At 38.3% G+C, this 72,089-nt stretch overlaps 1 protein-coding gene and 1 long non-coding RNA gene across 3 annotated transcripts; one reads left to right on the top strand and one right to left on the bottom strand.

The window, feature by feature from the left end:
* The first annotated feature begins 17,376 nt into the window (after positions 1-17,376).
* LOC149555959 (uncharacterized) lies at positions 17,377-51,627 on the top strand. Its single transcript, XR_016364594.1, has 2 exons — positions 17,377-17,513; positions 51,305-51,627. It is a non-coding gene; the product is annotated as an uncharacterized LOC149555959 (long non-coding RNA).
* Positions 17,527-66,395, bottom strand: LOC149555958 (methylthioribose kinase-like). 2 transcript variants are annotated; one of them, XM_089830080.1, is made up of 6 exons: positions 65,956-66,395; positions 20,216-20,528; positions 19,864-20,038; positions 19,505-19,706; positions 18,301-18,515; positions 17,527-17,922 (listed from the first exon to the last, which is right to left on the bottom strand). In XM_089830080.1, the coding sequence occupies exons 2-6, from the start codon at positions 20,484-20,486 to the stop codon at positions 17,757-17,759; spliced, it is 1,029 nt and encodes a 342-aa protein (XP_089686206.1). In that variant the 5' UTR covers positions 20,487-20,528; positions 65,956-66,395; the 3' UTR covers positions 17,527-17,756. The 2 variants fall into 2 exon arrangements, with proteins under 2 accessions (XP_089686206.1, XP_089686205.1); XM_089830079.1 differs by having other exon boundaries at positions 20,216-20,525.
* Between the last annotated feature and the right edge of the window lie 5,694 nt (positions 66,396-72,089).

The raw sequence follows: 72,089 nt of genomic DNA, 5'->3' as shown, positions 1-72,089 counted from the left end.
GTGATATCAATGTCTAAAAGGACCATGATGGGTTTAGAAACACATACAAGAACAACCTTACGAGGGTGAGAAGGCCCAGAACCAACGAGAGCAGCACCACGAAGACTCGCTTCAAAGGCTGCCACGTCAACATAGGAAGCAGTCCTACCCCCTGATAGTGCAAGAGAAGCCATCCCAGAGCCATCGCCACTAGAACGAGCTGCCAAGGGAGATCCGATAGGAGGCCCTAAACCAACCCCCGAGACAGACTCGTCTAGCAAAACAGGCACAGTAGCGCGAGCAGACACAATGGCAGCCAAGGAGGATAGGGAGGAGGCGGAAGGCCCTAGAACAAGCCCATGAGCTGCAAGTCCAGACACAGGAGAAACCATGGGCAGAAGCAGGGAATGCGTGAGCGGGAGCGGCATTTCAAAAGTCGCGTCACACTTTGCGTACCATGTGTTACTGTTATAAAAAGTTTAATGCTTGATATCATTTATATTGAATCAAATTTTGTCTAAGCTGTGAGAGAACAAGACATATTTGTATTCAACTCTAGTAAAGAGCATTGAGATTATGTGGATAATGTGTTAATTTATTTGTGTTGTACTTATGATTATTGTTTGCTATATTTGAATACTATGTAAATAAAAAATTTGACACGTGATTTTTTTGTGGTAGATTGAGTAAATGACTCAAATAGTCATAGGTCCACAAATGGGTATGTATTAGCCATGTTTAGAGGAGGTGAGTTGAATGTGAAATACAACCCATAGTTGTTTTATCCACTACCACAACAAACTTATAATTATTTTGAAGTAATATGGTTAAAATGATTATGCCAAGTATTGTTTCTAATTATGGGACAATTCAAAATGGTTTTGATAGCTAGTGTACAAATTGTCCACCAAATAAATCTTATGTATCATGCCACATTAAGCATTTGTGTGTTTAGTACTACTTTTTTTTTTAAGTGATACAAATGAACAAATTCAGTTAAAAAAAATAATTACTTAAAAGAATGTTGTACTTAGTCTTACCAAACCTATAAGCATAAAAATATTCATTTAGTATAATAGATACAAGCCTTATTTCTTATAGATTGTTGATTTTGTTTTCTCAAAAATATGTATACAATATAAATCTCAAGTGAAAAAAAATAGATCTAAGGTGTTATCAACCTTAGAAATATTTTCATTTAATTATTTTGGATGATAATTTATACACATTTATAAGATGTTCTATTGACAAGTATTTATTATTTACTGATTAAAACCATATTTTTATAATTTTATGATGATAAAGGTTAAACTAGGTGCTCCTAATTTTTAAGAATAAAAAGTCAATGAAACTAAAATAAAGTCATATGACCCTTTATAAGAGTCTTGGTTTAGTGCATTGGAAACTTTTCTTCAAACTTTGAAACATGATTTTTTACCCATATTTGTAATATCGTTAATGGTGATTGAGAAGAATACAATTCATAATTGTTATACAAGTGTTTGAAAAAGGTAGATGGTCGTAGAGTTTCACAAACTCACAAACTTTGACAATTTGAACACTCAAAAATTAGAGTGAGTGTCTTGTCTTCTTATTTCATTTTCAATTGATCTTACTCCATTTAATATTATATAAATCTCTTAAATTTATTAATTTCTTTCTTATTTCTAATCACATTTCCATAAATCTCTATTGGATCATATAGGATAAATTTTAGGTTTGCAGTGTAAAAATTATATTTCCATATTATTGTTGGTGTCTTCATTTCAAGCAAGTGTTCCTTCAATCACAACATCTAGATATTTGCAATTTAATTACAATCCAACAATAGAGCTTTGGGGGTCAAATTGTATAGGATGATGAGACTTCCTACCCCTACCAACCAAATAGGATCATTGCTAACCAACATCAATACATAGGTGTAAACATTGTTTTATAAAACCTCAAACCTAAACAAGGGTCACGTAGTAGCTAGTATTTGTCAATAAAATTTAATATTTAGAAATTTGATTATTAAAACATAGTATGAAAATAAAATTGATTATAAAAGCATAGTAGAAATGAATAAAGAATCAAGCAACGGTAATGTCAAAATAAGAAGAAACATTTTATCATATTTTCCAATTAATTAATAGTTTAAATATAATATAAATATAAAAATAATATTTATTTAATATTTAAATTTATGTGATTCCTACGACATTGATGAACATAACTTGAGGGAACGATGAGGAGAAGCGATGGATGTGTCTTGGGTTAGGGCTCAATCCCTAGCCCCTATGGTTGTTTGTCTTTCTTGCTGAAATTTTTTATTGTTCTTTCTTTGATTAATGGATGCTGGGTGGAGTAAGTCTGGGCTCCAAATTTTGGTGAACATTTGCAAACATTGTTGGATTGGGGTTTTTATTGTTCGCATGGCAGGGCATGGACTTTCTTCTATGTTGATAATGGTAGATGGATCTTCTTTTCAAATGCATGCAACCAAATCTAAATCATTTCATGTGGGAGAGGACTTCAAGCTAAGAAAACATTAATAGATGTATTCCATGAAGTCAGGATCGCCATGTTTTGGTTATTCCTCCTGAGGTTGTGAGGGAGGACATTAAATATTGAACTAAGCATGCATTTAGATGTAAATTTCTTGGAGTGCAGATATCATTATCGGCTATTGAGGCATGGATTCGATGTTCGTGGCAGGTGGATGGAGATATGGAGATCATGTTGGCTGGGAATAGCTATTTCTTTATAATGTTTTCTTGCATGTTTAATCAGGATCATTATTTGAAGGAGGCCCTTATATTTACAACCATGTGGAGTTATTTGTTAAACCTTGGTATTCAAGATTTAATTCTATAGACGATCACCCCTCAAAAGTCCCAGTTTGTGTTCACTTACCTCATCTACCTCTTAAATTTTGGCAAGAGGTCATTCTTCATCAAATTGCAACTTTGCTTAGAAAGCCATAGTGCATCAATCCCTAGATAAAAAAGGTTATTTTGTTTGCTCAAATTTGTGTTGAAATTGATTTGAGTAATCCATTACCAGATTCCTTAGAGATTTGTCTTGGGTCTTCTTCCTAGGTGCAACAACTAGATTATGAATACTTCCCCTTTCGGTGTTAGATATGTCATGAGTATAGTCATTTGCAATGTCAATGCCCTCGGGTTTCAACGTTTAAGGAGGTTTATGGTTTTGTTGCTAGTAACAATGGTGCACAAACGAATAATGCATGAAAAGGAAAATATCAAATGGATAACTCAACCAAGGGGAATATCCAAGTGGATAATGCAAGTAAAGGAAAAGCCCAAGTGACTAAGGTAGGCCCAGATTAGGATGGTTTTATTTATGTTTGCGTGCAAGCTAAGGGATGGACAGAAAAGATCCTTCAAAGAATGACAAATTGATTCTAGTTTTAATCAATTCAAGGTCCTTGATAGTATGGCCTTAGAGAAGGGTATGCCTCGTAACCTCTCTTCTAATCTGATTGGCTCAAATGGTGGAGTTCTAACTTATGAATCTTGTGTCTCTTCCCAGATGGTGGTTCATCAATAGAGTGAGGCCCCTACTGCTACTGAGTCTGGAGCATTGGTGACTTCGGTTGTGCCTCAGGATAATGACAAAGTTTTGGCAGACTTGGTTAAGGGTGTGCTAGCATCTGAGAAAGGTAAGGGGTATCCTCTACCTTTGGGTTTGATGCAAAGGCCTTTTAAGTGGATTCGTTTTACTCCTTTAAAGAATGGGCATAAAAATGATCGAGAGAAGATCAAAATAGCAGGAGATGTGTTGATAGAGTTTGGGGTTGTGAAACCCTTGGATGCTCATTTCCCCTACTCTACTCAATGATGATTAGTCTCTCATGGAATGTTCGGGGGTTGAATAACATCCCTAGACAAAAGGTTATTCACAAGTTGGTGATTGATCATTCTCAAGATATCTTTTTAGCCTAGGAGACTAAGCTTTCAATTGAGTCTTTGATTCAGTGTGCCTCTAGCATTTGGCGTCATGGGTAGTGCCAGTGTGTTGGTGCCATGGGGAGTTCTGGTGGTTTGTTTGTCTTTTGGGATCCATGAAAAATCTCTCCTCTTGGTTAGATATCTTCTCACTCTGCCTTTTCTTTGGTGGTCTCTTCTTTGGATTGTGGCGAGGTAGTTCTAATTACTAATGTTTATGCCCCTATGGACTACGTGGGAAAGGTGGGACTATGGTCACACATTCAGTATGTAAGAAATTGTCATCCTTACCATCCTTGGGTTTTGGCAAGAGATTTCAATTCAGTTCTAAGTCTTGAGGAGAACATGGGTGGTTAAGCTCAGTTGCGGCCTTCCTCTAATCTTCTTCATCAATATATTGATAAGTTACCTCTTTCTAATAGCAAGCCAGCTAATGGGCTATTTACATGGAATAATAGAATATTTGGGATGGAAGCTATCTCTAATGTTTGATTAGATTCTTGGTTTCCTGCTTCTAGGTTAGTGGCTCTCTTACTCTCTCTTCCATAGGCAGGGTTCTAATCATTGACCAATTATACTTTCTACTACTAGAGTGATTATTCCTAAGAATCCTTCATTCAAGTTTCAATTGATCTGACTTTGAGACTCCTCTCTTTATACTCTTATGGTTGGTCGGTGGAGAGATGGTGTCGCTGCCTATGGTATGCCTATGTATTCTTTCTCTAAAAAGCTTCAATATATCAAAAGACAGCTCAAAAAAATGAAATAGAGAATGTTTTGAGAATCTGCATACCACAAAAGGGAAAGCTTGGGAGTGTCTCAATGTCATTACCATGCAGACTAGGGATCTTGGTTTCTTTGAGGCTTTGGATAAAGTTGAATCCCTTGCCTCTAAAGATCTAGAGGAATGGGAGCTTCGTGAGGAAATATACTCGAAGCAAAAAGGCAGAGTTGATTGGCTCCAAGAGGGTGACAGGAACACTGCCTTTTTAAATAAAACAACGCAATCTCATGAGAATCATAGCTATATTTCTTCTTTGGTTAACTTTGAAGGTCTTCAGTTGTCTTCCTTGCTTTCTTTGTTTGAGGAGGCTACCAAATACTTTTTTGCCCTCTTTTCTAAGGACTCTATGTTGAAGTAAATGAAGAGACTATTTTTTCTTGTATTTCGTCCCTTGTTAGCCAAGAAATGAATGATTTTCTCATGTGACCACTCTCTATGGCTAAGTTGAAGGAGGTGGTCTTTGGTATGCATAGAGGAAACACTCCTGGTCTTGATGGTTTTCTTGTTGAATTCTTTCAAGAATTTTGGGATATTATTAATCATGATTTGTTGGAGGTGGTTAGGGAATATTTTTCTAGCAAGCAGATGCTCTGAGCCTTAAATTCTACCTTCTTGGCTCCCTACTATTATCCCAAAAGAACAAGGAGGTTTTGTTGCAGGATGACAAATTTTATATGGGACTGTTATTGCTACTGAAGCTATTCACTCTATAGCTAGTTCAAGTGAGGGATCTATGTTTATTAAGTTGGATATGGCCAATGCCTATGATAGAGTTCCATGGAGTTTCCTCAAGAATATTCTTCTTGCCTTTGGCTTTAGCCTAGAGTGGGTAAGTTGGACTATGAGTTGTGTTACTACTACATCTTCCTATGTTCTTAATAGTCAACCTTCCCAATTATTTGGTGCCTCAAGGGGTTTGCGCCAAGGTGATCCTCTCACCCCTATCTCTTTATTATTATGGCTGGGGGCCTAGGGAAATTTATTAAGTATTAGGTTTCTCATAATTCTATTCATGGTGGGCATTGGGATAATGGGTTACCTTCAATTTATTGCTGGCATTGCACTTGCGAGGATTGCTAGGGTCCAAGAAGCTAAAGCTATTTGACATACTCTTGACATTTATTTGGTGGCGTTAGGCCAAAAAATTAATGAACATAAGTCCTCTTTATATTTCTTAATTCTCCTCAAGCTATTCAAAGTAAGATTTCTAATATCTTACGATTTTAGATTAGGTCGTTACCCGTGACATGTCTCAGTATTCCTATTGATGTTTCTAGGCAACTACATCTCTTCTTGCAAAATCTACTTAAAATGCTTCAGGAGACAGTAAATAATTGAACTTGTAGATGGCTTTTTATTTTTGTTCATGTTACTCTTCTTCAATCTATTATTCAGGCTCTTCTTAGTTATAGGAGCATGGTTAAGGTTGCAATTGTGTACTTTCTCAGGGAGTTTAATGCTCTTTCTCCACAATTTCTTTGGAGTGGTAATTTTTGTAATTCTAAATGGAGTTTAATCAGTTGGCAGACTATTTGTCAGCCTAAGGACGGTGGTCTTGGCTTGTGCTCTGCTATCTTAAGTGGCCAAGCTTTAATTGTTGAACTTTATTGTTGTTGGTGCTTTGGAAAAAATCAACTTTGGGCCTATATAATTAATTAGAAGTATTTCAGGGGTGTTGGTTTGCATTTTATTTCCTTGCTTCCTTTAGAAGGTCGTGGCTCTATGGTATGGCAAACTCTTAAGAAAGGTGCTCAACTAATTAAGAGAGGTCTTTCTTGGATATGTAAAGGAGGCTCTAAGACTTTGTTTTGGTCTGATGCTTGGGATGGTAACCCTCCTATCTTGTTTGTGTACTGCCATCTTCATGTTCTTTGTGATTCTTTTCTTGCTACTAGATGAGATAGGGTGGTTCATTATAAGGCTCCTTATCACTTGGGCCTTGTTGTTGGCTATAGATGGAAGGCCTCTTTAGATTGACCACCTAAGGGCTTAGAAGAGGACCGCCTGGATCTTTTTAGGATTTTGGCTTCTAGAGAGTGTTGCTCTTTGCTGGGGTTAGATGTTTTGGCTTGGGGTAGTGTTGCATCTGGTAAATACTCTATTTTTGTTGGGTACCAAGAGCTTACTAGACAATTATCTGGAGATGACATGGTGCCTTGGTGGAAACCTGTTTGGAATAAATTTTCTTGGTCCAAATGTAATTTCTTCTTGTGGCTGGTGGCTCACAACTGGTGTCTTATGTGGGATAATCTTTGTAAACGTGGATTTCATGGCCCCTCATTCTGTGTGTTTTGTGGTAATGGGGAGGAATCTGTCTCCAACCTTTTCTTCCATTGTTCCTATTCTACCCAGATTTGGCAGATTTGGTGGAATGCTTGAGGTTGTCCTTATAGGCATGCTTCATCCTTTTCTACTTTCTAGGATCGCTTGGGGAGTGCCCCCACTAAAGCCTTTCCTCTTCAGCCTGCATGGGTTGCTGGTCCTTCATTCATTCTTTGTCATTTTTGGTTGGAGAGAAACAAGAGAATCTTAAAAAAAATTTGGATCGGAATTATGCAACTCTAGTGGTAGATTTCTCACTCTTTGCATGAGACAATTCAAGCTAAGTGTGTATTAGATGGGGGTATGGATCCTAGTGACATTACCATCTGCAATCGCCTCAATTTTCACCTTCAAGGAGGGGTTACGGGGGCTGATGGTCAATGGTTGCATGGTTTTCCTAGACAACATAGGTGGCAAATGAAGCGATGAGTGAATTGTGATGTGGCATTGGACTCCTCTTGGAGTTCTAGAAGTCAACACTGATGGTTCTTCCTGAGGGAATCTAGGTCCTATTGGCATTGGGGGAGTGGCTCATTATAGTTCTAGAAATGTTCAATTTCTTTTCTCAATGCATAAGGATTGTCATACTAATAATCTTATGGAGGTGTTGGCCATTTCACATGTTATGGAACAACATTGTTTGAGGGGTTGGCATAGGATTATTTGTGAGTCTAACTCCTAAGCGGTCGTGGACTTGTTGAATTCGTAGGCGCTTGCAGATGTTAATTGCCCTTTGGCTTTAGTTGTTAAACTAACTCTCCTCTTTTGTAGAACATTAGAATCTGTTAATTTTACTTACATCAAGGCGACACAAGGAGAGGAGCAACACAATGTACCATCTGTTATTGTTATAAAAGGTTTAATGCATGATACCATTTACATTAAGTCATTTTTTGTCAAAACTATGAGAGAACAAGACATAGTTGTATTCAACTCTAGTAGAGAGCCTTGAGATTATTTGGATAAGGTGTTATTTTATTTGTGTTGTATTTATGATTATTGTTTGCTATATTCGAATGCTATGTAAATAAAACATTTGACATGTGATTTTGTTAATGTAGATTGAGTGAATGTTTCAAATAGTCAAAGGTCTAAAATGGGTATGTATTCGCTATGTTTGGAGGAGGTGAGTTGAATGTGAAAGAAAACCCATAGTTGTTTTATCCACTACCACAACAAACTTCTAATTGTTTCGAAGCAATTTGGTTAAAATGATTATGCCAAGTATTGTTTCTAATCATAGGACAATTTAAAATGGTTATGATAACTAGTGTACAAATTGTCCACCAAATAAATATAATGTATCATGCCACATTAAGCATTTGTATGTTTAGTACCACTTTTATAAAGAATAATACAAATGAGCAAATTGAGATTAAAAGAATGTTGTAGTTAGTCTTACCATACCTATAAGCATTAAAATATTCATTTAGTGCATAATAGATACAAACCTTATTCCTTATAGATTGTTGATTTTGTTTTCTCAAAAATATGTATACAATATAGATGTCAAGTGAAAAAAATTAGATCTAAGGTGCTATCAACCTTATAAATCTTTTCATTTAATTAGTTTGGATGACAATTTATACACATTTATAAGATGTTTTATTGACAAGTATTTATTATTTACTTATTAAAAGCATATTTTATAAGTTTATGATGAACAATGTTAAACCAGGTGCTCTTATTTTTTAAGAATAGAAAGTCAATGCAACCAAAATAAAGTCAACTCTGACCCTTTATAAGAGTCTTGGTTTAGTGCATTAGAAACTTTTCTTCAAACTTTAAAACATGATTTTTTACCCATATTTGTAATATCATTAATGGTGATTAAGAAGAATATAATTCATAATTGTTATACAAGTGCTTGAAAAAGATAGATGGGCATAAGAGTTCCACAAATTCACAAACTTTGACAATTTGAATGCTCAAAAATTAGAGTGATTGTATTGTCTTCTTGTTTCATTTTGAATTGAACTTTCTCCATTTAATATTATAGATAAGATAAGATAAATTTATTAATGTCCAACAAGAGACCAACGAGGGTCTAAGGAACTAGAAACAGTGCAAAGGGCAAACACCAGCAGGGGGGCACCAAACAATGTCTACAGAAAGAACGTGAAAGCAAAACAACAAAAGAACCAAGAAAAAGAAATAACATTAGCTAAGAACTCCTCACAGGTGAGAAGTAGTCTAGAATGGAAAGGTGGACATTAGTGCAATCAGGTACTCTGGAATGTCGCCTCTGAGGTCTACTAGAGGGACGTTGTCGAGTGTAATCTATGTGGGATCTCATAGATCTGGTGGGAATCAAAACAGTGCAGAGAGGCCGCTTCGATCCTCGGGTAGGAACTGTAGGACTGAAGAAAGAGGTGATGAGCTGCGTAGGAGTCGATGTCGAGCAAAGCTGGAGTTGTATAGTGTGCTCACAAATCCGCATGGTCTCCTAAAGGTAGAGTGCAAGATAGTATTGATCAATATATTTGAAGAATGAGGGAAGAGACCGACACTCTCTAAACAAACAATAGAATCTCCCTTGGGTCTCATAGTAAATGGGACAATGAAAAATAAAGTGAGACTCGGTCTCGACCTCCCCAGGGTGACAAAGCCAATAGATCTTGCCCTCCCTACCAATCTGGTGATCAATTTAAATACGTAGCTGGTGAGATCCCACCCTAAAAGATCCCAAGGAGATGCAAAGAGTATATAAATCTCTTAAATATATTAATTTCTTTGATATTGCCAATCACATTTCCATAAATCTCTATCGGATCATATAGGATAAATTTTAAGTTTGCAATATAAAACTTATATTTCCATATTATTGTTGGTGTCTTCATTTCAAACAAGTGTTCCTTCAATCACACCATCTAGATATTTGCAACTTAATTACAATTCAACAATAGAGCTTATGGGGTCAAAGTGTATATAGGATGATGAGACTTCCTACCCATACCAACCAAACAAGGTCATTGCTAACCAACATCAATACATAGGTGTAAACATTGTTTAATAAAACCTCACCTAAATAAGTGTCACGTAGTGGCTAGTATTTGCAAATAAAATTTAATATTTAAAAATTTAATTATTAAAACATAGTATGAAAATAAAAATTGATTATAAAAGCATAGTAGAAATGAACAAAGAATCAAGCAATGGTAATGTCTAAATAAGAAGAAACATTTAATGATATTTTTCAATCAATTAATAGTTTAAATATTATATAAATATAAAACTAATATTTATTTAATATCTAAAGATATGCCATTGCTACAACATTGATGAACATAACTTGGGGGAGCGATGACAAGAAGTGATGGATGTGTGTTGGGCTAGGGCTCGATCCCTAGCCCCTGTGCTTGTTTGTCTTTCTTGCTGAAATTGTTTACTATTCTTTTTTTGATTGAGGGTTGTTGGGCGTAGTAAGTGTAGGCTCCAAATTTTGGTGAACATTTGCAAACATTATTGGATTGGGGATTTTGTTGTTCACATGGCAGGGCCTAAGGTTTCTTCTATGTTGATAATGGCAAATGGATCTTCTCTTCAAATGCATGCAAGCGGATCAACTCATTTCCCCAAGCTAAAAAAAGTTAATGGATGTATTACACGAAGTTAGGATCGCGGGACGACATTAAGTATTGGACTAGGCATGCATTGATATGTAAATTTCTTGGAGTGTGGATATCCTTATCATCTCTCAAGGCATGGATTCGACGTTTGTGTAAGGTGGACGGAGATATGGAGATAATGTTGGTTGGGAATAGCTACTTCTTTGTAGTGTTTTCTTGCATGTGTAATCGAGATCATGTTTTTGAAGGAGGCCCTTATATTTACAACCATGTGGGGTTGTGTTAAACCTTGGCATTCAAGATTTAATTTTGCAGAAGATCTCCCCTCAAATGTGCCAGTTTAGGTAACCTCGCCACATCTCCCTCTTAAATTTTGGCGAGAGGCCATTCTTCATCAAATTGTATCTTTATTCGGAAAGCCAGGTGTGATAGCGCATTAATCCCTGGATAAAAAGGTTATTTCTTTTGCTTGAATTTGTGTTGAAATTGATTTGAGTAACCCATTACCAAATTCCTTGGAGATTTTGTCTTGGGTCTTTTTCTTAGGTGCAACAAATAGATTATGAGTCCTTCTCGTTATGGTGTTGGATATGTCATGAGTATAGCCATTTGCAATGTCAGTGCCCTTGGGCTTCAGCGTCTAAAGAGGTTGATGGTTCTACTGCTCTTAATAGTGGTGGCTAAATGAATAATGCAAGAAAAGAAAAGAAATCAGATGGATAACTCAGCCAAGGGGAATATTCAAGTGGGTAATTCAGGTAAAGGAAAAGCCCAAGTGACTAAGGTAGGCCCAAATAAGGATGGGTTTATTTATGTTTGCCTGCAAGCTAAAGGGACGTGGACAAAAAAGACCCATTAAAGACCAACAAATTGATTATAGTTTTAATTGATTTGAGGTGCTTGATAATATGGCCATAGAGCAGGGTATGCCTCCTAACCTCTATTCTAATTTGATTAGTTCAAATGGGGGAGTTACACCTCATGAATCTTGTGTGGCTTCCCAGATGGTTGTTCATCAACAGAGTGAGGTCCCTAGTACTCTTGAGTATGGACCTTTGGTCACTTCGGTTGTGCCTCAGGATAATGACATAGTTTTAGCAGACTTGGTTAATGATGTGTTGGCATGTGGGAAGGGTAAGGGGTCTCCTCTACATTTGGGTTTGATGCGAAGGCCTTTTAAATGGATTTCTTTTACTCCTTTAAAGAATGGGCGTAAAAAGGATTCAGAGAAGATTAAAATAGCAGGAGATGTGTTGATAGAGTTTGGGGTTGTGAAACTCTTGGATGCTCATTCCCCCTATTCTACTCAATGATGATTAGTTTCTCATGGAATGTTCGGGGGTTGAATAGCATTCCTAGACAAAAGGCTATTCACAAGTTGGTGATTGATCATTCTCAAGATATTTTTTATGTCCAGGAGACTAAGCTTTTAATTGAGGCTTTGGTTCAATGTGCCCCTAACATTTGGCCTCATGGGCAATGTCAGTGTGTTCATGCTATAGGGAGTTCTGGTGGTTTGGTTGTCTCTTGGGATCCACGAAAAATCTCTACTCTCGATTGGATATCTTCTCACTCTGCCCTTTCTTTGGTGGTCTCTTCTTTGGATTATGGTAAGGTGGTTCTAATTAATAATGTCTATGCCCCTATGGACTATGTGGGAAAGGTGAGACTTTAGTCACACATTCGATATGTAAGAAATTGTCATCCTTACCATCCTTGGGTTTTAGAAGGAGTTTTCAATTCAGTTCCAAGTCTTAAGGAGATGGGTGGTTTAGCTTTGTTGGGGCCTTCGTCTGATCTTCTTCATCAATATATCAATATGTTCCATCTTTTTGATATCAAGCAAGCTAATGGGCTATTTACCTAGAATAATAGAGGATTTGGGGTTGAAGCTATCTCTAAACATTTGGATAGACTTTTGCTTTCCTGCTTTTGGGTTAGTGGCTCTCTTACTCTCTCTTCTGAAATTCTAAACTAGTGGGGTTATGATCATTGACCAATTATACTTTCTACTACTGGAGTGATTATTCCTAAGAATCCTTCGTTCAAGTTTCAATTGATCTGGCTTCAAGACTCCTCTCTTTATGATTTTGCCCCTGCCTACAATACTCCTATGTATTCTTTCTCTAAAATGCTTCAATATGTCAAAAGGTAGCTCAAAAAATGGAATAAAGAATGTTTTGGGAATCTTCATACCATGAAAGGGAAAGCTCAAGAGCATCTTGATGTCATTACCATGCAAATTAGGGGTCTTGGTTTCTTTGAGGCTTTAGGTAAAGCTGAATCCCTTGCCTCTAAAGATCTGGAGGAATGGGAGCTTCGTGAGGAAATATACTAGAAGCAAAAAGCCAGAGTTGATTGGCTCCAAGAGGGTGATAGGAACACTGCCTTTTTATATAAAATAGTTCAATCTCGTCAAAATCAAAGGTATATTTCTTCTTTGGTTAACTCTGAAGGTCTTCAGTTGTCTTCTTTGCTTGCTTTGTTCAAGGAGGCCACCAAATACTTTTATGCCCTCATTTCTAAGGACTCCTCCCTGTGGTAAATGAAGAGACTATATTTTGTCTTGTATTTCGTCCCTTGTTACCCAAGAAATGAATGATTTTCTCATGCAACCGCTCTCTTTGGCTAATTGGAGGAGGTGGTCTTTGGTATGCATAGAGGAAAAGCTTCTTGTCTTGATGGTTTTCTAGTTGAATTCTTTGAAGAATTTTGGGATATTATTGATCACGATTTGTTGGAGATGGTTAGGGAATCTTTTTCTAGCAAGCAGATGCTCCAAGCCTTGAATTCTACCTTCTTGGTTCTTATTCCAAAACATGATGGGGCTAATCAACTAGAGTTTTTAAAGCCTATTGCTTTGTGTAATGTGGTCTACAAAGTTGGTTTATTGTTGAGAGGCTCAAAAGGTGGCTCCCTACTATTATCTCAAAAGAACAAGGAGGTTTTGTTGCAAGACAACAAATTTTATATGGGGTTGTTATTGCTACTAAAGCTATTCACTTTGTGGCTAGTTCAAGGGAGTGATCTATGTTTATTGAGTTGGAAATGGCAATGCCTATGATAGAGTTAAATGGAGTTTCCTCAAGACTATTCTTCTTGTCTTTGGCTTAGCCTGGAGTGGGTAAGTTGGACTATGAGTTGTATTACAAAATATTTCTTTGTTCTTCTTAATAGTCAACCTTCCCAATTATTTGGTGCCTCTAGGGGTCTACGCCAAGGTGATCCTCTCACCCCCTATTTCTTTATTATTATGGTCGATGGCCTAAAGAGATTCATCAAGTATTAGGTTTTTCATTATCCTATTCATGGTGGGCATTGGGATAATGGGTTACCCTCACTTTCTCACCTTTAATTTGTTGATGACATTACTCTTGCGAGTATTGCTAGGATCCAAGAAGCTAAGGCTATTCAACATACTCTTGACATTTATTTGGTGGCATTAGGCCAAAAAATTAATGAACATAAGTCCTCTTTAAATTTTTTTAATTCTCTTGACGCTATTCAAAGCAGGATTGCTAATATCTTGTGGTTTTAGATTGGGTCGCTACCCTTGACTTATCTTGATATTCCTATTGTTGTTTCTAGGCAACTACGTCTCTTCTGGAAAAATCTACTTAAAAAGCTTCTAGAGAAGGTAAATAATTGGACTCGTAGATGGGTTTCTACTATTGCTCAAGTTACTCTTCTTCAATTTGTTATTCAAGCTCTTCCTATTTATAGGAGAATGTTTCAGGTTGCTCCTGTGTACTTTCTCAAGGAGTTTGGTGCTCTTTCTTTGCAATTTCTTTGGAGTGGTGATTTGCACAATTCTAAATGGAGTTCAATCAGTTGGAAGACTGTTTATCAGCCTAAGGAGGGTGGTCTTGGGTTGCACTCTACTATCTTAAGTAGCCAAGCTTTGGTTGTTGAACTTTATTGGTGTTGATGCTTTGGAAGAAATCAACTTTGGGCTCGTATAATCAATTAGAAGTATTTCAGGGGTGTTGATCATCATTCTATTTCCTCTCTTCCTTTGGAAGGTTGTGGCTCTATGGTATGGCGGACTCTTAAGAAAGGTGCTCAATGAATTAAGAGAGGTCCTTTTAGGATATTTAAAGGAGGCTTTGTTTTGGTGTGATGCTTGGGATGGTAACCCTCCTATCTTGTCTATGTACCCTCATCTTCATGTTCTATGTGATTCTTTTCTTGCTATTGGATGGGATAGAGTGGTTCATTATAAGGCCCTTATCGCTTGGGCCTTGTTGTTGGCTATAGATGGAATGACTCATTAGATTGGCCACCTGGGGGCTCCAAAGAGGACCACCTAGAACTCTCTAGGATTTTGGCTTCTAGAGAGTGTTGCTCTTTGTTGGGGTCGGATGTTTTGGATTGGGATGGTGTTGCATTTGGTAAATACTTTGTTTTTGTTGGGTACCAGGAGCTTACTAGACAATTATTTGGAGATGATATGGTGCCTTGGTGGAAACCTATTTGGAATAAATTTTCATGGTCCAAATGTAATTTCTTCATGTGGCTAGTGACTCACAACTAGTGTCTTACGTGGGATAATTTTGTAAACATGGATTTCAGGGCCCCTCATTCTATGTGTTGTGGTAATAGGAAGGAGTCTGTCTCCCACATTTTCTTCCATTGTTCCTATTCTACCTAGATTTGGCACATTTGGTGGAATGCTTCAGGTTGTCCTTGTAGACATGCTTCCTCCTTGTCTGCCTTTTGGGATCGCTTGGGGATTGCCCCCACTAAAGCCTTTCCTCTTCAGGTTGCATGGATTGCTGGTCCTTTGTTCATTCTTTGGCATATTTGGTTGGAGGGGAATAGGAGAATCTTTCAAAATGTCTAGATCAGAGTTATACAACTCTAGTGGAAGATTTCTCACTCTTTGCATGAGACAATTCAAGCTAAGTGTGTATTAGATGGGGGTATGGATCCTAGTGATGTTACCATCTGCAATCGCCTCAATTTTCATCTTCAGGGAGGAGTCTCAGGGGTTGATGGTCAATGTTTGCATGGTTTGCGTAGACAACATAGGCGATAGATGAAGCGACAAGTGAACCATGAGGGTTATTGGACTCCTCTTGGAGTTCTAGAAGTCAACATTGATGGTTCTTCCAAGGGGAATCTAGGTCCTACTAGCATTGGGGGGCTGGCTCACTGTAGTTCTAGTGATGTTCAATTTCTTTTCCTTGTGTGTAAGGGTTGTCATACTAACAATCTTATGGAGGAGTTGGTCATTTTACGTGTTGTGGAACAGTGTTGTTTGAGGGGATGGCATAAGATTCTCTGTGTTTGACTCCCAAGTGGTGGTGATGTTAGTTGGGCTCTGGCTTTAGTTGTTAAACTAACTCTTGTCTTTTGTAGAACTCTAGAATCTGATAATTTTACTTACATCCCTCAAGAGTGGAATGGTGTTGCAGATTGCTTGGCTAAATGGGCTTTTGATCATGTGCAAGATTGGAATGTTATGGATAGGAGGCAATTACTCCCCAAATTATCTCATGGAATTGATGACTTTATTGATCGAGATAGAGCTCTTTGTTGAAATCTCCCTTTTGTGTCTCTTCTTATCTTAATAAATTTTTTACCCCTTTATTAAAAAAAATTATGTATAAATAATAAGTAAAAAATAAAAAATAACTTTGTATCAATATTATGAAATTCTGTAGGTTTTTAAATTACTTAATTTAACAACAATACACGAAAATAATATTTATTTAATCATTATTAGTATTTGTCGTTAGGCAATACTATTATAATAGTGTGGAAAATAAAATGACTTCAATATTTTTTCATAACATATAACATATTATTGAAATTTTAATGAGGTAGTGGATCGAAAGAAATTGCTTCAAAAGTCCTAATAGACATAGCCTTTCTGTAAAATGTAAGGCCTCAAATTTATTAACTAACGAGTGAAGAAAAATAAATTTCATCATTTTGTTATTTAAATATTTTACACATTACTTTGGAATAAAAATTAAGAATACTAGGCAAAAGCTTACAACGCAACGGTAACTTGTGAGCCTCTCATGTGGGAGGTCTTGGGTTCGAATCTACTTTCGCTTAACATATAATAATAATAAATTATAACAAATAATAATAATTAATCTAGGCTTCGGTCATTAAAAAAACTAGATCTAATTGGTTAAAATAAATTTTATTAATAGCTAGTTAACCAAACTGAATACAATAGTATATGTCTATCAGCAATTACCGAAAAGACATACACTTAAAATGGTGCATGTTAAATTTGGCATTGTAACTTGTTGAACATGTATCAAAAGTATGATACAAGCCAAATTGTAAGGGTGCGATCAACAAACTTTATGGTCCATGTTAAAATTGGCATTGTACCACTACTTAAACATATGGGTCAAAATTATGAGACCACAAAGTAAATTATGAAGGCATGATTAACAAACTTCCAATTTCATTGTGTTTTCTTCAGAACTTTTTGTTTTTGGTAGTGTAGAAGATTTAAACTCAGCACCATCTACATTCCTAGAACATAGACTTTATCATTAGACCAAATGTCCTTTGACGTATATGTTAAAACTATTGATTAGACAAAAGCTACAGCTAGTAAGGCAAAGGATGCCTTTAGGGGTGTGGCAAAAAGATGAGACAACCCAATTGAAAGAATAAGGTTCAATTGACAAAGCTGCAGCCCTAGACCATAAAAATATACCAGACCTGCTCAAAATCTGTGTTTTAGGGCTTCCTTTAAATCTAACTCTTCCTTATTTTTTTGGTTGCAAATCCTGGGACAATTGATTATTCTGAATAAAAACAAAATGACAGATCAATTTTTAAGGGAACGTTAATCATACCTTAGCAATGCCCTCAAGTAGGTTTGGTTCTATCTGCTTTCAGAGACTTCAAGCTTCCATAGTCTGTTGTAATTAACAGGTAAGCTTCTGGATGAGTGTAACACTTGTTTCTGTTTTATCAGTAGTAGTAAATACCATTATGTAATACTGGATTTTTGCAATGCTTAAAAAAGTTCACCATCACATAAAAAGCATCAAACTTGTTTCAGAAAGGCAATCTTCTAGTGTATTTATGTCCAAACACTGAAGGGAGATCTCTCTCTCTCTCTCTCTCTCTCTCTCTCTCTCTCTCTCTCTCTCCCTATATATATAGAAGGCCTAATCATTTTCCTTGAATAGCCTGTGCAACTTGGCTGATTGTATCAAAGTTACGTCTTTCCTTCATAATCTTCTTTGCAAGATTGAGAGCTTGGCGCTCACATTCTGCTCTCTTGCTTGCATCTTGTATTGACTCAAAATCTTCTACATGAGCCACCCCCACAATTCGCCTGCACTCCAGAACACAATTTGTCAGATTCTTTTCTCCAAATGGGTTGACCATGTACAGAACTTCTGAATGTAGAAAGTGAGCTACAATATGGACTAGCTGAAATCAGCATATGGAGCGGTAACAACATGCTGTCAGGATATAAGCAATGTTGACAACTGAAAAAAAACAGATACTTGCAAAGAGATGCAAAAAGAATACATGTAGATGACAATATTACAAAAGAAACTTGTATTGACATGCATGTCCTGCATCTAACATGAAATAAATCTGGAAATAACAAGCTTATTCTTTCATTTTTTATTACACCTAAGACAGACAAAACTTACGAAGTTAAATAGTACAACAATGTAAAATTATGCATAGTTGCCATCATAACCTGATCATTTTTGCAGCACCAAAGCCAAGGCTGTCATGGAATAGGTCTTTCATGTACTTTTGCTGCACAATCAATTTAAGTTCAGGGGTGTTGTATACGGCTTCTAGATAAGCATCTCCACAGTGTTCTGTGTTGTTATTCCATAATGCAATAAACTTTGATTCAAAAAGGTTCCATGTTTCTTGTATGCACCTCAGAATCCAATGTTTATAGCCCTGAAAAATCATTATCACAAAGAATCCAATTCCTCAGCATATAGTATAGCATAAATAAAACCAATATAAGCCATAATGTAGATAAAAGGCATGATATGGAGCATAAGTGAGTATCAGTTGAACTGTAATCAGTTTGCTAGAAATCTTTAAAACAGTAGATAACCTAAATATTTAAAAACAACAGAAATAATAGAACAGAAGCCTGGTTATGCACCTAACATGTCTACATGCAGGCTAAAGTTTGACTTTTCAATGCCTAGATTCGATGGTGTTGAGCTATGTCAAATGTGCACGTAAATTACATACATTAGGGGAAAAAGTTAGAATGAAAGTATGATAATGAGAACCAGATTCATACAAGGCAACATTGACAGGATCAAGGGAGAAAAAAAGTTTTCAAAAAGGTTTTAAAAGATTCAATGAAAATAGGAAGAATCAATGTAGCAATATCTATATTTGTGATTGTTAAATTATCCCTAATATAGCTTCATTGATTTTCTGCAGACATTTCCTCACTTTCAGAATCACCTCATTGTTAGCTTAGCATTTCTACTTTTCTCCCTTTTTAGTTTTTTACCATCTATATACGTTTTGTACAGGGTAATCCTTCAATTCTACAATTCTCTTCTAACATTTATCTAGGGTTCATTTTGAGAAACCTTCAGAATGCAAATTTTAACCTTGAGTCCGAACCTCAAACCAGGTGAGACTCAAAACCCAACATGTACTTTTTTGTTTAGGGATTAGACCTCTAAATAATTTAATTTATACATTTTCACAAAGCTATAGAAATAAATACAAACAATTTAAAAACTAAAAATTAAAAGCTAGACAAATGGCAGCTACAATATTTGAAGCTGTTCTTCTTTTAACTGTCTTCATCTGCTGTTCTCAATTTTTAGAAAATCAGAGATTTTTTCAGTTCATTAGCAGCGCACGCAAGAATAGAAGAAAGTGATAGCAAACAATATATTGAATTTTATACTTGCCTCACGCTCATTTGCATATCTGCTGTGTCCATCTTGTGCAAAATAAGCTAAAATTAAGTTCCCAAGAAAGGCACCTATGTCAAAACCCATAGGCCCATAGAAGCCAAACTCTGGATCTATAACTTGAGTTGAGTCACTTGTTACCATTATTGATCCAGTATGTAAGTCTCCATGAATAAGAGCTTGTGTCCTTTCACAAAACCTATGTAAAAGATGTAATAGATGCTGAGAGATATAGCCAACATTTGAGAAAGGGATAATAAAGAGCTAAAGAAAGCCAAGTTATATTTCACGCTGTATATGCTACTCAAACCCAAGTAGAACAAACATTTTTCTAGAATAGTAAAGTGAAACAATACTTTGATTTTAATTCAGCAATTTCCAGCTTCAACTGATTATCTTCCCGTACAGCTTTAACATCTTCATCAAGATAAGGAGTAGTCCAACGACTGATTGGAGATATCATATAGGGATCTGAAAATACAACCTGCTCTGTAAGCCTGCACATCTCCACATTGTTGCAGAATCGAGCAACTGTACAGAAAACGCAAATACAAAAAATTAGGAATAAGCTAAATTAAACATAGAATGAAATTCACTATACCTATCTCCATACATATGCTCTGAAGGATTTTTATACAGTATTTTAAATAGAATCTATGCACAGATGAAACTAATTGACCACAGCACTAATAAGGAAAAATTATTTACCTGCAGCTTTGTGCTCTTTAGTAGAAAGATATAGAAGAGAGGTGTGGAAAAGAGTTTTGGAAATATAATCTGATATATGCTCTGCCACATATGGGTACTCGATGCCAGCAATCAGGCCTTTGCGCAGAATGATGTGTGGGGGCTCCACATAGCACATAGCAATTATAGCCATTGTAGAATCAAAATGATACACTTCTGGGACATGTTTTGGGCACAACTGACCGTGCTTTTTCAGAATAGAAGCCTCAAAATATGCACGATCCTTTGTCATTGACCATGACTCCCCCAGGCAGCGAACATAAGGTAGAGCCTACTGAACACAATAAAGTTGTAAACCATGCCATCATACATTTTTTTACTCTATAAAGTCATAGACATGCATTGGTACAATGTAAATAAAAATGTCCCAGAAACATACATTAAGTTTATACTCATTCAGAAACATTTAGTAAAATACTATTAAGGTTCCCCATCTACAAGGAGATTTATATTAATGTTCAACAGATAAAGCAAGGACAACACCTAAAATAAGCTAGCAAGGAATATATCAAACTTCAATACAGTTCTGACCATATGATATGCAAATCTATCAGCATGGATTTCTTGCCTAGCTTGCTAATAAAAAAGAATCACTCAAACTCTATATTTGCCCTTGTTGATCATGTATTATAACTTATAAGTGGTGATCATGGCTGATGCAAGAAGACAATTAACACACCTAAAATAACCAAACTCTTCTTCCAACATGTTTGGGTACACTTTAAGGTCATCCTCTCCAATATGTGTATCTAATTGAGATCCTAAGTTTGTAATCACTTAAAGCAGTTGTTGTGGGAAATATTAGAGCACACGATTGGTTAGGTGGACATTTTATTGTACTAAAAATAAAGGGCAAATTTATTTTAAAAAATTACACAATTGTTCAATTGATGTGAATCTGCAAGATGCTCATTTCTAATGTCCCATTTAGGGATAATCTGGAATTCGGGACAATTTTCTTGCAAAACCAATTGCAAGGGACCTATTTTCTTCAGGTCTTTAGAATTGTGTTCTATGAGACGACTTATGAATATATTCTTGCTGCAAGAACAAAAGAGGACCGGCTTTTGTTACTTAAAATTGTGCACTTATTTACAGAACACTAAACTCTAAAGATCCAAGAGAAATCTGTGTTTTTGGTTCCCTACAAAAATGAAGAGCATACTTCTTTGCTCTCTGAGATCTCCTAAGGACTTTCTAAGACTCAATACTCTAACAACCCGGGCTGATTTCTCACTCTGAAATCTTATGTCGAGTTAAGAAAGTAACTTGCTTATATAGGAAAACATCACCACCTTTTCATGCATCGTCATAAATTAGGATTTGAAATCCACCCATAGAAAGAGGATACCTGGCAACTGGCAAGGCTTATCCAGATGAGATGTCCACTAAAGGGTAGACCCCAATATCTCAAATGCAAGACAAGCACAATTGACAAATAGACACCCATGTGGGACTGGAACATGTGGTGCGTTGCTATACATCCGAAAGTAGATATGGCAAATCACTTTATCTTTTAATTCTCTCTTGAAGAATCCGAAAGTAGTTGGTTACTTTATCTTTTAATTCTCTCTTGAAGAATCCCTTAAGGTTTTGCAAATCACTTCTTATCAGTAATTTCTTAAAGGCTAAAACATGTGAAAAGCTTTTAAAGAGTTTATTACAGCTAGAATTTCTTTATGAGTACTGTCATAGTTGACTTCACTTCCCTTGAAACTGTCAGAGGTATACTTGACAATTTCTTCTTGGCCTTGAGTGGCTAATTCCTTTAAGTTACCTGCCCATTTGTGTTCACTGGCCTCTGTCTCTACTTTGGGGCTCGATCCTGGTAGCTGAAGAGCTGGCAGATCTGCACATTTTGTTTTAATTCTCCCTATTATTGCATCATGCTTGGCTTTCCAAGTTGGAGGATTCTTCTTAAATAAATTATTCATCTCGGTCCTGTCTTGAGCAATATTAGAGTAGAAACAAGAAATGTAATTGACAAGACCTAAGAATCACTAAGTTCTTTTAGATTTGTAACTGGTAAATTGACAATTTGTGATAAAATATGTTGTGTTTCCATTCTCCCCCTAGGAAGAAGACGAATGCCAATGAAAATAATGGAATCCTGAGCAAAGTGGGTTTTAGTAGGATTAACAACAAGACCATGTTGACAAGTTGAAGGAGCTGACATTAGGTGCTCGGGATGACTAGATGGACTTTGACCAAACACAAGGATGTCATCAAAGTAAGGTAAAATGGATTTGGAGTACTGACAAAAAATTACGTCCATGTGTTGTAGGAATATAGGAGTTGTTTTAATACCAAATGACAAAATATTCCTTTCATACAAACCTTGAGGAACAGAGAAAGAAGTTTTATAACAGTTGGCTGGATGGAATGCTATTTGCCAGAATTCCTTGGTTAAGTCAAATTTAGAGTAAATATTGCTCCCTTGAATAGTTTTCCATATATGATCTTTTCCTGGCAAAGAATGTTGATTGTCTAAGAGACAACTATTTAGAGGTTTATAGTTAACTTCTAACTTCTTTTCTTGCAATTCGTTTCCATTTTCATCAAAATTTTGAATTACATGGCATGACAGGAAAATGGTGAGGAAGAAGGTAAAATTAGTCCCAGGGTAAGAATTTCTTCAATTTCCTTCTTACACGATTCCGATTCTTGAGGACTTGTCAAAATATAGTTAGGTTTGGCTTTAGGTAATAGTTCATTACCTGCAAAGTCCTAGTTGAGAGGTAATATGTTGACCAAATTGCATTGTTTCTTTTTCAAATCCATTATCATTACTGTCTGCAAATTGTTTTCTGATTTCCCTAATTTCAGGTTCAATTGCAAGTGCTTGCTTTGTCATCCAGATAGTATTTCTCTTTTTAGTGTGCAAAGGCAGACTTATGCTTGTTTTGTTAGTAACCTGGGTACTTCATGCTAATTTAAGCTGATAGTATTTCTAGTAATCAGAATTGGTTCCCAATTCTGCATGGATTTGCTACCTATCACTCCATCAAATCCATCAATCTCATAATGGACAAATATGATTTCATCAATATGACCATTAGAAAATTCAATTGGAGCTTTGTACAAAAGGTGAGATGCATGTTTACCATTACCAAATGTAATCTTTGTGTTTGCTTCTATCCATTGGTTAGCAAGAAAAGAGTTACATCTTGCAATATTCAATTCTGCAAAAATATCCCATAAGAATGCTAATTGATAGGATTTGATATGTTGTCAAGAGAGTGGTTCTCCAAATCTCCAGCATTTCGACCAATTCCATCTGCTTGAATGGCTGCTTCATTTGAGAACTGTAAGACTTTTCTTGACAAAAAAGAGAAATAGTTGATTAATTTAAAGTGAATTTTCTTGAAATACTCAATTCTGTCGTCGGTAGAAATTGTGTATCGGCCGACGGGTTCCTTCGGTAAAAGTCTTGTTATGTAGCCGACAGGAAAACAGTTTGTAACGGGTATAATGTACTTAGCCGACGGATACCTTCGGGAAGGTTCGTCGGAAAGTATTTATAACCCCTTCGGGAAGCATTGTATTCATCTTATCATTATCTTATCATTATCATATCATAGGAGAAAAGCATAATGTACTGTTGGCATATGCGAATAATAATAGAAGTTCTGCTGGTTGTTGTTCATGTTCGTATTCTTTGCTTGTGTGCACCGCTTAATTAATCCATACGGTAAACATTTGGCGCCGTTGCCCGATGGATCTGGTACGCAGGCAGGCGGAGATGAATTAAATGCCGAATCAGTTGAACAAAGACAAGAGTAAGCTAAAGGAAAAAGATGACATACGCGTTGCGCAGGAAAATTTAATTTTGGCTCAGCAGATAGAGCGTCGAAGGAGGTTTCAGAAGATTTCCGACGGAAGCAAGAGTGCGGAAGGATTGTTGAAAGAGACTCGACAACGGCTTGATTTGGTAGAAGAAGCGAGGGAGGAGTTTCTGAACCTGCATACGCCACGGGAAGAGAATCCTGACGGAAGCAGATCGACTCGCACGGCTCGGAGTGCAGAAGGAGCACGAGCGTGGAGTGACCTCTTCGTCCGAGATATACTTCCGGAACGGACAGCTACGGTTGACAAACCCTCTTCTTCACCAAACAGCGCAGAAGTAGAAAACAGCGCGGGTGTTGAAAACAGCGCGGAAGCAGAAAACAACGCGGGTGTTGAAAACAGCACGGAAGCAGAAAACAGCGCGGGTGTACAGAACAGCGCGGGTGTCCAGAACAGCGCAGGTGTTCCGAACAGCGCGGGTGCTCGAAACAGCGCGGGAGTGCAAAACAGCGCAGGTACACAACAAAACCCTCGACATACAATAATAATGGCAGGTCCGAAGGAAAAATTGCCTAAATTTGATGGTGATGAAGCAGCTGATCCCATTCGACATTGTAAAACATGTGAAACGATCTGGAGGGCGAATGGCATAACCGATACAAACGAATGGATCCAACAATTTCCCGCAACCCTACGGGGTGTTGCCATTGATTGGTTTACTGATGCCGATCCACAGAAATTGAATAGTTGGGATAACATTAAGAAGGAGTTCATCGCAGAATTTCAACTTTTGCGTGATGACAATGAAATTGTCGCCGAGATATTCAATACCAAGCAAAAGAAGAATGAAACTGTACGGGTCTTTGCCAGGAGGTTGAAGGACTTAATCAGTAAGATGGAGAATAAGCCAGCTGATGGGTTACAGAAACGATGGTTCATTGAAGGCCTTCACCCGAAGCTGCGGAAGAAGATGAAGATCGTGCCGCCATCCACATACAATGAAGCTTACAACCGAGCAATGAACCTCGAAAGTGATTAGAAGACAAAGAAGCAGAAGAAGACCAGCTCGTCCGATTCAGATGACGATGCATCCTCCGGAAATGATAGCAGCGATGACGAAGGAAGCAACAAGAAGGTTCGTGCCCTTCAGAAAGACATGCTTCGGATGATGAAGGAATTCAAGAACATGAACAAGGAACCTAAGGGTAATGACTTATGGTGTACGGAATGTAAGAAAGAAGGCCATACGAAGGGATCTTGCCCAAAAGACCAATTTTGCGAGATCTGCCAGATTATGGGACACTCAATAAAGGACTGCCCTTTCAATTTGAAAACAAGAACACCACAGCAAGTGTTCCTGACACAGGAGGCCTCTCCGTCCGGAGGGAATGGGAACACCAGTACGGAAGGTGCCACATCAGGCGGATATAGAAACAACCGGCGCGGTCCAAACAACAACAGCACTAACAACAATGCTGGCAACAGCAACAATGGAGGAAGGAGTCGCATTCAGTACGATGCAAATGGTCGGCCAATTGTTCAATGCCGCGCATGCAATCTGTGGGGTCACTTCGCCCGGGAGTGCACAACACCAAATACACTGAAGTTGCTATGCCGCTGGTGTGGACCTGGTGATCATGATGATACCAAGTGCCCAAAGTCCGGAGTAAATCTGATTACTGTAGGAACAGACGAGGAAGAAGTTCTGGCCATCACTCGGAAGCAAGCAAAGCTTTATCCTGACCCAGCAGAAGAAAAGAGGAGACTGGAGGAAGCAAGGGCAGAAATCCAGAAAGCAACACAGGCAGAAACGACACACCTGAAGGACACGCCGAGTACTTCCGTACGGAACTGCGCAGAACAGAACATTGTTCGGCAAATTTTGCAAGCCGAGATACCTGTCAGGATAAGTGATCTGTTGCTCACTATGCCTCAGCTCCGATCGGCACTCACAAACATTGTTCCCGCTGCTCAACTACCAGGAGAACATGGAAGGAAGCAAGAAAGTGGAGAAGTACAGTACACAAAAAGGAGAAGGAAAGTGGCGCAAGTGCAGAAGATCCAATGTTGTTAGCCCTCTCATCTGGACGCCACCCAGCAGTCGTCGAAATGGGAATTCTCGGGACTGTATTGACGGAAACAATTGTGGACGGAGGGTCCGGTGTCAATGTGTTGCCTGAAGACATTTGGAAAAAGTTGGGACAGCCGACATTATGGCCGCCTACATTCCAGCTGCTAACGGCCGATCAACATGGAATCAAGCCATTGGGAGTCCTGACAGCACAACCAGTGACGATTGGAACACAACCGTTCCTGTTGGACTTTGTCATAATCCCACTGAAGCGGAGGGGATATGATGCTATTTTGGGCCGGGGGTGGCTGATACAAGCCAAGGCAAAGCACGATTGGAAGAAAAATACTTTATCACTCGAAAGCAAAGGCCGAAAGTATGTCATTGATCTACACACTCAGATGGTTGGAGAAGAAGCTCTATCGTCGGATTCCGAAGGAGAAGATGATAAGAGGAGGCAGAGTATGGAACCCGATCAGGAAGGAGTCCTACGATTGGAAGGAGATGATGATCTGGATTCAGTAAATGGTCTTTACCACTGGCAGATAGAGGATTATGAGCTCTTTCCAAGTTGTAATATGCTAAGGATCGACGAAGGTAAGAAAGGAGGAAATGAATGTCCGAAGGAAGACGGAGAAGCCGACGGAGGAAATGAATATGGAGAAGCCGAAGGAAGAAATGAATGTTTGAAGGAATATGGAGAAGCCGAAAGAAGAAATGAATGTTCGAAGCAACATAGAGAAGCCGAAGAAGAAAATGCGGATATGACTGAAGCTGAAGGACAGAACATACAGTACGAACCGAAAAGAAGGAAAGATTCTACTGTACGATTGCGCAGGAAGAAAGTATTATGTCAAACCACAAATATAACAGAAAGGTACTGGCAGCAAGGAAGGCACACGATACGGTCTGCACAGGAAACAAAGCGGAAGGGTCTAATAAAAGTTGCAGCAGTACGGAGTGAAAGTGTTATTGACGGACAGAAGGGGCAGTTGACGAAGTCCATGGTACGGGACTTCAGGAACAAACTGGGCGATATGGAGATGACACAGAACAAGCGTAGCAGGTTTCCACTCGGACAGTGGGTATTGTCGACGATTGGAATGAGATCAAACCAGGCAAGTTCAAAATTAAATGGGTCGGGCCGTACCAGATGAGGGAAGTAAGCAATAACAGAGCAATAAAACAGTGGATGCTAGACCGAAAGGAAGTATTCGCTGTAGTGAAGAGGTCGAAGTTGAATGTCTGCAATGAAAGAAGTAACACACCCCCATGGACGAATAACTGAGAGAAGACTGTAAGTACTGTATATATGTAAATATTGTAGATAATTGTTCCAGAAGTGAGATTTTCAAAAAAAAAAAAAAAAAAATTTATAAAAAAAAAAAAAAGAGAGAGAAGTGAAGTAAAGCACCGTACGGTTTCTGGAAAGCACCATACGGATTTTGAAGTGCCGTACGGTTTTTCAGAAGTGAAGTACGGATTTTGAAACTAAAGTGCAGATTTTGAAGACCACCGTACAGTTTTCCATCAGCAACGTACGGATTTCATGTCACCGTACAGATTTCCATCAGCAAGGTACGGATTTTATGTTGCCGTACGGTTTTCCATTGGCGAGACAATCCAAATTGCAGTAGAATTTTTTAAGAATGTACGGATTTCATGTTGTAGTACGGTTTTTAAAAGCCACCGTACGGATTTCATCACCATCGTACGGATTTTATTGCAACGGTACGGATTTCATAGTGAGGGGCATTGCACGGTTTCCACAAGCACCGTACGGATTTCACAAGAAAAAATTGTCGTACGGTTCTCAATGTTTGAAGAAGGGTGTACGGCTTTTCAAATAAATTAATTGTACGAGCTCTCAAGAGGCTGCTGTACGGATTTTTAGAGAAAGATACCGTACGGCTTGTGTTTCGTACGGATTTTAAAGCACATATATTAAGCATACGGATTTTAGAGCTTTTCTTTTTTGGTACGGATTTTTAAAGAAAAGCAGCGTACGGAAATTGCAGCTAGGAATGCGAGGTGATTGTACGGATTTTCCAAGCATATCATGTGTAGGGATTTGGATTGCAAGATTACAAATTTTGAAGAGTGGGGTTTTTGCGTACGGATTTCATCACAGAAGGGTGACAGGAGGTTTTGTATTAAAAAAAAAAAAAAAAAAAACGTCGACAAATCGAGAATGCTCAGAATGAGTATCAGATGATACCATAGGGAAGAGGAAGAATCAGCGATTGCCAGAAAGAGTGTAGAATCGGCAGAAAATGACAGAAATGGTGTGTTCCGTGCAGTTTTGTGTGGGTTTCACAGTGCTAAATTGGTCTTGGCGGCGAGGGGCGCTGCCCCTCGACCCCGCCGGGGGCGTTGCCCCCTGGACCCCCAGTCGTTGCGGATATCAGTCGTGGGAGTCTGACCAGTTGAGAAGAATTGAAGTTGCTGCAAGCATGGACCTTCTGTGTACCAGAGGTAGTGAGAGCAGGTGTTGGCTGTGAGGCTGTCTTGGTGGATGTGTAGAGAGCTCGGGAGGAGCTGATCATCCAGTTGGAGGCAGTACAGCGACACTTGGTTCAGTGTACTCGTCATTGGAAGGCAGAAAGCGGCATAGGTGGCTATCAGGGTCAGATGTCAGATTGGCTAAGGTGACAGTGTTGGGTCAGTCATTATATTTTGGTTGTTGATTTGTCTCAGAGATTTTGTAATAGTCGTCGGGAGACGACTTTTCTTTTTTGGGGGGAATGATGTCGTCGGTAGAAATTGTGTATCGGCCGACGGGTTCCTTCGGTAAAAGTCTTGTTATGTAGCCGACAGGAAAACAGTTTGTAACGGGTATAATGTACTTAGCCGACGGATACCTTCGGGAAGGTTCGTCGGAAAGTATTTATAACCCCTTCGGGAAGCATTGTATTCATCTTATCATTATCTTATCATTATCATATCATAGGAGAAAAGCATAATGTACTGTTGGCATATGCGAATAATAATAGAAGTTCTGCTGGTTGCTGTTCATGTTCGTATTCTTTGCTTGTGTGCGCCGCTTAATTAATCCATACGGTAAACAAATTCTATCTTGAGATGAATTATTCCATCTCTTTTCCCTTACTGAGTTCTTCAGTAAATTATTCATTTTCTTCATCTTCCAATTCTTGTATTTCTTCATTTGTTGGAATGATAACTTTCTGAAGAAATTCTATTATGTGCTGACACCATAGTTGTCTAGCCATACTGCCAGTGGCGGGGGCTTCCTCTTTACTGCCCGGTAGGAAGTGGGATCTCGGAATATCTAGATCATCGTGTAGTGGATGAGGATGCCTATTGTTACTGTCTTTGAAAATGATGCTTTTGTTCTTCTAGATTGGCCAGTTCGAGTTTTTTTTTTTTTCCATGTTTCTAGACCAATATTCATTTCATTCTGAATTCTTTCTAAGTTACAAATTTCCTAAATTATATTTTCAAGAGACTGTTGACTTGAAGAAGTCCTTCCTTTTACCATTCTACAAAAGAATGATACTTATGAGAGATCAGAATCAAATTCTGATTGTGGTTATTGTTCCACAGTACCTTCAAATTGTTCTTCAAATTCATCTTTTTCTTTATCAGAAAAAAAAATACCCTCAGAATCATGAATATATACAAATTCTTCTAGATTTTCTAATCCAGCTTCCTTTACCATCCATGCTTACCTCTGTGTTTGTCTTTATTCTTTTCAAGGCACTTATTGGCAAAATATGAGCTTTGCAAATATAGCAAGTTGGTTTCCACCTTTTTTCCCCTTGAATTTGTCTTTTTTGCGAAAATACCCTTTCACCTAAAGAACTTCATTCTCTTCGAAAATTTTCCTTTCTATAAGAGCACTCGATACATTGCGTATATCTAAATTTGTGCTTTTGGTAACACTTTCCATAACCAAAACTTGGAGTTAATGTCTTACACAGTAGGAGAAATTACAAGTTTTACCCTTTTATTTCCTTTTGTTGTTTGACTTCTTTACACACTTGTTCATTGATCTCAGTTAAAAACTGAATCAGCTGAGAAAATGTAATTTTGCCTACAGTCAAATGTTCCGTAATAAGATTTTCCAATACCCTTTTATGATAATATTCTCTTCGACCTTCAAATGAAGGTTGTGTACACAATTTCATGATTTTGTTCTTACCTTGACTGATTAATCTTTTGAAATTGTTCGGCACAAAACTGATCAAAATTTCAGGTCACACCATTATTATTCATCAATCTATTGTGGGCCATTCTTTCAATTGAATTTGTTCTGCCTAGGAACATTCTTATCAGCAGGGAACACACTTGATCTATTCCTCTATTAAATAAGTTCATTCTTGTAGGTGTCAACTAGACAATCCCAGACTCTTTTTGTTGTCCCAAAAATTGAATTCAGGGTTTGTCTTATGACATCTTCTTCACTAACCCCTGTACTAGTAGCAATATAATTTGTATTCCATGCCCTTGTAACATCTATGCTTCTCATATTTTTTATTTCATCAAACCTGCAAAATTAAAAAGCAGTGGTGTCTGAGCCTTATAGTTTTGAAGATTTCTATAAGGTGAACCAGATCCATTGTCATTGCCATCACCTCAGGCCATATGCATTAAACCCCTTTGTTTTCTTCAGGTGTGGCATCTCTCATTGTTCCAGTAGTTGTATCCTAGATTTTTCTATAGTTTGTTCAGGTAAATTAGGATTAACGCTTTTCCCTTTGTGTTGGGCTTTTAGATAACCAGCTGAACAAGTAGGAAAATTCAATCTTTTAACAAATTGAGCTACTTGGACATTTATATTGGAAACTTGAGATCCAACATATACTACCTGAGTCTTGATGTTCTCAACTTAAGTTTTAATATTACTGGATTCTCTTATGACTGTTTTCTACATGCACTGTTGTTTAGCTAATGTGTTGAGACAGAACTTCAAATCTCAGCATTTTGAGATGTTGTTCATAGGTGTGTTGTGTTGTTTATTGGGCTATCCAACAGGCCTCTTCTTGCTGCTTGAATGTACTCACTCAACACAGAGCTGGGCAACTTCTTTGAGCATAGCTTTTCACCATTCCTCAGTAAGGCGAGACTCAAGAATTTGCAAATGAGAAAGAATAGAATTGTTATTGGTTTGATAGCTAGCATAAAGCTTATCTTTGGCAAGGGTATCGGCTCGCTGTTGATAGCAAATATCCTTGGTAAGAAACATATGTCTATGCATACATTGGTTAGACTAAGTTCAGAAGTTTACTTTGTCTGGAAAGTTAGCTTTCACCTATTGGAGACCCATGTTGAAGCCATGAACCTATTGGGAATTTTCCTATCATGTCATATTGCATAAAATCTTTGAATTGAGGAATTAGACCTGAAATGATAGACTTACCAACAGAAGTATCAATTAGAGTCTCCCCAGTATTGGTATTATTAGGAATGGGAAAAGAAATTGCTTTATTGGACATCGTCCGGACTTTGTGAGAGGGAAAAAAGTGTTAATGTTGTAGCTTCAGTTGGATTTAATTGATCGAGAGTCAATCTCCTATGGTTATTGGTTAACATTATTGCATTTGATTGATCCTCAATTATATATACATATATATGCCTTAGCGCATGTTGGGTCACTATCTCCTCCTGAACACTACACCGGGAACCCTTTGATGGGTGGACCCTACTATCATTCTAAGGGTTGTCATTCTAGCAATAGGTAGCAAAAGCGGTTTCTCTAGCAGGAGCAGGGATATGGGTTGCAGCAGATATATATATATATATATAATCTCTAATGTAAATTAACTTACAATAACCAATATTGATTAACACAGAGACATGTCTCTTCTACTACTATAAATATGCATTTGTATCTGCACTTGGAAAACACATAAAAGCATATAGTGCCATTACATTTGCAGAGATCTTCAATTCTTTAACATGGCATCAGAGCAGGCTGCAAATGTTTGGCGGAACTGTTGTTGGACGACATGAATAAGTATTAATTTTGAGTCAAATATTGAAAGCAAATATAATTCTAGAGATGAGACCTCCAGCCAGATTCAAAATCATTTTCAAAGTATGTGAGAGTATGTGTATGTAGGAAACGACAAGAATTGGGATTTGCCTGTCAAATAACTACCTCTTCAATTGTCGTTTGGGAGTACCAACTTGGGAAATTTTCAGATGCCTTCATTATTGAGGGAATGTTGAAACACTATTGGGAATTTTCCTATCATGTCATATTGCATAAAATCTTTGAATTAAGGAACTAGGCCTGAAATGATAAAGTTACCAACAGGACTATCAACTAGAGTCTCCCCAATATTGGTATTATTAGGAACGGGAAAAGAAATTGCTTTATTAAACATTTTCCAGACTTTGTGAGTGGGGAAAAAGTATTAATGTTGTAGCTTCAGTCAAATTGAATTGATCGAGAGTCAATCCCCTATGCTTATTGGTTAAACATTATTGCATTTGATTGATCCTCAATTATATATATATATATATGTATGTATGTATGTGTGTGTGTATAACAGTATATATATATATATATATATATATATATATATTGTTGTTAATAATGTCTAATGGAAATTAACTTACAGTAACCAATATTGATTAACACAAAGACATGTCTCTTCATGAGACATGTCTTTTCTACTGCTATATATATGCATTCATATTCGCACTTGGAAAACACATAAAACCATATAGTGCCATTACATTTGCAGAGATCTTGAATTCTTTAACATTGTATCAGAGCAGGCTGCAAATGTTTGGTGGAACTATAATTGGTTGACATGAATAAGTATTAGTTTTAAGTCGAATATTTAAGGCAAATATAATTCTAGAGACAAGAACTCCAGTCAGATTCACAATCATTTTCAAAGTATGTCGTATCAAAGCAATTGTCGTCGTGCCAAGATTGTCGAGATCCCCTTCGGGAAGTCATTGTCTTTGGGTTGAGATCCCCTTTGGTCTGAAATTGCCTTCGATCGAGATTACCTCCGAACAGAGATCCCCTTCAAGTCGAGATTGCCTCTGGACAGACATCCCCTTCAGGTCGAGATTGCCTCTAGACAGAGTTCCCCTTCAGGAAGAGATCCCCTTCGGCCTGAGATCGTCAAGATCCTCTTCGAAAAGTCATCACCTTCAGGTCGAGATCCCCTTCGAGAAGTAATCACCTTCGGGTTGAGATCCCCTACGGACCGAGATTGCTTCCGGATAGAAAGCCCCTTTTGGACAAGATTCCCTTCGAGTCGAGATTGCCTTCAGATCGAGATTGCCTCCAAACAGAGATCCCCTTCGGGCTGACATTGCATTCGGATCAAGAGTGCCTCTAGACAGAGATCCCCTTTGAGCTAAGATTGTTCGAGCCAAGATCACCTTCAGGACATTACACATCCCATATCAACTTTAAGTACACAACTCCACCAATCTGTTGTACTACTCTAATAATAACAAGTTACAACATTATACCCGACGTTGTGAAGCAACATGCTTTGGATCCTTTTTACATCTTCTATGCTATGATGCACAAAATTTGCCCCTTACCAGTTGCATCATCAACCCATGTCTCGTGACTTATCTGCCAAAACTTAAATGTCAACATTAGGTGACCCCATAACATTGTCTTTTCTATAATTATGGGTTGTATTATCTTGAGGATGAATTCTATAATTATGGGCTACATTATCTTGAGGATGGGATATATCACTTTTGTTATAACAACCAAACAAGCACTTCTTCATTGAAAACTTCATACTCAATACTTCTAGACTTCTCTACATTAGTTATTTCATGTAAGTACTACAAACATGTGCGAATGAGAAAGTAAACCATCGTCATCCCAAATCATAAATTTTGACCTCTTTGCTTTCTTTAAAATCATCAATCGCCACCAGATTTTGGTTTGAGTCATTTTCTTCCCAAATAATTAAAGGTGGTAGTGTCTCAAATATATCATCTTCCCATATCGAGGGCCTGTGCGCCAAGTTTCTCAAGTATCCTAGAAAGCCATGTTTTGATTTTTCCTCATGTGTAGGAGTTGTGTCATTATAGGAATCAACTAACACACTAGAAGATCACTCAAAGGATCTATACCATTATTGTCAATATCAAACTCATGCTTAAGATTAAGAGAAGTCATGTTCATCTCTCTTCTAGGATCATCTTTGCTTAAACCCTCATATGGCTAAAGTGAAAAATTAGTTGCATCTTCAAATGGATTCTCCCCATTGTGATGATTTACATGCTCGACGTCAATGACTTCAATATGTTTATTGTTATTATGCCTCTTATCCATCTTTTTAGCTTCTTCCAAAAGTAATTTCTCTAAAAATAATGACATATCCGATTGATATTTTAAAAAAAGCTTGAATGAAGTCATTCATACCATTCATAAGTTTTTCCATATGTTGATTATTTCTTTGTAGTTTTTTCTATCCCTTTCTTTAGTTGTTGAGGCAGAAAGGAAAGTACGTGTTGTGGTTCCACAACGCACACCCCTTTTACATTTTACTTTGGTCTTGCATCCTCCGTCCTCTAGGTTTGTCAAATTACGGTCTCTTCTAAGGGACCTTGGCAGTTGAGAAGCTCCGGAGTTATGTCTAGTAGGTTTCTAGATTAGTCTTTTGGCTAGCCTTAGTGCTCTTTGCACTTATGCACCCTACGCAAGTGTGTATTTGTGTAAAGTGTGAAGTTTCCCTTAGTGTTTTTGCTTTGTTTATAATCCTTGCGCATGTTGTGCATTTGCGGAGCTCTCCAATTGTGTAAAGTCCACGAAGTCCGGTCGTTGAAGATTTAAGGAACTGATTAAAGCACGGATGCCTCTATAAAGTTGCGCAAGTGCGTAACTCCAACGCTTACCTGGGGATCACCTTCCTCGATGCTAACATTAGCAGCCCGGGGACCTATAGAAGGGCGTCGACCCTCCTCATTTGTGCACTACTACTCTCTGCTTTCGAGTTTGTGCACTTCTGAGCTCTAATCCTCTTTAGTCTCTGGTCCTTTACGTACTTGGTGTTTTTTCTTCGTGTGCAGGGGCGCACATGGCTTCCTCCACCCACGTTTCAAATCATTTTTGCTAAAATCCATTATTTCTACCTACACACCTGCAAGTCCGCAGCCTCTACATGCCACGTATGTCCTTCTACTTGTCTTTTGCAACCCTAGGGATTTCCTAATCTTAGGCTTTGCTCAACCGTGTACCTACACAGGTGCGTAGATGCAATTTTTGCTTCCTTGGAATGCATTTCTGCACACTTGCACAGGTGCACAGCCCCGGGGATCCCCTTTTTTCAGTTTTACAGCCTTTCTGCCTCACCACTCAATTTGTTCTCGTCTTTTTTGGCTATTTTTCATGTATGGGCTTGTAACTTGGTACTGACAAGTTGTCTTTATGCAAGTAATACAATGGCATCCTCATCAACAGCGCGGGCTAAAGTCGCATCTCTCAGGCTCATAAAGTATAAGTTCAAGGTGATGCCTCTAAATCCAAGTTTATGGATCCACACTCTAAGATAAAGGACACAGAGCTTGGTAATATTGATTGAAACCACTTCCTCGGCATTTGTAACAACCCCCAGGAGAGATCAGAAATGATATCTTCTATGGTGATGGTAGGCTTAGTAAATTATGCTTCACACCCAACATCAGTTCAATCCTTAGAACTCACCTTTAAATTGGCCAACCACTATGTCTCGGATGAAAAGTTAGTAAAAAGTGCGACTAGAGAGATTGTGTTGGACATAAGGCCAGACAATATCGAGAAGGTCTTCCATCTCCCCATATCTGATGAGTACTATGCCATCTCTTTCGAGAGTGCCCAAAGGTGGTACAAGGACAATAAGGAGGTTGATGAATTGGTCCAAACGAAATATCTAATCACTCAAACCCCACATGGTAGAGCTAGCAAGGTGGATTTGAGTTGAGGTTATATGATACCAGACATTGGCTATTGTGTTGTGTTATTGAGTAGAGTCGAGGGATTGCTCGTCTTGAGTCATTTAGAGACGTGGATGATCCATTTCATTGAGAAGATCGAAAACAGGAGCAACAGGATAGATTGCGGTACCATAATTAGTGACTCTCTTGATGAGCAACTCACTCTGGTGAAGACAAATCCCGTTTCCACATGACTTCCTACTTGGATTATTTGTTGGTTGCTCAAGTAGAATATCCAGGTTTGTCAAAGAAGGGAAGCCTGCAGAACAGAAATAGTTGACCTTATATTGTATACCCTCATATAGTGCCAAAAAAGCTCTCAAATAAATACTAAATTGTCAATTATGCTTTCAAATTTACAATTATAAGATTTGTGGAAGGAGATTATGTAAAGAGATTGTATGTTGAGGTCGTTGAGTGTGTGACATAGATTGGCGCATACTTCATCCAATTCAAGACATTCACATGCATTAGAGTGGTTGGGACAACTTCACGTTCCAAGAAGCTTCCCAGATATCATTCAAACAAGTTGATACTGTTGGAGATCAGCCGACAATTGATAACAGCTTATGAGCGATGCAGACTAAAGCATTGGAAGAGTTGGGACTAGCCTATTTCGATCGGGCCATACACTATTAATTAAGGAATATAAAGACATTAAGTCTTTTGAGTTAGAATAGGAACAATACCCATTAGAGGACTTCCCTACTACTCATCCCTATTTTGATCCTATTGGAATGTACACCAATGTGATGAGGCGGGAGTTCACCCTTGATGCTACCGTGGAAGATCATTGGCTCAATTGCACAGATGATTATGAAGTGAGAATCTGTGATCACTGCCAGATGATCCTACCCCTCCTAGAGGCAGCACTTGGCCTCAAAATTTCTACCAAGGTTTGGAACATAGTTACACCACCTTGGGGGATGGGGGGACAGGGGAACGGTGCGACAAGTTTCTAGGACAAGGGCACAGAGGGGCCTTAATTTGGGGACGGTGGGGGGAACGGCAGTAGGGGACTAAGGGGGTTGTATATACTATACATATGGTACTTAAAATGCTAGTTATGAAAAGATGTATTGCAATATAAGATATAAAGATTTAAAAGAGTAAATACTTGAACATTGCATTGAATTGGAACATCAAACATTGAACATAAATAGTCAAATCAGCAAATAGTTGACACTGGGACGTGCCCCCCATCCTCGGCGGATGTGGTGGAATCTGGAAGTACCGCTAGGGATGGGGGAACAAAGTCCCCAAGTACACGATGCGTCCTCATTCCCAATGCATGGGGCAAAAAGGGGGGGTGCGTCCCCATGTTACTATGGTTTGGAATAAGGATTCTCTAGATGTTTTGGATCCCTTGTACAAAACTGACAAGATTTTTTACCAGCCCATTTTGAATGCTGCGGTGGACAAGACAAAGAATGATGATATTCAGTTTTGTGCAAGGCATGTGGTGGAGTTGACCAACAAATGGGTCAACAAACCTTACCCATTAGATCTAGTACCAGACATACCATCTTTGGTAGTGCCGACATGACCAGAGAAAGGAAAAGGAGTTAAGGTTACAGCTCCTACCTAAAAATCTTTCTCACTGGTTAAGCCAGATATAGTGTTCCATCATGAGAGGGACGTGGCATACCTTAGCCAGGAGGAGAAGGGGAAGGGGAAGAAAAGAAAATTTCTCATCGTGGAAGAGGAAGAGGCACCTACAAAGGAAAAAATTACACCCAAAGGATAGTACCAGTAATGATAGAACCTGGACCTGTGAAGGGGAAGGTATACAATAGAAAGAAGAGTACTTACATTTCGTCCACCACCCTCAAGGCAATCCCTAAGGCACCAGAAGAAGAGGCAGAGGCTCTGGAAGATAATGTTCCTCTCATGAGGAGAACTTGTATTGGCACGATTGCCAAGGCTAAGAAGAGAGATTCCAAACACAGACCCCTCCTGCATAGGAACAACTGATTCACGTTGATGAATCTACAGATCAAGGTAAGGGGGAGGCACCTGAAGAACAAGGATCGGATGTGTTTGAATGGTCTGATTTTGACTTTACACCCGTAGGAGTGAGTGGACTAGACACGTTGAGGAGCCTAAGGGCAATGAATCCACTATTCAGTCTACTGTAGGGACACCCCATCCTCCTCCAGAACAACAACAACAACAGGTGCCTCCACCACCTCCTAGTAAACTAGCCACTCCTTAGCCTCCACCTCTACAGCAAGATAACATAGTTGTACCTCTACTTGCAAAAAATGATCAAAATCAAGAAGTGGATAAAGGGGAGGTGAATACAGACAAGCACCACCACAAGTACAGATCCCTTTGGTGCAAGTACCCCCATATCCACCTATACAAATTGAGATTACATAGATGGTAGAATAGAGGTCGGATGAGGGAACCTAGGAACAGAGAGTACATAAAGGAAAAGAGCCCGCTTCCATTCTTCACTGTCTCCATAGCAATCAGACTCGTCGTAGGACTCAAGGCCGAAGTGGTTATCCAAGGTAGTACACCCAAGGAAGAGAACCTATACCTCCATGAAGGACATTACTGTATTAACAATTCAAGAAACATTTCAAGCACTTGTCCTGCCACCAGAGCCTCAACAATTAGCATTCATGGTGTTAGCCGACTGGATAGTTCTAGCAGTATTTCTAGTCTCTAGCCGACGGTCCGGCGGTGTTTAGCCGATGGTCCGGCGGTGTTTTTGTATGCTGTAGCCGACGTCGTCGGTAAATAGTTTGTAGCGGATAGAATAATTGTGGCCGACGGACTCCTTCGGGAAGGTTTGGCAATAGTATTTATATCCCGTCTGGGATCATTGTAAAGAATCATTCATCTACTATTGCGAATAATAATATATGTTCTACTGTTCATGTTCTATTGTCTGTATGCGTTCATTTTCTTTACCTGTACGGTAAACATTTGGCGTCGTTGCCTTATGAATCTGGAAGGTGGGAGGAATGAAGATTAATGCCAAATCAGCTTAACAAGGATCGGAATAAGGCGAAGGGAAAAGATGGAATCCGTACTGCGCAGGAGAATCTAATTCTGGCACAGCAAGCCGAACGCCGACGGAGATTCCAAAGGATTGCCGACGGAAACCGAAGTGCGGAGGAATTACTGGAGGAGACTCGGCAGCAGGTGGAATTGGTGGAAGAAGCACGGGAGGAGTTCTTGAATTTGTGTTCGCCAAGGGAAGAAAATTCAGACGGGAGAGCATCAACTCGCACGACTCGCAGTGCCGATGGAGCACGAGAGTGTAGTGACCTCTTCCTCCAGGATAGACTTCCGCGGGAAACAATTTGGGAGGATCCTTTGTCTTCACCAAGGGTTGCAGCTGTCGACACCTCCAGTGAGGGTGTGCAAACTTCCGGTGTGGGAGACCAGTCCGCCGGAGTGGGAGTACAGACTGCTGGTGTAGGAGTGCCGACCGCCGGTGTGGGAGTGCCGACCACTGTAGGAGTACAGACCTCCGGAGTTATGGCGGGACCCAAAGAAAAGCTGCCGAAATTTGAAGGCGATGGTACAGTCGACCCCTCCGACATTGTAAGACATGTGAGACGATCTGGCGGGCAATGGAATCACAGATGCCGACGAATGGGCCAGGCAATTTCCGGCAACCCTACGGGGTGTCACGATTGATTGGTTTTCAGATATGGATCCGCAGAAGCTAGATACCTGGGATAAGATTAAAAAGGAGTTCTTGGTGGAGTTTAAACTTTTGCGGGATGATAATGAAATCGTAGCGGAAATTTTCAATACCAAGCAGAGGAAGCACAAAATTGTCCGCGTCTATGCCAGGAGATTAAAAGACTTAGTAAACAAAATGGAAAGCAAGCCAGCGGACGGATTGCAGAAAAGATGGTTTGTGGATGGCCTACGCTCGAAGTTGCGGAGGAAAATGAAAATTGTGCCACCGTCATCATATGCCGATGCTTATAACAGAGCACTGGACCTTGAAAGTGCGCAGAAGACAAAGAAGAAGAAAACCAGCTCCTCTGACTCTGATGATGACGAATCTGCTGGAGATGATAGCAGCGACGATGTAGTAACAAAAAGGTTTGTGCCTTACAGAAGGATATGATTCGAATGATGAAGGAGTTTAAAAATATGCAGAAAGAGCCAAAAGGTAGTGAATTGTGGTGCACGGAATGTAAGACCGACGGTCATACTAAAGGATCGTGTCCGAAGAACCAATTCTATGACATCTGTCAGATCATGGGACACTCGACAAAAGACTGCCCCTTTAACATGAAAACAAGAGGATCTCCGCAAGTACTTCTCGCACAGGAGGCCTCCCCGTCAGGTAGTAACGGAAACCCGAATGCCGTCGGCGCTACATCTGGAGGATACAGGAATAATCGGCGTGGACAAAATAACAACAATAATAATACCAATACAAGCAGAAGCTGGATTCAGTATGATGCAAACGGACGACCAATTATTTAGTGCAGAGCATGTAACTTGTGGGGACATTTTGCGCGGGAATGTCCAACAGCAAATACACCTCAACTATTGTGCCGATGGTGCGGACCTGGCGATCACGACGACTCAAAATGTCCAAAATCCGGAGTGAACTTGATCACTGTTGGAGCCGATGAGGAAGAAGTTCTGGCAATTACGCGGCAACAAGCAAAAGAATACCCAGACCCCGCCGAAGAAAAGAAGAAATTTGCGGCAGCACGGGCGGAGGTTGGAAAAGTACCTCAAGCAGTAACTCCTCCGGACACCGCCGCCACTTCAGCAAGAAATTCCGCAAAACAAAACATAGTACGACAAATTTTGCAAATGGAGGTGCAAGTAAAGGTAAGTGATTTGCTTCTCACCATGCCCCAACTTCGTTCTGCTCTTTCAAATATGGCAGGGGAATCAAGCCTGGAGAAGGGAAAGTTACTGGGAGAACCGAGTCGACGAAAAGAAAAGGAAATTGTTACGGGAGGAGAAGATCAGATGTTGTTGGCGCTGACATCCGGACAGCACCCTGCAGTTGTCGAGATGGGGATACTTGGACATGTTCTCACAGACACCATAGTGGACGGAGGGTCCGGCGTAAATGTATTGCCAGAAGAAACTTGGAGGAAACTTGGACAGCCGACATTGTGGCCTCCAAGGTTTCAACTACTGACCGCCGATCAACATGGAATTAAACCACTGGGTATCCTCACGGCACAGCTGGTAACCATTGGCACCCAGCCGTTCCTCATGGATTTCGTGGTGATTCTATTGAAAAGGAAAGGCTATGATGCCATCCTGGGCCGCGGGTGGCTTATCGAAGCAAGAGCTCGACACGACTGGAAGAAGAACACTTTATCCCTGGAAAGTAAAGGCCGCCGATTCGTCATTGATCTGCATACCCAAATGGTAGGGGAAGAGGCTCTGTCGTCAGATTCTGAGGGAGAGGAGGATGAAGGTAGACGACGGATGGAACCCGATCAGGAGGGTGTCCTCCGATTGGACGGAGGAACAACGGATGACGACTTGGATTCCGTCAACGGTCTCTATCACTGGCAAATGGGGGACTATGAATTATTTCACAGCTGTAATGTTCTGTCAATTGAGAACGAATATCCAAAGGAGTTTACTGAAATAAAGGAGGGGGAGGCACCATTGGATGTTACACCCGCCCATGCATTCAGTAAAGGACAAACAATCAAGTACAATAAAGCTCCACTGCAAACAATGAATTTGGGGGACGAGGCAGAGCCGAAGAACATACTAGTCGGAGATAATTGGGATCCAGTACTCAAGGCTGCGGCATTCAAGATATTTATGGACTAAAAGGATGTGTTTGCATGGACATACAAGGACCTCAAAGGAGTACCGCCGGAATTGTGTGTGCACCGCATCCCGCTGGTGGACGGAGTTGAACCTGTACGGAAGCGACCCTACAGGATGAATAAGAACTATGTCGCACGGGTTACAGAGGAAATCAATCGGATGCTGCAAGCTGGCATTATCTTCAAGGTACAGACCAGCGAATGGGTGTCACCAATAGTCATTTCCTTGAAGAAGGATACTATTTAGATCCGGATATGCGTTGATTTCAGATGCCTGAATGCAGTAACAATCAAAGATCCTTTTCCGATTCCATTCACAGATAGCATTCTGGAGGAGGTCGCGGGACATGAAATCTACTCTTTTATGGACGAGTTCTCTGGATATAATCAGATTTCTATAGCGGAGGAGGATAAGTTGAAGACAACGTTTGTCGTTGAAAATGGGGTCTACGCGTACAATCATATGCCTTTTGGGTTGTGTAATGCACCGGCCACATTCCAGCGGATTATACTGCATATCTTCGACAAGATGTCTATGGGAAATTTCAAGGCCTTCTTGGATGATTGGTCAATATTTAGCACAGAGGACGGACACCTGGCAACACTTGGTGAGTGTATGGAGAGATGTTGCAGGGCCCGGTTAGCATTGAACCCCAAGAAGTGCCGATTCATGGTTCCACACAGCAGACTGCTCAGACACATTGTCCATAAGGAAGGATTAAAGACGGATCCCGACAAGGTGAGAGTCATTCTGGAAATGCAGCCATCTACTAATATCACGGAGGTAAAATCTTTTCTCGGGCATATAGGTTATTATTGGAGATTTATTAAAATTTTTGCCAAGGTGTCCCAATCGTTAGATAAGCTAACGTGCAAGGAAGAAGCATTTAGATGGGAGAAAGAGCAGGATGAGGCATTTGAAGGGCTAAAGGTACGACTGGCTATGGCACCCATCCTGGCATATCCGGATTGGAATAAAGAATTTCATGTTCATGTGGATGCCTACAATTATGCGATCAGCGCAACCCTGGCACAGACTGGTAATCACGGATTGGATCATCCAATATACTTTGCCAGCCGATTGCTATCAAAGGCCGAGCAGAACTACAGCACGACTGAAAGAGAAGCTTTGGGAATGGTTTATGCTATGCAAAAATTCCGTCATTATTTGCTTGCTACACCGTTTGTGTTTTATGTTGATCACCAGGCCCTGTTGTACATGATTAACAAACCCGTCATCCAAGGGAGGATCAACGGATGGTTGCTACTGTTGCAGGAATTTACTTTCAAAATCATTGTCCGGCCAAGAAAGAAACACGTCAGTGCCAACCACCTGTCACGGATCAAAACAAGGGAACCAGCGGATGGTGTGAATGATGACTTCCCTGACGCATAGCTATTTCAGATTGGGGTACTGCCGGAATGGTACAGGAAGATTGGCGAATACCTCTCAACAGGACAGTTTCCCACGGGGATGTCACCAAATGATAGGCGCAAGTTGATAATCAGGAGTCGTACATTTCAATTAATCAATGGGTTGCTCTACAAAATGGGGCCGGATCATATTCTTCGACGGTGTGTGTTGGAAGAAGAGATACCGCAGGTGTTAAAAGAAGCACATGAGGGTCCCACGGGAGGACACATGGGGCCTGACACCACTGCACGGAAGATATTGCTCGCAGGACTCTGGTGGCCGATGGTGTACAATGATGCACGGGAATGGGTCGTCGGATGTGACACTTGCCAACGGGCTGGGAAGCCGCTGAAGAGAGATTTCATGCCACTTCAACCCTCTCATGCGCAGGAACTTTTTGAGCGATGGGGACTAGATTTCATTGGACCACTAAGGGTGAGCCAGACTCGAAGGTATCGCTACATCATTGTTGCAACGGAGTACCTGACCAAGTGGGTGGAGGCCCGTGCGCTACCAGATAACTCGGCCGTCAGTACCACGAAATTTATTTATGAACAGATCATCACAAGGTATGGAATCCCGTTACAATTAACAAGTGATAGGGGAGGTCATTTTGTTAATCATGTTATTCGACTGCTCACCACTCAATTCAAAATTTATCATTCACTATCGAGTCCGTACTATCCAAGAGCAAACAGGCAGGCAGAGGCCACCAATAAAATTCTGGTATCCATCATCTACAAATCCTGCGCAGTGGAAGGTGCTGATTGGGAAGAGAACTTACTTGCTGCCCTCTGGGCGTACCGCACGGCATACAAAGTGACGACCGGGCACACACCATTCCAGTTAATGTTTGGACAGGAAGCAGTGGTCCCCACAAAATTCATGATTCCAAGTCTCCGAATAGCGTTGGAAAACAAACTCGATGATGATAGAAGCTTACAGGAGCGATTGAATAATTTGAATAAACTGGAGGAAAAACGGTTGTTGGCACAGTGGTCGACTGAAGTGGCACAGAACAAACGCAAGTTGTGGCATGATAAGCATCTCAAACGTAGCAGATTCCAATCGGGACAGTTAGTATTGAAGTATGATGGCCGTAATGAAATCAAGCCAAGAAAATTCAAAGTGAGATGGGTTGGACCATATCAGATCCGAGAAATTGGCGACAATGGAGCAATCAAACTAACAACCTTGGACGGATAGGAGATGACTCAGTCAGTTAACGGATCCAAGTTGAAACCATATCGTGCAAAGCAGTTCTCGCCGTCATTGAATCCGCCATCGTCGTCAGTATAGCGTTCCCTGGCGGCGACGTCATCTAGAGGTACCGTTGTTGATTGATGTATTCGATTTTGAAAAAAAAAACCAAAAAAAAAAAAAAGGAGACGACTGAAAGTCTCGCGAACAGGAAGGCCCGCGGACTGAAAGTCCCGCAGGCAACTGCCTGTCCGCGGGCACTTAAAGTCCCGTGGGTCCGCCGGCAAGAGAACCCCGCGGAATGTAAAGCCCCACACAGTAAGCTTACTCTGGCGAGAAAGAAGAAAGGACTGCCAGCTTAAGTGCCTCTGGCAGGAAAGAGAAGGAAGAGCCGCCGCAGGCAACTAACGGTCCACGGGAGAAGAAGATAAAGCCCCGCAAGTAGGAGAAGAATGGGCCGCGGGTGTTAGCATTTTCGCAACTCCAATTACCTCCTCCAGCCAAACTTCTCCGCGGGTAAAAGGAGGGGACCGCGGTCTTGTTTAGTTGATTGCATATTTATCGGCCAGTGAAGACAGTTCGATTGATGTAACTTGGACCAGAACAGTCTCTTGAGCACTTTGGATTCATTTTCGGGGGGTAGCATTGGGCGGCTAGGTATATGTTCCCTTGGTATTGTTCCATTCATTAATGCACAGATAGTATTTCAGCTTCTTGGTCAGATTATTCCTAAATTGCAGGAACTTCAAAAAAAAAAAAGGAGGGCTCAAGGTTGCACGGATGCATTAAGAAGGGTCTGCGAAAGGTTTGGTTGCTGCATACTACGGCATGTTCAGATTTTCTTGTTAATGTGGCGGCAGTGAGAGAGATGACTCACATTGATGAATTGATAAACTTACTGTATGCTTTGAAGCTCTTCCACAGCTAGTTTTTTCTCTCCCACGGATGGTTTTGCGCGGGGTGTTTTTAATTCTCCCATAGATGGTTATTTAACTATCACTTCATTTGTTCGGCCTGCATGCAATAGGAGAAATAAACCATTTTTTTTTTTGCATGGAGTCAGCAAGCAAGCGGAAGCCATGGAAAAGTCAATTGGCAGCAAATATGGAGAAGAATTCAAGAGTTTTAGCATCGGGAATTCGAGTTGCAGGCCCCTCCGGTTCCAGTAGCAAGAAACAGAAGACCAAGGAGGAACTCACCTATCTCACCGTCCAGTTTGAGAGTCTTAGTGGAAGAGAATGCCGGAAGTGGTGGCAGGAGACCCCAGAGGCAGACCAGATTAAACAGATTTTGATGGGGGCACAGCTGCATTGGGCCATTCAACTTCCCATCTTTTCCATTCGGATGTTCGAATCAGTATTGTGAACCATGATTGCGAACCATGATAGAGACATATAGTGCCCAGAGCAGAACAAGTACATTCTTGTACAAGAAGCAGCGGATGACGGTGTCCTTTAAACCGAAAGATTTCACCAGGGTCTTCGGCATCCCTGGCCCCGGCGAGAGGAAAGTGGAAATCAAGAATCATAAACTATCACAGGAACGGAAGGAGCATTGGATAGCTCTAGTGTGCAGAGATCTCACACCCGTAGAGAGGGAGACAGCAGTTCAGGGGACAAAGTGCAGAGGGCTTCGCAGAGACTTTATTCGGGAGGGTCATTGGCGTTGTATCATGGACGTCATCAAGAGCAGGTTGACAAGTGCCACCCGAGCCTCAGATATCGCATTGCCGCAGATTGTGTTTATGAATGGCATCATGCAAGGAGTGATATATGATTGGGCCTCAGTACTTGCCGACAGGATGGAGGAATTCATGACGCTTCAGCACCGAACATTTTTCATGCCGCACCATGCCATTGGGTTGTTTCTAGAGGCTGCAGCTAGCCAGATTCCAATGGATGGTTTTGAGGCTCCTCCAAGGGGCAAGTTGGCAGACGGGGAGCCTCCCATATTCTACTGGCGACACTTAGATACAGGTGGGTCAGTAGCAGGTCACAAGAAAGTACTCCGCGAATTGGCCCCTTCCGGAGAGACAGATAGCAGACGGGAGGGCACTTCGATGAGTGACGGGGCTGAATCCGTAGAAGAGGAGAGCACATCGGCTGAAGTTGACGGTGAGACAGCAGGTGGTGGGCCCACATTCTTTTCCCCGCCTCAGCTGTCAACTTCAGCGCACTTGACTACCTCTTCGATAGTCATTCCGGCCTTTGGTCAGCGCCATGCCCCGGTTCTTATGACTCCTCCAGCGGAGGCAGATGTCCCACGGACAGTGACGGAGGTGGTTCCACAGATAGTGATGGATGCCGTCCCACGGATAGTTGCCGAGTCATTACCGACGGCTGTAGCGAAGGTGATTCCAGCTGCACTAGCAGACGTCACCATCGCAGTCACACCGAGAGCACAGTTGCCACCGCCACAATCTGAGCCGCAGGTTCGGTTGGAGGTCATTGATTGTGATGCAGTGGTCATCGTTTCATCATCTTTTTTAGCAGAGGCCGAGTCAGCCCAGCCAGTACCGGAGATGAACATGGAGCTTGCGCAGGTCGACCAACCGGAGGTGATGGATAGAGCTAGTGAGTTTCTGAGGCAACAATTCCGACTCACTCCTGCCAAGCGGGGTCCGTCCATTCAGTCTCCTCGGCATTCAGGAACATGGCCAGCGGTACCAGAGCCTCAGCTTCAGGAGGAGGGAATGCCACATGCCGTGGTTGCGCCAACATCCGAGAAGGCGGCACCGGATGTGGGCATGGCTCCCGCTGATGAGGAGGAAAACAGTGATGCAAAATGGTCATTGGAGGCCTTCGCCAAGGAGGACTATGGGTCAGATGAAGACAGGTGTCGGGATTACCTCAGGACTATGAAGTCTGCATTGGAGAAGGGCCACGATGTGGCAATTCAGGCCCTGACTCGGCGGCCGGAGTGGCACTTGATCAGAGCATATATCTGTGGGATTTGTCCTCGGCGATTTCAGACTTGCTTTATAGACAGGGGCTGGCCGGCAACGGAGACAGCTGAGATGTTGGCGGATTGGGCCACTGAGCCGGAGTTGGAACCCAGTGACACCCCTATGATGAAGTTGGCACATGAGATTGTGGGACTGTACAAAGATGTTTACTATGGTCGTCAACAGGCGGAAGTTAACAGGGTTGCAGCAGAGAGATCATTGGCAGCAGAGACTGAGGCTAGACAGAAGCTAGCCGCCGACTTGGCCCACCAGCAAGCAGCTTGGGCCACAGAGCGGGCAGCACTACTGGCAGATTTGGCAGCGGCGATGCAGGAGAAGGACGTGGCTAAGCAAGGTACGGAGGCAGCGGTTCGAGATAAGGATGCGGCTGAGCACGAGATGCAGTTAGCCAGGATGCAGGCCATGGACGCGGCACTTCTTCTAAAGGAGGCCGTCGAAGTTAATTCTTAGATTCAAACAGATCTCCACATCAGGACAGAGCAAGTGTATGAGTTACGTCGCCAGCAGCACACTTCGGGGACGCCCCCTTCTCTCTAGTTTCTTCTGTGGTCTGTAAGTTGTCTCCTAATTTTGTTAGTCGTCAGGAGACGACTGTTTTTTTTGGGGGGGATGGTGTTAGCCGACTAGATAGTTCTAGCAGTATTTCTAGTCTGTAGCCGACGGTCCGGCGGTATTCTGTATTCTGTAGCCGACGGTCCGGTGGTCCAGCGGTGTTTAGCCGACGGTCCGGCAATTTTTTGTATGCTGTAGCCGACGTCGTCGGTAAATAATTTGTAGCGGATAGAATAATTGTGGCCGACAGACTCCTTTGGGAAGGTTCAGCGGTAGTATTTATATCCCGTCTGGGATCATTGTAAAGAATCATTCATCTACTATTGCGAATAATAATATATGTTCTGTTGTTCATGTTCTATTGTCTCTATGCATTCATTTTCTTTACCTGTACGGTAAACACATGGCACGGGATAAATAGGATAATTGGGTGGCTCAAATAGCTATACCTCTTGCGCAAGGGGACCCATCCAATTTTGCCCCGGGGGATTATCAGTTGCAAGAGATTGTTCTAGGAAGACCTACTCGTGAAGGAGGAAAGGCACTAACAATGCTTGGGTTATGCCATGTATTCCACAAGTTAGATAAAGGTGAGGCTGAGATACAAGTACTGAAGAAGAAGAATGAACTTTTAAAGGAGTATGTAAAAGAGATGGCAGGTACCATAGTTGGCATAATCGCTGAATAATCAGCGAGTTTCTACTAATCGCCGAGTTTTTGGGACTGGCGAGTTTTTCCCAAATTTAATCGCAAGAAAAAATCGCCGAGTTTTTGTGAAAAATCGCGGAGTTTTTGCAAAAAATCGGCGAGTTTTTCAGAAACTCTTTTTTTAATTTTTTTTTTTTTTTTTTTAATTCTAAAAAATAAAAATAAAAATTGTTAAAAATAAAAATTGTTAAAAACAAAAGGCAAAAAGCCTATATATATTATGTAAGATAGAGAGTTACAATATGCTAGTAGAGCTAGGAAGAGGAAAATGTGATTGTAATGATGTTTTTACTTCTAGTTTGACACAAATTATTTACTATTATGCTTCCCGCCATCAGCATTCAGCATGAGAATGTGATTTTGTACCCACTATGCATTTATATATATCTAAACTCCTGCTTCTTTCTTTTGTGTTCTCTATAATGAACTCATTAGATGCATCTTCTCATTGAAATTTGCAAAAAAATGTATTTTGAATTAAATTTTAGCGGTTTTATTAGGTTCCCGAGTTTTCTTGAATTTTTTTTTTAAATGGCCGAGTTTTTCCTGATAAAACTTTTGGGGGGCTCGACGAGTTTTTGGATTTGGCGAGTTTTCCAACTATGGCGGGTCCCATTGACCCGACCAACCCAGAGACTGATCTTAAGGATACCCTTAATCAATGAGCTCTAGCCCCTCCATACAAAGATTCAAATTTGGATGCTTGCTACAAATGGCGTCACAGTTTTGAAGAGATAGGGATAGAGTGTATAGAAGAAGTGTTGCAGCTGCTACATATTATGTTGGATAATGCAATAAGGTTGGCAAATATGGTTGAAGGAAGCATTGTAGACCAATTGGAACAATGGATGCAATTGAAGTCTGCACTAAGGTAGATGAAGAGACAGAAGTTTCTGATGATGCATGCAATTTTTAATGGAATAGAGTTCAACAGATTCGATGAATGCCTCGCAAAGATTGGATCCAGGGCAGGAATAATGATTAAGATGTTTGAAGAAATTCAAGATATCAAGGAAAGAACTGCAAATAAGATTGTTGAGGTCAATGAGTTCTTCGGTAGAGCAAGTTTTGGAGATTTTTACTGATAACTCAAAAAGTTACCTATGCCCAACCGCGATGGTTGTGCAGCAATTTTGCGCTTCGTTCAAGTTGGTGTCTACTGAAGATGATCTAAGAAAGACATTTAAGGCCAAGAATGCATTGACGAAATTGGAGAAGACAAAGAGTTTTGAACAATTGTGAACAAAGATCCGAGAATTCCACCTGAAGACAGAGGCTGAGCTAAAAGATCTCAACATGCTAGATTTCTCCAAAGTGACTAATATTGTGTGGAGGTTTAACAAAGCATACCCCAAAGTCAATGTAAAAGATAAGGAGCAAAACTCATGACTCTGATTTTGAGAATTTTGATGGAGCAATTTTGAATTTTTAACTCCACAAATCCACATTTTGAAGTCATTCTGGTGGTCAACACATTTTCAATCTGCAGCTTCAATGAAATCCTACAATTCTGGGCTACGACACAAGTATACTTGTTTTAAATTGTCAGTACTTAATTCAGCAGCCTTCTTGCTCCGAGTCCACATTTTTTGAGTTCGTTGTCAGTTAACTGAATAATGCCTTTTTAGAATCCCTTGGAGTTCGAGTTTTGAGCTCAGCTTGCTAGAGTTCTCCTCTTTTCTTATCTTCTTCTTAGTTCAGAGTTTTAAGTTATGTAAAGGTCCATGCCCCATAGGATAATGAAAATTAAAAGTGCACACCTACTTAGCGCCATGATAGGAGGTACTTTGTACATGAAAATGAAAATGAAAAGGTCCATGTAAAGGTCCATGCCCCATAGGATAATGAAAATTAAAAGTGCACGCCTACTTAGCGCCATGATAGGAGGTACTTTGTACATAATTAGCAGAGATTTAATAATTTTTGTATACTGTTTGCAAGAGAGAAACAATAGCTTTGAAAATTACATTTATGGAGAGGGTTCCCTATATATATAGTGTTGTAATATATAATACATGCTGGTTTTTTGTGCAATAAAGTATATGCAATTGGTGCTCTTATTCTGTGTGTAGTGTTTCTTGTTGGAATGTGTGTTTTCTTTATGAATTTATGTTCATGAATAGTGATGGAGCCAATTGTCTTATTGTGTTGAATGTTTGTACTATCTTAGTTTATTGGAGTTTGTCACGAATAGCCGCATAATACCTCTGTAGTAACAAATCGAGTAAGGAAAATTCTACAATACGTTCATAGCAATCTGTCTCCTGTGCACGCACATCATTGGTGGCTGCATGATTTATTGAATTGTGAAATATCATATAGAATTTAAAAGTTCCATCGACAATTGCATTAGTGAAGTTACAGTTGTGCTGGTCAGAATTTTGTTGGTTTTCTACCATTCCCTTTGAAGGTTTAATTCAAAGACCTGTTGCCATTGTGGCTTATGTCCGTTGAGGATTTCATTTTCAGCGATTTGCTTACAATTCTCGTTAGCTTACCTCTTTTTCAATTTATTTACAAATCTGGTTAAATTAGTAATTCATATTAGTTGCACGTTAGAACTTGCATTCATTTAACAAAAAACAGAAAATACAAGAATATTGTTTCTCTACAAACATTTTCCTAGTTTTTGCAGAATTACAGATTGATCTTACAGTACCAGCAAAGGCCTCCTCGTGAACAAAAACATTAGCCTTCAACTCAGTTATCCAAGCAGTTGGGAAAAACAGCCTCCTGGAACCTTGGAGTTAGTCATTATATCAGCTTTTCAAGAGAGAAATTTGCAAGGATTTATGTCATCGTCATCATGTAAGAACAATGCTCAATAGTAGGTAACAATCTCCCATGTTTAATTTTAGTCATTGATGTAATCTTTTATGAACCTGTTGTAGACGTCTAAAATAAACATTGAATTTGTTTCCTTTGTTCCAAACAATATACATCTGAGTTCATATCAAACATGAGTCAAAATACTAGCATACAAAGTAAACCCATCTTCTAGAACTGAACAGAATTGTCATGCAGTCAAATCCAAAAATTGGTATTGCTTGAAAATGGTATGAAAATGAAACCCACTTCGTTAGACTGATTTAAAAGTAAAATGCAACCATCTAGGTATCCACCAAATTGACTTGCAACACAAATCCACTAAATAGGAGTGCTCAGAAATAACATGCAATGGTAACCCTCTTCATAAACTACTTCTAAATGACATGCAACTGGAAAAGCTGCTACGCAAATTAAAGAGCTGACATGCAACCTCATGGGCTGGCAAGATTAGTAGCTCTGATAGCACTGAAATATCCAGAACTAGAATATTGTTTTAAATCTTATTTGAGTTTTCATTTTAATTGTTTTTGCCATGTTTTGTTTCAATTCATTGCAAAATAACGTGCGAACAAGCAAAGGAAATGATATATATTTCCAAGGAAATAAGTGCTTACAAACATGAATCTATAGATTATGATTCTAATATAAAACATGCATGGCTGTCATATTAAATATATTGGTGTTTCAATACTAGAATTTGCATTAATTTTCCTCCAAAACCTATTTGAATGATGCAAATCTGCTTAGTGATGAACCCTAAGCGAACACAACTCTCAATTATTGTTGGTTTTCTGTCCAACCTATGAATATCCAAGGATTTTCATCCGTAGATAGGGATGCTACTGTCAAACCAGAAGCAATAGAGAAATTATCAAGTATTAGATCAACATATCATAATAGAATTGAGACCCAAAACCCTAGTTGATACTTTTATAAAAATCCCCAGCCAAAAAAGCTATCGATTTCCTTCTAATTCTTTTGTTTAGCAACTTACGTAAATTATAATATTTGACTCACATTTAATGACTCACCCCCATGGCCTAGGAAAGACTTAAGTCATCACTTAAGCTGGCCCCCTTTAATAATTACCAATGAATAATTAAATTCATATTAGCAATAACTATAGCTTTTCCTCCTTTTATTGAATTAATTACTTAACTCCCTTTATTAACTTAATGCTTTAGCCTGTGGGGAGAATAGATAATAGGCTAGCATTAGTCTTTAGTTATTTATTTATGTGCTAGGCAAAAAGGGGACATTTTTTTACACCCACTTGAGCCATTGTCCCATGACTGCACTAGAAGCATTACCCCAAGGCCCCCTTTTGATTTTTCAAGTACACTAAAAGTTTGAGTTTACACAAGTCAAGTCATTGTCTACATTCTTGTCATCTTCCCGAACATTGCTTGATCTTTACTTGTTTATAAAATGACTTTTTATTTAGCATACAATGTTTATAGTTATGTTTGTTAATATTGATTTATCTTACAATGTATTAGTTGGTTGTATTTTTCCATTCTCGTGTAGTTATACGCATCAATTGGTTGACACATGTGGTCCTGTCGGTTCCTTCAACTATGTTGTGTATCGTCAAGTGGTATGAAATAGTGGGGTCAACTCTAATCCTTAGTCGACCATCTCTAGTCTTCTTGTATATGAAAATTACATGAGCAAATAAAGACACATTGTACTCCTATATCCAGTACACACAATCATCTTTATTATTACTTCATGTATTCATTTATCACATGGCAATAAACACCATCACAATGATGATAAACTTTCTCTCATTCAACCTAAGTTATCGGTATGGATTTAGGGACAGGTACTGGTATGAGAACCCAATATATGGGTATGTTTAAAAAAAAGGGATTTGGGTATATATGGCTTTGTGTGTGTGTGTCTATATATATATATATATATATATATATATATATATATATATATACACAAAATTATAAAACTCAACCATTTCATAATATGATACTTAATCATTAATCAATGCCAAATGCAAAATGCCAAAGATAAATATTAAATGCCAATTGATAGTGGAAAAGTATTCAAATAGATATATACGTACCCAACAAGTACCACAGACATACTTGTACCCGATGCATACTCGAACTTAGTATAGGGCCTATGGGTATGAACTTGGTAATGTAGCATTTGAAACAAGACTTGTAAAAGTGAAGTTGTTGCTTGTGCTTTAAGAGTTAAAAAATGTTTAAAATTGTTGATTGTCATTCATGAAGACAAGGCCTCTACAGTCTAGACTACTTCATCCACAACTCTTTGACATAGTAAATCAAAAAAATTGGCCATCTCAATTATGGCTATCTTCTTGCATTGAGTAAAACAGATGTGGCGCAAGGACTTCCCCCATTTGAAAAAAAAAAAAAAATTCCAATTCTCTTGCCAAGAAGCAATATCGGGTTCTTTTCCTTGTTATACAAACACAAGCCTCTAGTCCCTTGGAGTTGGTGTACAGTAATTTATGCAAACCTACAGCAAGCACTCATAATGGTGCCCAGTTTTTACTTTTCCTAGATAACTACTTCAAAAAAAAAAAAAAAGTGGAGCTAAATTTGACTTGCAAAAAAATTAAGCTTTTGAAAAATTCCAAGCATTTCAAACCCATTCTAGTCCCTCTCTTAGAGCCCCACCACACCACACCCCCCCTTCCCCTCCAACTCACTAGCAAGGACTTTTCACATTGTTGAAGTTAGCATCAGGAGGACAAACCCCTCAAAAAGATATCAAATCGTCTCAAATGATGCATCGCATCACTTGAGAGTCGAGACAATGACCAATTATCTATCGGCTTACCGAGAAAGAGAAAGTATTTGATAACAATTAATTATCTTCACTTCATTAAGTAACCAGTTATATATGTAACATCTACTACTAACAATGACTACTATTTCAAAGGGTGCAATTAATAGTTATGCGATAATTATTATTGAAGGGACGCGACTCCTTCCAAACAACATGACTCAAGGATATAAGATGATATTAAGATTGTCTTCTCAAAGCACCAAAGTCAATATATATACAGCAACAATAATATATATAGCAGAATACATACGAAAACGTCAATACATATTGGAAATTGATATATACACTTATTGGAAATTGACATATACACATATAAATAATCGATGCGTGTATGTGTGGGTGGGTGTAAATCAGCATCGAGAAGACAGATCAGTATGTACAAAGATGTTCACATATTATCTATTCAAGATCAGACCACTGAGGATATCAATCACATCAAGAGAAGAGTGCAGATTGTGATATCTATAGGGAGATATACAAAAATATTAAGAGCACATCATTACTACATATTGATCGACATATAAGAAGACAAGAATACATATTGCAGATCAATACATACCTCCAGATATATACATACTCACAGCAACCACTATGATTACATATATACTACAGTCAATTCAGACTGAAGATTGTATTAAGGAGTTGAAGGTTATTGCAGTCGCAGATTTGGCCTTGCGAATGGCCACAAAACTTGGTCACATTGTAATTAATTATTTGCATATATACAAGATATATTGTTGCCAGGGTTTTTACCTTCAAGTTGGAATGTTTTCCCTGGGTATATACTGTGCATTTTGTGTGAGTTAATTTAATTCTGTGTTATTCATTAATCTGATCATAAAAACAACATGGTATTAGGGCGGGATCGAAAAAGATCATGATCAGATTCACTCCATTAGAAGTAAAGTTCTTCTCTCATCTTCAAGGTGCAATATCAAGACTTAAAATGCTGTTCAGTCTCAAAGTCGAAGATAGACTTGAAGGTGCTTCAAACTTCATGGAAGTTCAGAGTTCTCATTGCACTTGAAGAAAATGATCTCCAGTTTGTGGAGGAAAGTTTATCTGAGTCGGATGATCAAATAAAGAAACTTCAATTTAAGAAGAATTCCATTAAAGCAAAGAAGCTCTTGATTGACTCTGTAAGGATCACTTAGTGCCTATAATTTTCAAAATGACAAATGAAAGGGACCTGTTCAAAACTTTGGAAAGTCTATATGACATCAACAACACAAATAGGGCTCTTGTATTGAGGAAACAACTTCATCAAGTCAAAAATAAGTCATATCTTTCTTCATGAAGATCTCAGAGCTAATGGATCAACAAAGCGCCATTGGAGATCAAGTTATGAATAAAGACCTTGTCATGCTAGCACTTAATGGTCTCCCTCAAACATGGGAACCTTTTATCCAAGGTAATCCAAGGTACCAGTGCAAGATCTAAACTACCTAAATTTGACCGTCTTAGGGCTATGTGCATTAAAGAAGAGTCTAGGTTGGCTGCAAGGGAAATTGTCAAAAGCTCTCAAAATAAAGACACTCATATTCTTACCACTCAAACTACTAAAAAGAAAGGGAGATATTGGAGAAAATGCAACTTCAAGAAGAATAGAGATCAAATATCAGACTCTGCACCTAATTTCAAGAAGATGAAGAAAGATCTTCGGTGCTTGAGTTTGGTCACTACACAAGAGATTGTTTTTCAAGGCCTAAGCAACAAGTTTGGTCATATACATGATAGTAATTGTAAAGGTTATGCTATGGTGAAAAAATAACAAGTGTCCATTTCATAGTACTGAAAGTAGGTCAAAAGAAATATTAGAACTTGTACATTTTGATTTATGTGGTCCAATGTCAATGGCATCACTACATGAATTTTGTATTATGTGACTTTTATAGATGATTATTCTAGGAAGACTTGGATTTATTTGTTAAGGTCTAAGAGTCAAATGAAGTCCTATGTAGATTTAAAGAGTTTCAAGGCACAAGCAGAAAACTTGTCTGTAAAGAGAATCACAATTTTAGGGTCTGATAATGGAAGTGAATACACTTCTAATAGCTTTCATGATTTATGTATTGAGGTAGAAACCAAGAGGTAGTTTTGTGCCCCTTACAACCCATAACAAAATGGGGTTGTAAAAAGAAAGAACAGATCCATTATTGAAGCTGCAAAAGTCATGATCCATAATGAAGACCTTTAAACTTTCCTATGGGCAAAAGCCTCCAGAACTGCAGTATATGTTCAGAATAGATGTCCTCATCAAATATTGTAGACTATGACTCCAGAAGAAGCCTTTTCAGGAGTTAAGCCTAATGTTAGTCATTTAAGGATTATTAGTTGTCCAATATATGTCCATGTACCTAAGGGCAAAAGAATCAAGTTGGAACCTTCTGGCAAGAATCTAAAGCCTACAAGATTTACATTCCTGGCCAAAAATAAGGTAAGTAGTTACATTACATTTGAGGAAGATATTGCTTTCAAAAAATCTAAAGGTTCATGCATTGAGATAGATGATGACCAAGAAATTTCTCAAGACATGGACATTGACCATGTCAAACTAACTGTCAATGTTCCCCTTCAGGATTCATGACATGGCTTAACCGCCTCCTGTGTTCTATAAGTTTAGTAGTTGTATTGAGCATTGACCGATTGATCTTTTGGTGCAACGACAACCCTAGCTTGTAACAAGGGGTATCAGAGCTTGGTCACAAGTTTGAATATCCTTCGGTAACATTGAGGGGGGGATTGTTGGACTAACCACCATTGTTACCTGTCGGGATTTGTGACACGGCTACACCACCTCTTATGTTCTATAAGTCTAGTGGTTGTATCGAGCATTGATAGGTCAATCTTTTAGTGCCAATGGAAACCCTAGCTTGTAACAAGCCACACCTCTTAAGTTTCAGAGGGAGTCCACAAAATCTAAAGAGAATAATGATCCAATTGAACCTTTGTATCCTACTAACGAGACTAGAGGTATTGTTGTGAATAAAAAGAAACCACTTTGGGCAAGGAAAACTATGTGGGAGGTAGAAAAGTTTGCAGCTCCTAGAAACACACTTAAAGAAAGTAAAAGACCACATAAACTCTCTAGTTATGTTGCATTAACGTGTAATATTATTGAGACTAAACCTTCTAGTGTTGAGGAAGCCTCAAATCAACAAGCGTAGAAAGATGTCAAGGATGAAGAATATCATTCCATTATTCAAAATCATGTTTGGGATATTGTACCTAGACCTAAAAGGAAATCAGTTCTATCTTCTAAGTGGCTATTCAAGATTTGTAGCATGTGGTTTCCCTCAGAAAGAAGGAATAGACTATGAAGAAATATTTTCTCCAGTTGCTGAGTGTACTTCTATCAAGACTATCATTGCCATTGCAGCAACAAGGGGATCAAAGCTACGTGAGATGGATGTGAAGACAATTTTTCTCAATAGTGTTATTGAAGAAGAGGTCTACATTGAGCAACATAAAGGCTTTGTGATTCATGAAAAAGGGTCTCATATATACAAATTAAAGAAAACTTTAGATGGTATTAAACAGACTCCTCAAGCATGGTATGAAAGAATCAATTGATACTTGATTAGTCTGGGATTCTACAAGAATTGATGCAGATCCGAATCTTTATTTCAAAGCAGTCAATGGTCAAGACTTAACCTTGGTTCTATATGTTGATGAAATTTCTTATTGGGGAAGAACATCTCATGTCTAGATACAAGGACTTGACTTCAAAATTTGAGATGAAGAACTACGACCCATGCATTTCTTTCTAGGTTTGGAAGTATGGCAGAGATCTGATGGGATCATCCTAACGCAAGGAAAATACAACATTGACATCTTAAAGAGAATGGTGATGTTAGGTTACAAATCTGTGTCTACACCAATGGAAACCAACTTGAAGAATTTGAGTGAATCCGCAGCTAATTCAGACCTTGTGGATCCTACTATGTGCAGAAAAGTGATTAGATCCTTGATGTCTCTAGTTAACACTAAAATAGATATTTGCTATATAGTGAGTGCACTTAGTCAATTAATGTGTGAACCAAGACAAATACATCTAGTTGCAACCAAGCATATCTTGAGATACTTACATGGCACAGTTGGATGTGGCTTGAAGTATTCTTCCAGTGTCTACATAGATTTACAGGGCTATAAGGATTCAGATTGAGCAAGGAGTGTTATTGATCAAAAGAGCACATCTAGTTGTTGTTTCAATTTAGGATCTGCTATGATTCCCCGGTACAACAAGAAACACTCATGCATTGCTCAAAGTACAATGGAAGTTGAATATGTTGCAGCTAGTGTAGCAACATGAGAATCACTCTGGCTTCGGAAGCTTCTTGTAGGATTGTTTAGACAATTGTTGGATCCTAAAGTTATTCATTGTGATAAACAGAGTTGTGTGAAAACTTTATTTCAATCGTGTGTTTCATTACAGAACAAAGCATGTGAAGAACAAATATCACTATATTAGAGATACAATGCAAAAGAATATTATTTAGTTGAAGTACATTAGCATTGATGATCATACAACCAATATTCTCACCAAGCCCCTTGCCAGAGTTAAGTTTGTGCATTTTTGAGACAAGCTTGAAGTTCTAGAGGATGAAGTCCTTGCTAAGGAGTCTCAACATCAGTGATTCCTTGAGATGTACTATATTGTATTTGTTGATGTTTTTGATTTCTTTAGCAGGATAAATCTGTGAGATCAAAGAGAAATCGATATAATCACAATTATATATATATATATATGATTAAGTTTGTCATTATATTAATTATATTAATGAATAGACATATCCCATGAAGGGACATGTCTCTTCTTGGTTTATTCCTTATACAAATTCAAAGAGATCGATACATTTGGAAAATACATACCAAATATAATGGCAATGCTTAGTACATTTGCAGCAGATCCAGGAAATCAACATGGTATCAGAGCCATACTGCTAACGTAGAAAAGGAAGCATGTACATGATAATGGGAAAACTTTTACATTCAAAGGTATGGTCCACAGCGGTTTGCTATAGGCAGGCTAGATTGGCACAGCATTGAATTCTCTATTTATTACTGTTGCTGCTGAGGGAAGCAAACAACACAAGAAGAGCAACTCCTTAATTCACAACATAGCACGATAGGAGTTTATTTGTGTTTTGGGGGATTCAGAGCACCATTGATAGGGTGTTAAATAAAAGGTGTCTAATACTAGGAGGAGTTTATCCCTATAGAGGTTGGGAAAACATATAGTGGACACAACAGCAACAAATATTCAGTAAATCCTTAAACTCGGTGAATAAAGGAATTTTCATCTATTATGAAATAGAAATATTAGCTGCGGATGTGCACCAAACAATTTGTTTACAAGAGAACTCTCAAATTCTTTGAATAGAAAACCAAACATAAGCCAAAGATAATGGATTTGAGAGTTCAATTTTTTAATATAGATTCGGTGATCAATATTTACCACAAGCTGAAATGGCTTTACTAAATGTTTCTACAAGGATGTTGAGTTAAATATTGCATTTCTGCATTCAGCTATTAATGGTCATGATATTGATTTTCTCCTGTGAAATGCTCTGTTTGATCAATAAAACCTATTGGCAATTCATCCATAGAACTATATGTCTATACACGTGTGTCCAATCTTCTACCACACCATATTATGGTAGACTCTTTATCCCACAATTCAAATGGAGATGATGCGTCACAACTTGCCCATATATATTTTTCCATCTGATGTCTGCAATGAATTTTTAAGCTACAGTTTGAGGTGCATAAACTTCAATTTTAAACATTGAATGTCAAATACAGAGGCAAGAATTTCGTGCGAGACGAGGAGAATGATTTTGAAAAATAAATTTTGAAAAGGGCGAATTCCCCTCATTTGACCCGTTGTTTTCATCCATTCACACGTGGCACTTGCCATTGAAGGTGAAAGTTGATTAATTGTTCTCAGACCAACTGTTACATCTACACAGATGCTCCCACCTGGACTCCACGGACAGGGAAATGGGGCCAATCATGTTGGATCATACACAAGCCATCACTACAATTTGGGTATTTATGTTTAACTAAGGGAAATATAAGACAAAAATAAATCAAACTGACATAGCATAAGGATTGAACTATATCGATGGCGTTGCCTTCTTGAACTACTTCCACGATGGCGGCATTATAGGGTGAAAGATCTTTATATTATATGAAAGTAGATTGAAAATAACGCTGATATAATATAATAAGATGACCACCAAGGTACATGTGGGTAGAGAAAGGTAAGTATAAAGGTATGAGTTCATTTCAAAAATATTGATTTCTATACAATCAATATTTATTAGATATTATTATCGAATATATATATATATATATACACACACATTAATTATATTTGATTATTTTGATATATTTGTTAATTCAAAGGGATGATGTTTAATAAATATTTAAATTTGACAAAATGATCAAATATCTAATAAATATAAAATGCATATATATGTAGAAATATCTATTAATTTAATAATTTCACATTATTCAATGTAACAGGATTAGTTGATGTGCAACAAGATAGTAATATAATCTCTTATGAATATAAGTGAATATAGATTTAAGTATTAAATTAGATATTTATCTATATCACATTGGAATGATCTTATATTATTATGCAGAATTATTTATTATCCTTGATTATTTTATTTAACTAATCAATGAAGTCTCTCTCTTATTTGTATTTTTGTATATACTATAAGAGCCATGTGCCTTGATCTTTTCCTTCGAGAATGTTATTTCAGGAAGAATGAGATTGCGATTTAGAGGGAGCCTGACATTTCATTAGAGGCAACCTTGAAAGAGAGGGAGCGAATAGAGGACATGATTCAATCAACATTCGGTGATCTCAGCCATATTAATTCAGAGGGAGTAAACCATGTTGAAATGGATTCTCAAGTGATCAATAAATCGTAACAGTCAAGAGGACTGTGATTCATGAATATACCTAGTGACTATGTGATTTTTATGGGCCTACCCCCTATGTACATCATGAGAAAGTGATGACTTCCAAATGATGTCACTTTTATTTGCAGAAGTTATTGAAAGGTGATGATCTTACAATAACTTAATTTTCTATTATGATGGATATCTTACAATATCTATGTAGATCATGATAGATTATGATTTACATGTTGGATGTTTATATGGTAAGCATTATGAGAATGTGTGTGCACATACCTTATAAACATTTTTTGGGTACATGGTGAATCTTATGTGAATTGATATTTCGAAAGGCCATTAAACAGAGTACTTGGTGAATATCACACAAATTGATGTTCTGGAAGGCCATTACTCACAGAGTACTTGGTGAATATCACACAACTTGATGTCCGTAAGGCCATTACTCATAGTACTTGGTGAATATTCTGCATCTCAACATTCTAGAAGGCCATTACTCAAAGAGTATTTGGTGAATATCACTAATATTCTAGGAGACCAATACTCATGATATCAGATGAGATATCAAACATTTTTGAGTAATTGGTGAATATCATGTATTTTAGGAGACCAATGCTCATGATATCAAATGTGAATATTGAATGTTGATATTCTAGGAGACCAATACTCATGATATCAGATGTAATATCTAAAACATTTTTGGGTACTTGGTTAATATCAAATGTCGATATTCTCGGAGACCAATGCTCATGATATCAAATGTGATATCAAAATGATGGATATCTTCTGATCAAAGATATCTTTAAAATCTGCCATACCTAACATTACCAATGGTGTAATACGTGTCATGTGTTTATCCGTCCTAGCTAAGAGGGAGTGCTGATGTTTTGGTAGCTTTAGTAGGATAAACCTGTGAGATCAAAGAGAAATTGATAAAATCACAATAATATAGATATATAACTATGGTTAAGTTTGTCATTATATTAATTATATTAGTGTATATACTATAGAAATGTCCCATTAAGAGATATATCTCTTCTCGATTTATTTCTCGTACAAATTCAAAGAGATCGATGCATTTGGAAAATACATACCAAATATGATGGCTAGTAGTTAGTACATTTGCAGCAAATCCCGGGAATCAACAATATTCTTCTCTGTCAGGGAGAAGTTTGAGATGCAAGCCTTTGTTAATACATTCTTATCTATAAAAGGGAAGTTTGAGGTGAAAGCCCTTGTTCCACCCTCTATGAGTAGCCCTGATGGATGTCATGTGAGAAAAATCATGACTTAGCACTTGTGTCTATTCACCTTCTAGGAGTAGCCATGGTGAATGTTGTGATGAGATGACGACATCAATTGAGTGATTTTGTGATGAGCACTTGTGTTCATTTGCATTTTCATTCATGGGAGTAGCCATGACAGACACACCCTTTGGGAGTAGCCATGGTGAAGGTCATGTGAGAGACTCCGTGACTTGGCCCTTGTGTTGATTCACCCTGTAGGAGTGGCCATGGTGAACGCCATGATGAGGTGATGACATCATGTTGAGTGATTCCATGATGAGAACTTATGTTTGTTTGCATTTCCATTCATGGGAACAGCCATAATAGAGCCACCCTTTAGGAGTAGCCATGGTGGACATTATAACTCAAATATCTGAGAAGATGCCTCCCTAGCTAAGAGGGAACGTTGATGTTAGCTTTAGGAGGACTAACCAAAACATATCAAATCCTCTCAAGTGATGACAATCAATTATCTATCAACTTATGAAGAATGAGAAAGAGTTTGATAATAATTAATTATGTTGACTTCACTAAGTAACCAGTTATATATGTACCATCTACTAACTGACGATGATTACTATTTAGAATGGGTGCAGTTAATAATTATACAACAATTATTATTGAAGGGATGTGACTCCTCCCAAACCCCATGACTCACCAATATAAGATGCTACTAAGATTGTCTTCTCAAAGCATCAAAGACAATCTACATTCAGCGACAGAAAAAATAGATACTAACAGAAACTCTCTCTCAATAATTATTATTGAAGGGATGTGACTCCTCCCAAACCCCATGACTCACCAATATAAGATGCTACTAAGATTGTCTTCTCAAAGCACCAAAGACAATCTACACACAGCAACAAAAAAAAAAGATACTAACAGAAACTCTCTCTCTCTCTCTCTCTCTCTCTCTCTCTCTCTCTCTCTCTCTCGATATATATATATATATATAGTGGCATCCATAAGAAAGATCAGTAGATACAGAGCTATTTACATATTATCTATTCAAGATCAGACTGCTGAGGATAGCAATCGCATGAAGAGAAGGGTGCAGATCGTGATATCTATACAGAAAATGTACCTACAGATCTATAAACACTCACAGTGATCACTGCAATTACATATATATATATATATATATATATATGACAGTCAATTCAGATTGAATATTGTATTGAAGAGTCGAAGGTTATTACTGTTGCAGATCAGGCCTTATGAATGGTCATATAGCTCGGTCACATTATAATTAGTTATTTGCATATATACAAGAGATATTGTTTCTCGGTTTTTCACCTTCAAGTTGGAAGGTTTCCCCGAGGTATATACTATGCATTTGTGTGAATTAATTTAAATCTGCATTATTCATTAATCTGATTATAAAAACAACAGGCACGGCCTACAAGAACATGGGATCAAAAGATATTTGACTATTGCTTGAATGCCTCGACAAAATGTAAAGAGAGATAATCATACTATTGTTGAAATGGTGCGATGTAGGTTAAAAGTTGTTTATTTGGCTCCAACATTTTGAGTTGGCGCGATTTATACAATTATGTCATTGTTGAATCAAGCGCCGACATGGGAGCTTGCTAATCTTCCACCAAGGAAGAAAACTATTTGACATAAATGGGTTTTCAAAATCAAATGTCAAATAGACAATAGCATCAACAAGTACAAAGTCTAAAATAGTGGCTAAGGGCTATGCTAAGAAGGAAGATAATGAATATGATTTAACTTTTGCCACCGAAACAAAAATCAAGACTGTCTAAACACTTTTCACAATGGCAACATAATCTGGTTGGAAATTTCATCAAATAGATGTCAAGAATGCCTTTCTTAAGGGAGATCTCAAAGAAGGGTCTACAAGACTCAACTTGAGATGTGTAGTACACCTAGTTAGTAGCAAAATGTAATTGGACTTGTGATATCCTTCTAAATTCTAATGCAAGCTCCCCCACCTTGGTACATCGTGATCAATGAGAATCTCCTTCAACATGGATTCACGAAGAATCCATAAGAACCTAATCTCTTAACTCAAAAAGCAATGTGACAGACTACGATTTTGATTGTATATGTCAACAATTCAATCATCATAGGGAGTTCTCCACAGATAAATGCAACAATAAAGAATGATCTCAAACAATCGACTGATATGACAAATCTCCCAACTCCTGCATCATTGTCTTGGACCTCGAGTGTTGCAATAAAAGAATCAAAATTTTGTCTCTACAATGAAATATCCCAAGGCATTGCTTGAGAAATTCAAGATTGAAGAGTGCAAGCCTATGCCAAACCCCATGGAAATAGGAATGCAACTTTCCCACAATGATTCATCAGTTCAGTTAAATGGTACTATTAATCACCAATTGACAGTCTCATTTACCTAAACCTACAAAAGGTCCAATATCAACTATGTTGTCAGCAAGTGTTTTTAAATTTTTTGCAGGAACTGTGGGTGCCTGTTGGAAAGCAATAAAGATTGTTTTGAGATGGATATGGTCACAGCAGAATATGACCTAGACTACTAAAAGATTACAATTTTCTTCACACGAATATACACATGCAAAATATGCAAGTTCTGTGAATGACAGGAAGTCCACTTTAGGTTTTGTTTTCCTTTTGGGACCTATTTCCACAACATTAGGGAGAAACAAGCAAACAACTGTTGCTCACTCTTCCACAAAGGCAGCTTGATTCTCCTGATTTAAGATTTTATATACTCGGTAATAAGTAGAATCCATAACCATTAGCCCTAGAATTCAAGCCTTGAAACCTAATTCCTAAAAGATAAGATCAAGAGCTGTGCTGCTTTTTTCTGTAAAAGTCATCGGTCACGCTGAAACAAGAGTGTTTACTAAGACAACTAGAAGAAAATTCTTTTAAAAGTGTTTAGTTTCAAAGGTCAAATACCCAAAAATTGGCTCTTTTATCTGTAATAAAATTTGAAGCAATAAATAATGACTAAATCCTTGCCCGCACCCACGTACACACTTTCACATGCTCTATTCTGATAATAAACAGAGCAGAGCAGAATGGATCTGCAGAGATATAGTAAATGAAAGCAGCGCATAAGTAACTATGCAAAAAACGTGTTTCAATTTACGTAATTTCAATAAGAGGCTAAACAAAAAAAAAAAATTAAAAATAAAATAATTGTTTTGTGCCCACATCTCTATTTGTATATGAGCTCTAATCACTCACAGAACGAATCCCAAAGCCACGTAACGTAAAGCGGAACACAGAAAAGTTATCTGATCACTAAGAGAGTTAATCCTAAAACCAAGTAAACGAATTCAAAACATAGATAAAATTCCCGCCAGAGTACTAGTTTATGTTTCTTCAATCTGACAAAAAATAACAATAATTGAATGGAATAAAAGAGCAAAAGAAATGTAAATACCTGTTTCAAAACAAAAGATCCTTTAGGTCCATTGATAATATAAACAAAATTGAGATTGCCATCACCCACTTCTTTGATTTCAAGCTCTTCGGCATTCTTGTGTCCTGTCTTTCGAGCTAAAGTAGGTGTGCTGTTAATGTAATCTATAAGGCTTCCTGTTCCATCCAATGCGAAGAAGGTTTCAAATTTTTTGCTACTCATTTCTGCAAGGGAGTTGGATGCGAAGCGGACTGGATTATCGACTAGAAGTTATTATTAATTCAGTGATGCAATCTACAGACTAAACTTTGTACAGTCGAGGAATGTGCATCCTAATGTAACTTAGAGACTACAGATTTTGTATGTTCAATGAATGTGGTCAGAAAGGGATTAAATCGGTACTATGAAGGAACATGCTTGACCACGGGCATTATTCAGACAGGAGCTACATCATCACCTCCAAGAATCATGCTTTGCTCTAACAATAAATAAATAAGGACGCATTGCGTCTAGTTCCTGCCTGCCAATGTATAATTAGAGTATTCTAAAAATATTAGACATTGTTAAAATAAATGTTAAATTAAATATTTTCACTTCGGTGGGAAAGAAGCAAGCGTATCTTTCGTCATGTTTCTTCACATATGAGCAAGGTTAGATTGAGAAATCTATATCCGAAAGCATTAATTCTTCAATTGCTTCTGTTAGTTTTAATCACTATTTATCAACTTGGGATAGTAGTATCATTCAGAATTGGAAAGCTATTCGCATTCCTATGGGTACTCATTCAAATCCAAAATTATCCGGCAAAGTTGATAGATCAAATGTCAAGTGGACTCCTCTGTTATCTAGTTTTGTTAAGATTAACTTTGATGGTGCATCACGTGGAAACCCAGGCAAATCAAGAATTGGAGCTTGCATTAGAGATGAGTGTGGAAGGGTTTTAGCAATTAAATCTCAACCTTTACCTCCAGGGACAAATAATATGGCAGAAGCACACACTTTGCTAGCTAGCTTAATACTAGCAAGAAGAAATGGTTTTCATTCAGTTCATATTGAGGGTGACTCAATGATTATAATTAAAGCATGTCTCTCAAAAAATTCTTTCAATTAGAAAATTACTTATATCCTAAAACAGATTTGGGGGTTATTGGATTCATTTAGAGAGTATCAGATATCTCATATATATAAGGAAGGTAATTCTATGGCCGACTATTTAGCAAATATGGGATGTGATGATCAACATGTAGAGTTTGTTGCCTCGGCTTCACATCCCAATCTTAATTCTCATCCAATTATTCTGTCTGCATTTCCTGTTCTAGCAGAACTTTTTATCCAAAACTCAAATTAATGTCTCCAATTGCAGCCCTTTGTAGTTTGTGTTGTCGTAGGGGAAATCTTTTGTGGGTTGCTTTTCTTATGCTTATTTCTTTTGTATTTCAACGAGGAAATGGGGTTTTCTTTCTAGTTCTTTCCCCATGGAGTTATCGAACTAGCTATTTTTATATATAGTTTGTGGCCCCATCCACATTTGCCAAATTTTTTTTTTTTTAAATGTTAAATTAAATAAATAATAAAAAAGTTAATATAATATTAATTATAAAGTATCGTAGGAGAAATTTAAAGAAAGAAATACTTTTTATTCTCAATTCATTAGTAATCTTCATACTTTTAAATTAAATAAATCAAAAGAACCGAATGTTTAGAATGTTTAGTATTAGCCTACAAATGTACAACAATAGGAGTTTGTAGATAATAGAAAAAAAACATATAAGAACGAATGTTTAGAATGTTTAGTATTAGCCTACAAATGTACAACAATAGGAGTTTGTAGATAATAGAGAAAAAACATATAATAGAACATCGGTTTGTTTCCTTGCATAATTTTGAGAATATTTTACTACGCCAACATAAAATAAAAATAACTCAAAAGTAATATATGAATTGCCATTTTAGAGGCGCATTACCTTAGTGATACTTGTTCAACTTAAAAGATTGACATAATGTTTGACTATTTATATAGTTATAAGCAATAACAAAAAAAATTATTAACAAAAAAAAGTTTTTGAAAATGTCAAGTTAAAATAAAATAAAAATATTTATACATTAATATCTTAAACATTATTAAAAGAAATTTAAGCAAAAGTTTAATGTTAAATTATAAATTATTTCTATAATTTTATAATTTTATCTCAGACTTACTTTCAAATATAATTAAAAATATTGGACTCATTGACAGATAATTAGGAATATTCATATTAGTGTATTAAAATTCACAAATATCTATAAAAGAACTTAAGAATTATGCTTATGCTTTAATTGCATGGTATATTTGGTTTAGTAATTCTTCATTATGTCCTCTAATGAACATTTTGAGAAATATGTAATGGAATTAGTTGGTTGTTATAGTCAACAAGAATGTTATCATAGTCACAATTCAACTTGCAATTCGATATTAACCCAAAATAATAGAACATGTAATATTGAACAACGATAAAAATTCTCTTCTTCATATTAATTTTAGAACTCCAACCATGGCCACTATTTGACAATTGGTTTCTTAGTATTGACATTTGTTGGACTTTTCATGCAAATGCAATTGTGTGTTTTGGGTGTGGTTTTTTCTTTGAAGAGGTTGTGAAGATAGTGTTTATACTCTTCTTAATGGTCTAAAAAATGATAGTGCAATTTTTATGCGTCTTCAAACCTTGTACAATTTCCTTGTTTCAGCGAATAAATTTAGATGCCTCAAAATATCCAAGTTGGCTGCATAGCGAAAGTAAGCCTCAAAATATATAAGTTGTCGATTCAGGTGCAGATGTGGATGTGTGAATTGGGTGCACGGATGTGCAATTTTTTGGGAGGATTTAGGATGTATTTAGATGTGTTTATGTATATGCAAAGAAATGCAAGAAATATACAAAATTAAATCATTCAATAGTATGATACTTCACCATTGACCAAGATGTCTGACAAATATTAAATAAGTCATTTCATATGCATTTATGTTCATGATTCTAATGCAAAAGAAAATCATTACAATTACAAAATCAATATTTAGTTCATGATTCAATGTTAAATCAAGAAATAATAAATATATGATATAAAGCGCATGTTATAAAGTGCCCTTAAGAAGTTTTTCCTGAAAAAATGTCAAAATTGATGTTTGGGTGCACAGATTCTCATCGAGGCTTCTAGATGCCCTGTGCATGCTCACAAGAAGAGAACTATGAGCACATCCAGAGAGCATCCAAGTGCCCTCCATTCACTTCCTGTGAGCATCCACAGGGCATCTAGATCCGAATTTGCTTTTGGATGAATCTGCTTTAGCCTTGTTGCCCAGTTATAAAATTGTTTCAATTTTTCAGCCATAGTTATTTTTGAAATTTGCCTCATTTTAAGCTTTAAATTGGTCTTTTCATGTTTGATTTTTTGAAAGATCTTGTCCTTCACTATCTCTGACTCATTCCCAGCTCCGCCCAGCACTTGAAATTTTCAAAATCTGACTTCTAAGCCACAAGTTATCGCAGGCTAATGGAGAGACCCAAATTACACATTTTGAAGTTTATCATTAACCATTAACCTCTCAAATAGGTTAATGATAACTCTCAAATCGCACATTTTGGAGTAGGTTAATTAACCTCTCCAAAAACACATATCTCTTAACCTCTCAAAAAGGTTAATGATAAGCTTCAAATTACGTATTTTGGAGTAGGTTAATTAACCTCTCCAAAAACACATATTCATTAACCTCCTTGAAATAGTTATTAACCTCATTGTTCAAAAGTTTAAAATTCCAAATGTGATTCAAATGGAGTAACGTTTTTGCAAAGAAAGAGAATCAGGTTTGAAAAGATCACTTCGGCTCAGAATTCCATTGACAAAATTTATCTGACACCTAGCTTGCACATTTGGAGATCAGCAACATAGGAGTGAAAACAACAAGGATTTTCTTGAACTCTTTGAAGTAATCAAGCTTTCTGGAGCTGAGCTCGATCATATAACCTTTGTTTTTTTTTTTTTTTCATATAGTCATGTAGGCCTACTTGATGATGGTACTTCAATCACATTGCCAAGTCTAATATAACCCCCAAGATAGATCACTATGCAGGCACGACTGGTCTTATTAGCCTTTTTGGCCATCTCGAGCAATCTTTAAATTTTTATCAATAAATTGTCAATAAAACTTGATACATTTGTATGGACATGCTTACTTGGTGCTTGTAAAGAGGCAAAGGCGTTGTTTACAAAGTGCAGCAACCTTCTGGGTAATTGTTCACATTGAGGGTGATATAGTTAAACTCTAAACAAATTGAAGGGAATAGCATAAGAAAGGAGTTCAAGAGCCTGTCAAATCCGACACAAGAACTTGGTTGAAATGTTGGAGACATGAAAGATCGCAGGTTCATTCTATATGGGTACATTTCCAACAGGGAATTTAAATGATGTATTGCATGAGATGAAACCCCCTCCAGTTATAGGACGAGATATTTGTCACAAAATTTCCATATGCACAACTCACATTTTATCATCCCTTCACAATGATTGCAAGACAGTGATTGTACAAATTGATATAAAGCTCCTATAGATGCCATATCTTTTGGACTGAATGTGACTTGTTTGACAGAATGCACAATTGAATTATGGTTGAATTGTTTAACCAAATAATAGGCTTCAACTAGCAGCTCTGTAAATTAATCTGGCAATTAGAAAGGTCCCAACAACATTGCACAGCTGAATAAATTTGAGCCCACCCCCGAAGATTGAGAGAATTCCGCAATCTAATCTTGAAGATAATGTGGAGGACGAGAAGAGCATTTCAACAGCACAATTTATGTCCAAAATAGAGTTCATTTAACCATAAATTTATTAAAATTACGGTTTGGAGGCTGAATAGAATGAATAGCTAAAGATGAGATATCTAGCTCTCGAGCAGTGTAAATGATGTTCAAAAGCGAGTTTGTTTGCAGAGTTAAGTATGCAGTCTGAAAGAGGAGATGCAGAGCTTCCGAACAACATAAATTTTGTTCACAACAGAGGTGTCTGATCTAGAGCTAATGTGGTATAAAAACATTGATGAAGAATTGTTTGGCATGCTTCAGATTGCTATGGTCTATGTCTCTCTTTCTCCAAACCTACGTCTAAAGATGAGCTATTTTGTGAAAATGATTGAAGACATTTGGAGAGAATAGTCCCCAATGTACAAGTTCTTTGATTCACTATCACAGTCACCCTCAATTTCCAAGGATGCAGGAACAACTAGTCACTAGCCTTGAAGAGGTTCATTCAGTTTCATATCTTCCACTTAGTTGTTTTGGAAAATGAGCAGAGCTCTTCTTTCTTGATTAGATTTGGAAAAGCTACAAATTATAGTTGGCACCAACATAGCTTCCACGTGCAAAACTAGTTATCTAATACACAGCCAACATCTCCAATGTAGGCATTCTTAGTAATTCTAGCTAAAGTTTTGTTTTTGGAAGCTTTCCTTTTACAGGTTATTTTTGTGGAGGTAGTTACTAACCACATAAGGGTAGTTATTAACCTCATCCAAATCACGTATTTGGGGGGTAGTTACTAACCACATAAGGGTAGTTATTAACCTCTGTGTCTATATAAGGGCTCTTTTGGGCTTTGTAAAGGGACCTTTTGGCTTTGGAAAAAGGGAGCACTAAGCTAAAATTTTGATTAGGAGATGATATTTGGAAAGTATGTACAAATTCTGTCTTTGTAATCAAAAATTCCTCTTGAGTTCTTCGTGCAAGAAAATAAAGGAACGTGCAATTTGAGTTCTCTTCTTCTAAATCTAAATTGTTAGAAATGTTGATTCTCTTTGTAGTGAGCATTCTCACGGTATCGTGTAGATGTTTATGAATCTGTGGATCAACATTGTGCTAGTAATAGTTTTCAAGCGTAGATCTTGATTGTTTTTATTAGTAGTTTTAATTTAGTAGTTCGGGAAAGCCTTGGAGTCGTGTGGTGCATTCGTCATCATGAGCTTTCTCACCTTTTAGTTTTAGATTCTTTATTCAAAAAGCTTCAAAATCATATCATACGAGGGAGCTGCCCCTCCAAACGCAGAGGAAGACCACATAACAAGGGCCTATCCAACTGTTGTGAATGATTTGCCACACACTCCATTGGGAAAATTCTATTGTGAC

Source organism: Cupressus sempervirens, chromosome 5 (assembly GCF_028749045.1).
Source record: "Cupressus sempervirens isolate cs-2001-9-10 chromosome 5, ASM2874904v1, whole genome shotgun sequence".
Lineage (NCBI taxonomy): Eukaryota > Viridiplantae > Streptophyta > Pinopsida > Cupressales > Cupressaceae > Cupressus > Cupressus sempervirens.
This window is presented reverse-complemented; position numbering and strand designations above follow the sequence as displayed.

Excerpts from the sequence above, each read along its gene's own strand:
- LOC149555958 (XM_089830079.1), bottom strand. The coding sequence starts at position 66,156 with ATGAGTAGCAAAAAATTTGAAACCTTCTTCGCATTGGATGGAACAGGA. Across the intron at positions 20,526-65,955 it reads GATCTTTTGTTTTGAAACAG|GCTCTACCTTATGTTCGCTG; the intron begins GTATTTACATTT and ends TGTGTTCAGTAG. Across the intron at positions 18,516-19,504 it reads GATATGCAAATGAGCGTGAG|GGCTATAAACATTGGATTCT; the intron begins GCAAGTATAAAA and ends ATGATTTTTCAG.